We start from the raw sequence: 70,694 nt of genomic DNA, 5'->3' as shown, positions 1-70,694 counted from the left end.
TATGATAATAGTGAAGTATTTTGTTACAAAGTGTCCTGGGCATTTACATGTTAGAAAATTACATAATTTACTAACTTTTAAAGTGACAAGACATAGTAAAGTTCATACATGTTTTGTATATATGCGCAAAGGTGGTCGTGATCACTATCAAGCAACTTCAAACTGGATAGGATCTAAACTAAAGAAACTACTAAGTTAAAATGACATAAAAATTTATCCTATTACCATGCCATCACTGCAAGAAAAAATTATCCTATTACCATGTCAAAACTGCTGCAAAAAGTCCTCAAAATTGTTGGTAGAAGTTTTATCGATAGTTGGAAAACTACCGTTAACAAAGGTGTCGCTAAAAGTTCTAGTGGCAATTTTGGTGACTGCCAGTAAAGCTCAAAAAAAAAAAAAAAAAAAAAAAAACTGCCACTAAATTTAAGACTTTTAGTGGCAGTTTGACTGCCACTAAAGGTCAATAATTTGGCACCAAATAAGCATGTAGTGGAATTTGTACCGGCTTTATTATAGACCAACCTGAATAACATTTTAATTTATTTTTTTCTAGCTACCAAAATAATCTAAAATTTTGTCAAAAATCAAAATAACCTATAATTGTTTTCAATTACTAAATAGCATTGTAATTTGTTTATTATCTTTTCATTCATCCAAATTGAATTTAAATACAAAAATTTATACAAATTGAAATTAAATACAAAAGAAATCAAAACATCAATTATTAAGCCACTTTCCATTCAAAACATTTAAGCCACAATGAATGGAATCCTTCAAGTTTTCACAAAAGGTATGTCTTGACTCTCTACAACAACGCTCAACTTCTTTTTGACTTCCAACCTCCTACCCAGCTTCCTCTTGAACTCAGGGTTCTTAACATCCAGAACTACTAGGAAAATCTTAGAAGTTGTGTGGTTTGCCTAAAAAAATGAATCACAAAAAATCCAACCAAATCATCAAAACATATCCAACAAGGAAAAATAAAATGGGTTGGTGGATCTTTTTAAATTCAGAAAAGGAACACAAACAGAAATAGGTAATTTGATATCATATCCTTAAAAAAATTGCACCATGGACAAAATCCACTTCATAGTTCATATCCCCCTTGGATGCAACCATTTATTTACTAAAGTTTTTTACAATATATTTGGTGGAAATTGTAAAATGATGCATGGAACAAGTAGTGGACATGAGGGCATTATGATCCGTTAATGGGGATGTCTTAACAGTGCATCCTTTTAATGATTAACAGAATGTGATTACTTTTATTAATAAAGAAACAAGAAAGATCTACCTATGTGGCCAAGATCTGCATACCCTTATACCCATAAAGATCTTTTGTTTCCCTATTCACCTCTTCCCTTGCATAATAACAAATCATTCACACTTTCATAGACATCCCGATCTACCTAAACAAGATGTTCATTAACATTCCTACAAACCCGACAAGTTAAAACAAGTTAATTGCATTGAGCATCTTAGAAAACCATCTTTTATGAGATGAAGTAATTATACATGCTGAAAAAAAAAGAATCATCCAATGCAAAGGGGAATCTATACACAATCTTTGAAATTCTCAATGTCTTCGGAAAATAACTAAACCAAATGAAAATTTTCTATAACCTCAAGACTAGATATCAAGCATACCAAAATAGAATTGTTTGTTTAAGGAAGAAGAGGGATTCACTTTTGGGTATCACAAATCAAATGCATGTCTATAATTTGATGGGCACCATCAACATTACAAGTAGAGAAGATCCAACCATGCCTTAAAAGCTAGATGAAGAGCATCAACAAAATATTGCATAGATGCCAATTTCATCCAAAAAACAAAAACAACTCAAAATGAATAAATAAAAGAAATAATAAAAAGTTGATTGCAAAAACAACAAAGAAAAACATATGAATGCCAAACGTGTGTCTTTATAAACATCATTTTTATTATTCTCTAGAAACATCATTAGAAAGTTGATGTGCCTTGGATTTTAATGGAGCCATGATAGATAATATCAAAAGGGATGCGAATGTGTGCAAAATCTGCATAAAGAAGAAAAATAAGGTCTTTTACCTATAAAATTCGACAAAAAAGTAATTGGGGAAAGATCAAAGGTCAAAATGCTATTAGTATCCTTTGTTGGAAAAATAGTAGATACCAAATTATGTAAATTTTACAAACAATTGGTTTATATTATCACTAGAATCCACTTGCAATATTCCTTCAAGAACATATTAGTGTACTTTCAGAAATAGATAAGTAAAAAAGAATTTAAAGTGATGAAAGAATTACCAAACAAAGATTTGGCTCCCTTTATTTATTATACTACATTATTCAGCCAAAAGGAAATACCAAACTTAGTAGTTTCTTTTAAAACATTAAAGATGCTAAAAACCCCTATTTAAACATGCTATATATATTGAATTAATTAGAAAGGTTGAGGATAAAATGCAGAAAAAACTCCACCAATTTAAGACAACTTGAGATGAATTCACCAAGTACGAAATGGAATTATCAAATTTTAAAACTATGATTGATGGGAATGACCCACCGTACAATACGAAGGACCATAGTCAAGTAACATCCTAAAACTGACCATTGCAGTCTAGTCATTAACTATTAAGAGTAGGGTAAAAAGGTTTAAAGATACATAGTTAATGTCAACAAAGCCTTCTAGGACTGTCAAGGTTGATGGTGTCTCAACATAGAAGAAGGTTACCAAGTGTCCTGCCTTCCTTCCTAAGCTTTAGAAGAATAAGACTTGTAAGAAGTCTTTATTATAGTGTTATACCCTTCCCTATAGTATTAATCTCTTGTCTAAATTTATTCATCAATCTCATCCTAGAGGACATTTTTCTATATTTGAAGACTTGTACTGATCCAAAATTGATATAAAAGATTATGAGCCTTCCTAAGTAGAATCAAATATTTTTTAAGACAAATTTTGGAAAAACCAAAAATCCATGAAAAACATCAAAGAAAATCATTCTTTGAGGATTTTTTATTTGTGTAGGACGCATAAGGTTCGGAAAAAACAAATATTTTTTTTATTTATGTTAGGGACTACCTAACATAGGGTCTTTTTGAGGAACCACTCTCATTTGATAACTGAGGTCTCTATTGTTGTGTTAGCATAAGCTTCAAGTTTAAAAGCTAATAAAATAGTGCTCCTATGGTTTTCTAGAAATATCTAAAGCAAGTCAACTGCATGTGACTTCAAAGCAAATGATAGCTCAGTTGAGCGCAAGCAATATGTCTCCTTTTGAGCCAAAAGTTGCATTGACTGACTATTCTAATAACACTCCAAAGAGGATTTACCTAGTGCTCAAGCTTCAAAATAGAGAGATGGTAGAGGGAGGCATATTAGTGGATTCATCATTGAATTCTTCATACTCTTGTCAAATTATGGAGGAAAACATATCAGACTTAAGAGGTGGATGGCTCATTGTCAAGGTGGTTTAGTTGGTCCTGGTTCTCCCCCTAGCATGGTGCACAAGACACATCTCTAAGTGCATCTATCCTTGCTAGCAACCTCCCATATGATGACATCACCAACAAGTGTTCCAACTAAAAAAAGGTCACACATCAAAGTCAAATTAAAATGCATCCGTCCAGAAAAGTAATAAAACAGAAGGAGAAATAGATATTCTATTTAACATAGAATAAATTTTGTGTCTAAAATATACTTCTAGACACAATGAACTTGTAGGAAATGGGTTTTATTAGTAACTTGTAGGAAGAAAATATCAAATGGGTTTTTATTAATATAGAAGAAGAATAGAAAACTAATACAAGAATGGGAAAACTTTGGGGGAAATAAATAGATAAAATGGAAACAAAAGAATCCAATAGATCATAAGGCTATACCACTTTTAACTCTAGTATGAACCAATGTTGAAAATTTGAATACATGTATGTTATTACCTTGTTGTACATTTGATATTGTTTGAATTACAACGTCCCATAGACCATATGGCTACATTTACTAAAGAAACTTACAATGACGAGTTAAACATTGAGAGACTTGTCAGCAAAGGTTTGCAACACATGGAGTTACCATGAGTATCTAAAATTCAAAATCCAATAACACTAACAAGAGAACCTATTACCATCAAAACACCAACAATACTGAAATCTATAGATGTTTGAGAACTTTCCAAGGTAAAAAGGATGAGACCCACTACAAGAAGCAAAGCCAATTTCATGGATTAGATATTTGTCTTAGGTCTTAGATGAAGGCACCCATTACCACAACAGCAACACATGAGCTTTGGAATTGTAAAATCATAATAATAGTAAGTGTAATCACCATGGTAAGGTAGGAGTTTGGTCGGTCTCCGAAGGTCCGAAGATGGCAGCGGAAAAGAGAGAGGGTGTGGGAAGGAGAGGAGAAGAGAGGAAAGAAGGGAGAATGAGAGCCTCTTGAGAAACCCTAGGTCGGATTTACATTGTATTGTCTCCCTAGGAAAGAATTGCACTCGCTTTTATAGAGAGAAAGTTATGAAAGAAGTTATTTCTTGTTAGGAAATGGAATATTTTTTTTCAAGAAAGGAGATATTTCCTTTAGTTTGACTATTAAGGAATCATTATTAAAGAATCCTCTTCCTTCCAGATTCTTTCTGTATGTGACTCTATTATACTGACATGGCATGGGTGACATCATCATTTGGTGGGCATACTTTTATTGAGCCCGCATGCATAATTTAAAGATGCATGTGTAATCAGAATTTATACTCAATCTATTGTGATTCCACGATTCTGTGATGGTGTCGGGTTCATCACAGCTTTATGCATGTTTGGGTTCATCGCAAATCCACACATGTCTTCGCTTTATTGCGGATTCGCATTAGTCGAAGTTCATCGCGACCTATCCCAGGTATGAGTTCATCGCAATTGTGGGTCTGCGATGAACTCATCGCAAATGTGCAATGGGTTCTAGATTCATCGCATGCGTCCATGTAGTGTTGGTTTGACACCTTTTGTACTCCAAGGGTCTTTAGTGACTACTATGTACCTACAGTAAGAAATAGACCAAAATCTCTCAAAATTCAATTGGGAAGTTTTAGTTGGCTTCCAAATATAGATTTCAGTTGCAAAAATCTTATTCAGAGATTTCCTTCAAAATAGTAAAATATAGGGGATTCTAGATCAATTACTACACTGCAAATATCTTTTATGGATGCCAATTATTGTGTCTTGAAATGGCATAATCCTCTATTATCTCATAAAAGCTATGTAGTTTTTATTTTTTCTAGAAGGAAAGGAAAAAAGATGCAGATCATGTGTGTCTCATGCAACTCAAATGGAATATTTCTTTAGTATCATAGTCGAACACATTTTAAATTTAAAACATAAGCCAAGAAATCTACCACTACAAAATTCTTAGGGCCCGTTTGGTTCGCAAGAATAAGGGTCTAGAATCAAAATCAGAATGGACCATTCTGATTCCAACAATTTGGTTAGGAAGAATCGGAATCTCGTTCCTTTTCCTAATGGAGTGGCATTTCTTCACCTCCCTTGGGAATGAAATCCCATTCTAACTGATTCCATTTCTCATTATGATTCTTGTCTAAAACAAATAGATTATGGGAATAGACCATCTTGATTCCAATTTTGATGGATTTCAATTTCGATTCTGATTGTAAACCAAACAAACCCTCAATTCTCCAGGATTGTGTACATAACAAATAACCTAAAAAACATGCAACCTTGAAATTATACATGATTATATGAAACATACATAAATGTAAATGCCTTAGTTCTTTGCCAAATATTAAATAAATCATGAATTAATTAGATATGTAGAAATAAAAAGATAATTATACATGGTTAAATGAAATTGGATATGGTAAGCAATTTCCATGAAAACACATGAGTTTCTTGGACGTTGCAAATTGTAGCTTAAAAGTCACTCAATTACAATGATAAGCAAGTTTGAGACAGTAAGGAAACTTGTGTGAATCTTCTACAAGTTAGATCTAGAAGATTTTATGATCTATCAGAGGAGTAAGAATATATATAGGGATTAAGTTGAAAACTGAAGGAATGGGAGTTGTGTTGAAGTACTAGTACTACTTGAGCAATACAAATCTCAAGACAAATACACAAGGTTTTGGACATTAGAGGTGATGCAATTGTTGTTTCAAGAGATGCCAATGTGATCAATAACTGATTATATTACCTATTTTTATAAGTGAAAATAGAGTTGGTGGAGCATCAAACTCATTGATGAGAAGCTTACCCATTCACTTCATCATTTTGTTGATTTCTTCCAGGCATGAAAATCATTTAAGACCAAATACGTTGTTCTATTCAATAAGCAAAGTTGCCTTGGACTTTGTTTAACATTTTAAATGAGGGAGTCTCTTACAGGAGTAATGTTTAACTTGCCAAATGAGGAAAACCTAAAAACAACAAAAAAGATGAAATAGAAGAAGAGATTTCAAGAAATAGAAGCTTAGAGAGAGATGTATACCAGATATTGTTGCAGTTAGCCATATATCAAATATTGATTTGATCATTGAAGATGAGATAACAAGCGAAACAAACCTAGATTTCTGAATGAAGGCATCAAGTGAATGAAAGAGAGAGTTTAATGAAAAAACGCCAATCGATAGTCAAAGGAGTTGAGTGTGAAAGGAGAAAAAGTTTTAAGCGACAAAATTAGTGGTTTGTCTTTGGTTTTGTATTTTTTATATTTTAAATTAAAATGTCTAGGCATTTGTAGTGGAAGTGTGTATTTTTAGCGGCAATCCCCTTTCTGCTGATTAAAAAATTGACGCTATTACTCTATTTTCTTGTAGTGCATGTAATTAAGCTTGCAATGGCTCTACATTTGCCTTATCATAACCCCAATTTTCATAAATCATACTTTATGGTCTATGAAAATGATGAATTCATTTTTATGTTATCCGATTAAACCATTCTTTACATTCACTTGAAGTGGAACCACAAACCATTTGAGTGGGTGCATCTAAACCACAATAGTTAATTCTACTTGCCAAAATGCTTCACATGTCCACTTGATCTTTCATTGTAACAATCCAATTTGTGTTTCATGTAAATCAACTCTTTCCCATTTAGGGTACATTAATGGGTATGGGTTGATCTACCCCAAATTGCATCATGCATCTATTGGGTAAGTGTCATTCCACGGTATTAAAAACATATTACCCATGTTTGTGCATGACCATAAATCTTTGCCTCTAATGGGACTTCTTCCACATTAAAATCATTATATGGCTTTCATTTAACCTACAATTAGAAAAAGAAAGATTATAAGTAAGTGTATTTAAAGAAATGAAAAAAAAAAACAATTACCAGTATTAATTGCTTACATACTCTATAAGGAGCAAGTTGAGCTCTTAGAGATAAAACAAATGGTGTGATGAGGGTTTATTTTAGATCTAGGCAACCAACACTTTTCAACTAGTACATTTCTTCTAAAACCAATGATGGATGGTTCAGGATGACCAAATAGTAGACGTTCATGTGCCCAACACTTCTACGTGGTATTAATTATAATGGTCCATAAATTGAAAAAAAAATACAAAATGTCATAAAAAAACATACATGTAATAATGTTAGGTATCTATAGATAGTTCTACAGCTAGGATAGGTAGCCTTTGATAATATTTCCCTATGTCTATTATTCTCAAATAATTGAAGAGAAATCGAATTGACCAAAAACTTAGTACTAGCGGAGAAAATGGTACATCTCAACAAATATAACAAATAAGCTTTAATGTGATGTAATATAACCATTTCACTAGGATTTCTTGGCAAATGACTGAAAGTGTTTCTTAACCACTTCATTGACTCTTTTCCATTTTTTATTTGTGGGTTTCTAGCTCCTAAATATTTTAAACATAAATTTTTTGCCTTCATGCTAGAACCTGATACCACAACACCAAAAACTTGGAGATTAGTGATATACCTAACATCTTGTAATGTAATTCTCATTTCACTCCAAGGTATATGAAAAGTATTAGTTTCATTTGTCTATCTCTCAACAAATGCATTGACCAAATGATGGTCAATGTATATATGTCTAATTATGCAAAGTGGTTCTAAGACACTTTATCTAACAAGACCCTTCATATTTTCATTTTTAATACATCATATGGTTAAAGGCTTCATATGCTCAATGCTTTTCAACATTCTCTTTTCCTACAAAGAAAAAATAAGTGATTATGTATTATGTAATTATTGGGTTATATGCTTTAGTTAATTATTGAATCAATTATTTCTATTACATTTCATTGCCATATTTCTTTGGAAACGTGGATACCTTGAGCATACAAAATGGATGGATCTTTAGGTCTTTGATGATTTTGTGCCATACTGCATATGTAAACCAATTTTTAGTGAAATAAAATAAAATAAAAAAAAAGAATATACACTTGGGGGTGAAATTGGAAAAATTGTCAACAAGTGACATTCAAGAACCATTGAGTTTTTTTTTTTTCTTTTTTTATTGGCAACTTCAAAGAGCCATTGAATTTTGGCTAAAATTTATTTTGTTGTTTTCTTCACCACTTGTCAAGTCTAGGAAGGAAGGCACTTTGCAAAGCTTTATCCAAGCATTCTCAATAATTTTAAAAAACTGTGCTCAATTAAATCCATAAAGGGATTATAACTCCAACTTATCAATCTTCACCCCCTCTCTCCTCTTGCTACTCCTCTCTGTCACTCAACTCCCTCTCTTTGTTGCTCTATAACAGATAATGTAATCAACCAACTTCTAAAAAAATTGGCTCCAAATCCACTACAAGCACCCCTAAACTTGATACATGGCTTCTTTTTGGTTCTCCCCTTTACTTTTGCTCTACATTTCCTCATTTCGTGCCTTTGTCTTGCAAAAGATCCCTTTGTCTTTTATAACTAGGAAGCTTCTTACATCATGACTGCTCCTTTGGGTGTGAAACAACATGTTTGAGTCTTGGATATGTTTTTTGCTTCCTTTGTCTAGAACTAATCTTCTATAAGGTATTTGGTTTTCTTCTATAAGGCATTTGGTTTTCTTTGGTAATCTTTCTTTGCTTCGAATATACTAAATATGCTAGTTTATACAAACTTAATGGCTTTGCATCCTCTTTTGTTTTTTGCTATATGGGTTTTGTTGTTATTGTTCTAGTACTATCTAAAACCCAAAGATTTATAGTGGTTTGAAGTGATTTAGGTTTCGTTTGAAGTAGTTTTCTTTTGAGTCACTTTGCATTGCCTTGGGATTGCATGTAATAGCGATTAATGGCAAGTTTCTTGGTAATTACCCTAATAGTTAGTTCCTTCTTTTGAGAAAGAAGAGGTGAGAATAGTAGGAAAAAACTTAGCTTAGAAGAATGAACTAAACATTTGACCTCTCTCTCTCTCCGCCTTGTCTTCCCGCCATCGCCGCTGCTATTTGCAGTGGCGGCTCTCTCTCTCTCCCCTGTCTTCTCTCTCTCTCTCTTTCTCTCTCTCTCGCTCTCGCTCTCTTCACCCTGTATTCCCGCCACCATGACTGCAACTTGTAGAGGTAGCTCTCTCTCTCCCCTGTCTTGGCTATGTGTGCCATTCATGGAGATTTGTTCCATTGAAGTGGAAGTGCTCCCAGCTCCCCTGATTTGTATGGGTAGTGAGCAAGGAGGGACAAACCTCTACCTTTAACTTGTTTAGTCTTCCCAAAGGAAAGCTCTATAAGCTTCCCATGTCTTTTATAAGTTGTCATCATTGTTTTGGATATGCTCACGGCTGGCTACTAGTCAATAGGGTTGACATTGAACAACCTTACCTATTCAATACCCTCACTAGAGTTCAGATCTGTCTTCCAAACTTGATAAACCCTAAAATTAGGAAACCGATCAACAAGGTTGACAATTGCTATTGTTGGGTACAGAAAGCAACTCTCTGCAAATTCCCTTGTTCTGATTCTGATAATGAAGACTTCGTAGTTGCCATGGCTGTGTCCGAGCCATTCAACCCTCGTATGACCATAGTATGGACTTCCATAAATGCTCTTGTGAGGAATAAGAGTTTGGTTTCCATAGGACCTGCAGACAAAGCGGGGACATGCATTGAAAATCCATATGAGACTTCATATGGAAAATTGTATGGAGATATCTTATATTTCAATGGCCAGCTTTACGTCCTCACCAACAATGGAGAACTTCTCCTCTATGACACAATGAAGGTAGTTAAGTTTGCATCTGAACCGGTTCAGAAACAAATCTATGATTATGATCTGTGTATGAAGTGGAATAGGTACTTCTTGGTTGAATCATTAGGAAAGCTCTTAATGGTAAAACAATACCGACCTTATGACCCAGTTAGCATGCTTTTCAAAACAAGAAAGTTTGAAGTGTACAAAATGGATTTTGGGAGTCGGAAGTGGGTGGAAGTAGAAGACCTCTACAACCGAGTTTTGGTAAGAGGTAAGGATTACTGTTTGTCTCTGTGGCCGTCAGAATTGCCTTTTTTTTTGAGTTGTAGAGATAATTGCATCTACTTTGCTAATTCCTTGGTAACTGACGAATCAAGAGAACACCCAGTAAAATGGAATTGTGAAATGGGTATCTACAATATGATGAATGACATGTTAATTAGTAATTATTAATTTATTGTTTTTTATTTGTATTGTTTCAATATTATTTTGATGAGGTTGAAAATTATTTTTTATGAGATAGTGCAAATTGAATTCAACATTTCCAAATAATATGTTTTAGGGGTAAAATAATAAAATTAATAAATTTTATATGGTAAATGGTTGATCCAACACAAACAAACTTATGGATTCCGATCCTCTAAAAAGTAGAAAATCATTTATGCCTCTTTTCAAATTTCAGACACATTTAATATCTTTTTAAACTTTCAGATTTATCAAACTCCACCTAAATATGCTAGTTTATACAAACTTAATGGCTTTGCATCTTCTTTTGTTTTTTGTTATATGGGTTTTGCTGTTATTGTTCTAGTACTGTCTAAAACCCAAAGATTTATAGTGGTTTGAAGTGATTTGGGTTTTGTTTGAAGTAATTTTCTTTTGAGTCACTTTGCATTTCCTTGGGATTGTAGGTAATAGCGATTAATGGCAAGTTACTTGGCATTTACCCTAATAGTTAGTTCCTTCTTTTGAGAAAGAAGAGGTGATGATAGTAGGCAAAAACTTAGTTTAGAAGAAGGAACTAACTATGCTTGGCTCATGATTGCTCTCCTATTCGCTTAGGATGTCTTTGGTTCATTCATCATTGATTAGATGATGGAAAAAAAGAATCTAATAAATTGTTTCAGGTCTCTCATTCCATTTTAGTATTCTTGACGTTTAAGGAAAGATCATTGTTCATCGCCAGATTTGAGCATTTGAATGGTTGATAAAGAAAATTAGATGACACCTAAAAGGCATTTGTGTTTTTTTTTTTTTAGATACCACTTAATGACTGGTTAACAAATACTAGATTGATACAATTTAAAAGTTCAGGTATTGAATTATTATATCGGGACCAAAGTGTTACAACCAATGGGAATTTTCCCAAATAAATAAAACATAGTCAGATCATTTTCCTCCAAGATAAGCAATATTCCCCTTAGAATAAAACATTTTTCACTTGCTTATTTGATTTTCCTTTTTTTTATGTTGATTTTTAGGAAGGCCGATACGTTCTAGTTTTCCTCCAATAATTTTATAATCCATTTACTCAGAGACACAAAATTTGAGCTTGAAACCTAAATCACTTTGCTAGCAAAGCCATACCTAAAAATGAGAATTGTTAGGGCACAAGGAAAAAGACATCAACACCGTTGACGGTAGGAGGCGAACCGCCGAAATCCTGAAGGGGCCTTTGACAGAACAATGTTCGGGATGCCAAGTGTCACCTTTTCTTAAATTCTGGGTGGCAGTATGCCATTTTACCTTTTCTGCTTTCATAGCTTGCCGTTGCCGTATAAAATATAAACTACAAATTGTAAGCCTTCATCTGTTTCTCAGTCTTCACGGTTGCTGTGTCGGTGCTGAAAGTCTCGAAATCTTGCGAGGAACGAACTAACGACAAAATGGTGGCTACAAATTTGAAATCCGAAACGATGTCTCTGATGGATAAAAGGAAAGCCATGGAGACTGAGATGAATGCCATCATAGCTCGTCTCTGCCAACCGGGAGGCCCTGGAATTTCAGGCAATCTTGTTGATTCGGAGGCAAGCAATCCCTTTAATTTCCCACATAGTCTTCTCTTTTGATTTGAACGATTACCTAACAATTTTCATGTTAGTTTTCATACTTGCTCATGGTAAAAGAAAGGAAAAAAAAAAACATTTTTGTGTAAAAATCTGATCAGGCTTCTAAAACCTAGAAATTGGGCATTTTTTTTTTATCATGTTTGTTAGGGATTTCCTCGGTCGGATATCGATATTCCTGCTGTCCGGGCTGATAGGCACCGTCTTGCTGGTAATATGCCCTTCTGCTTATCTGAACTTAGCTTCCCTTGGTGTATACTAACAAAAGAGTCGGTATTTACTGGTCTCGTACTCTGGGTATTGCAGTAACAGAATATTGTTAGTCCTAATCTTAGTGGCAATTCTCAAATGAATAGCATCTTCTCAAACAAGAACATGATTTGGTTGTTTATCAGACTTTAAACATATTATGAGATAGAAAATACGAAATAATGAATAAACAAGATGGGAACGTGCTTACTCAAATAATTGCTTTATCCTTATTTTCTTCACATAAATTACTGTGAAGTATCGTTTGATCATTGAGATGGAGTATTGCTGAATTTTTGACGTAATACGTAAATAACTGACAGAGATGCATTGTTTTTTCTGAAACTACTTGTTTACGGTATCACTTGTTTTTGTAAAGTATCTAAGATATTAAATGAAGTGTAAAGGAAGATCAGTTACAAAAGGGGTTTCTTGGATTGCCGACAGAAAAATGGTCATTGAGTATTTAACTTGAACTCTTGTTGATTGAATTATTATATCCTGTCTACCCTCTTTGTATGGTAATTGATGAAAGTTAGTTTAAACCAATGACTATCTTAGTGCAGATATTGATGAGGGCGTGATTCAGGGAAATTTGTCTAACAATTAAACCCACAATTCAAATCCTTCAGATTGCATATGAAAAAATGGATCCATAGTGTTCAATCATCCAACACTTATAGTATATTTTAAGCACTTCATAGCCAATGCTAAGACTGGTTTTTTTATCTCTGGAAAATTGGAAATAGCATATTGATAAAAAAGGAAATAGCAAAGAGGTATAAGTTTCCAAACAAAGAGGGTAATCTCATAATCAAAACTAAAAATCCTTTCAATATGCAAATTTCCTCCTACCATTTTATTGTCAAGTTCTCTTATAGGGATTATCATGGCTTTAGAAATACATACAATCACCTATATACTTGGTCCGTTGCTTTAAAGAGTGAATAAATGACCTACTGAGCTGTGGTGCCAATGTATTCAACGAGTGGATTTTCAGGCTCAGCTTACCTATTTGGAAATTGCAAGTAGATGAATAAGAATCATTAGGGAAGTGTATCATTTCTCTATCATTATAGTCACTCGCATCATCTATATTATCTATTTCTCTTTAGAAGTTGTATTTACTAAGATTTATTACTGCAAAAGCTGCTAATAGTGTGGGGCAAAATTTGTATGAGATGGAGTCTGTAGTTTTCCACATGAATTTCTATAACCTGAGTCTTTGTTTATGTATTTGTCTTATAATCTTCTTTCACTAGTAGAATTTATTTTCCAAAATTGTGGTGTGTGATATTTCTTCTGAGCCACTAAATTTTGAATGACAATTCTACCTTCTCAACTTTTCTTTTACTGTAGACCTTCGTAATGATCACAAGGACATAACAGACAAGATAAATGAAAACTTGCAAGTTCTGCATTCGGTGAGGCTTGCTCATAATGTTTCTTCTCCTGCGAAGGATTCAGGTAATTAGAGTTCATAAATGGAAAATTTTTACATGTATTGACTGTAAAGTTGATTATCACTTCTGCCTTCCCAAGCTAATGCTATTCATTGGTTGTCAGTTGCGGTATTTGGCAACTTATTACTGCCACAAGCATATAAATCTTCAGTCAAGTTAGTACTTATTAGCTCCATAAGTTAGCTTAATAATAATGTGCAATAACACCCGCCCTCCAATATACCTCTTTCACCATTCGCTGATATGTTTTTCTCACAAAGAGAAGGATAATGTTATTCACTGGTTGTCAGTTGGGATATTTGGCAACTTATTACTGCCACAAGTATATAAATCTTCAGTCAAGTTAGTACTTATTAGCTCCATAGATTAGCTTCCATGATGTATAAGATTCTTTTTTTTTTAATTTATTAGAGGAAATAGATGACACATGTACAGTACTTATTGTTTCATGTATATCTTTTCATTTTGTCCAATCAAATGTCCTCTTGGTTGGTAATACATTGCTGCTTCTGTCTTTAGTTTTATGAAAAATCTGTACTAGTTTTTGTTAAAAAACGGGCAGCCCATTGCATGAGGCTCCTGCCAATGTGGGGTCTAGGGAGGCACAGATGTATGCAGCTTTACCCCTGCACATACAAAGAGACTGTTTTCAAGATTTGAACCTTGGTCACCCAAGTCACAATGGAGCAACTCAACTGTTGCGCCAAGGCCCAGCCGCTGTATTAGTTTTTGTTACTAACGTCTTCAACTTGATAAGTTGTAGAGCATGGTTTCTTGTCTTGATGACGAATTTCATTCAGCAATGTGAGATATGATTTTTTTTTTGGAAAAGGTAAAGTAATATTTATTGAGAATGAAATACACACAAGAGGCTGAGATCAGTCCCAAAACAGGCTGACTGATCTATTCAGCAATTACACAAGCCATCAAGACAAAAAAATAATACATCTGACACATTACAGTTTCTAAAATCTGCTGCCACAGACAACCAAGAAATCAGCTTGCCCACCAACTTCTGGGTTAAGTCCTCCAGACTTAGAAACTTGTTACTGAACACCTTTCTATTCCTCTCAGTCCAGATACACCAAATTACAGCACTTGGAATCATCTTCCATAAATTCTTCTTTTTCTTGCTCAAGCCCAAGATATGCCAGCAGCATAACAGCTCTTTTACCGACCTTGGCATCACCCAACAAACCTTCAAGGAGTTGAGGAAGTGGTTCCACAACTGAGCAGAAAACAGGCAGTGTATACACAAATGATCAGTAGATTCAGCACTGCACCCACATAAGTTGCAAGACAGGTCCGAAATCTGAAATCCCCTGCTCACAAGGTTCTCCTTGGAAAGGCATTTATTAAGAGCCATAGTCCAAACAAGGAAACTGGCTTTAGTTGGACTGATGGAATTCCATTCTTGCTGAACTGGGAAATCAGGAACACCCCTCCTACCAAGCATGGCAGCTAAAGATTTAACTGAAAACATCCCATCAGAATTGCACTTCCAATGCCACTTATCCTCCAAACTATAATCCAACTCTTGATATTGGAGACAGGTCAAGAGATTCACTGCCTCATCCACCTCCCAATCAAAGAGATTTCTTCGGAAAGAGGGAGTCCAAAGAATTGAACCACCAGAAATACTATAGCACTCAGCAACTGAGGCCTCTTGGTCTGAAGCACACTGGAAGAGGAGTGGGAAGGACTCAGAAAGAGGAACATCTGAGCACCAAGGGTCCTTCTAGAATTTATTCCTATTACCATTACCAGCCCCGACTGAGATCCCCTTGGCCAAATCTGGAAAGTGCTTCATTATCCCTTTCCACAGAGAGTTACCCCAGTTAGGAGGGGGTCCCTAGATCTCCAATTGCCCCAACTTACACCATATTTGCTGGCAATGAGAGATCTCCACCAAGCATCAGATTCTACAGCAAATCTCCAAATCCATATACATAGGAGGGCAGAGTTAAAATGTTTCAGCTTCCTTATACCTAACTCACCAAGTGCACTTTTTTCTCCTCCTCCCAGCCTCTCCAAAGAAAATTCCTTTGAAGCTTTTCAATCTGATTTGCAACCTTCTTAGGAATAGAGAATAGAGATAGGAAGTAGGTAGGCAAATTGGAGAGGGTACTCTTAATAAGAGTCACCCTCCCCCCAAAAGATAGGTATTTTGCCTTTCAAGAAGCCAACTTCCTTTCCAATCTCTCAATAATTGGGTCCCAAATAGCAGAGGAACCACCACTCACCCCAAGCGGGAGTCCCAAATATTTGATTGGAAGGGATTCAATCTGACAAGCCAGAATACCAACACACTTGGCTAAATTGGAAACATGTCGAATTGGGATAATTTGGCTCTTATTCCAATTAACATTCAGACCTGTAATCACTTCAAACCAAGAGAGAATCCCAAGAATTAACTCCACCTGAGAGGGGGAAGCATCTACAAAGCATAATGTGTCATATGCAAATTGAAGAATATTCACCTTCTCTCCCCCCGACACCATTGCAAAACCTTCCCAATCCCCTGACACAACAACCTTCTTACAGAAAAGAGTGAGGATCTCCATAACACATATCAAAGAAACCTACAGACTGTCCATTTACCAAGATTGAAAACTTTGGGGAAGTTATACAGACTTTAATCCAATTCTTCCATTTTTGTCCAAAATTCATCTGAAGAAGCACAAGGTCCACACATCTCCAGTTAACATGATCATCGGCCTTCTCAATATTAAGTTTACAAATCAAACCCGGAGAACCTTCTTTTTTCTTGGAATGAATGAGCTCATTGGCAATAAGAATTGAATCTAGAATCTGCCTACCTGGAATAAAAGTACTTTGGTTACTTGAGATAACACTACCAAGAACTTCGTTCAATCTTTTAGCAAGAACTTTAGCTAGGATTTTATAGAAGCTATGCAGCAGACTAATCGACCTAAAATCCTTAATATTCACAGCACCTTCAATCTTTGGAATGAGGGTAATAAAGGTAGTGTTCAGACTTCTCTACAATGATCCCCTCTCAAAAAAGTCCCAGAAAACATGTCAAGATATCTTGTCTCACCACATCCCGGCATTTAATGTAGAAGAGATTTGTAAGATCATCAGGCCCTGGAGACTTTTCATCAACCAACAACTTGGTGGCTTCTTTAATTTCCTCCTCAGAAAAGGGTCTCTCAATGAATGAAGACTGTTCATCACTCAGTTGGTTAAAAGAAAGGGATCTAGGAAAAGGTCTAAAGGACCAAGATTCCTTATACAACTTCTTGTAAAAGCTAGTTGCCACAAGCATCATATCAGTCTCAGTGATACCTACCCTGCCCTCTCCCTCCAGCCTGGTAATTACAAAAGCTCTAGCTTTAGCATTTGCCATTTTGTGGAAATAATGTGTATTCCTATCCCCCTCTTTCAGCCAAGCCACTTTGACTCTTTGCCTCCATTTAATTTCTTTTGCCACTGTCAATTTGTCAAACTTCAACTTAGCCTGAAATCTTTTTAATCTGAGCTCCTTAGCAATAGGACCTAATTCTTCAGCTGTGTCAATCTCCTTTATGGTACTCAGGAGAGCCTTCTTCTCAGTATCTAGACTCAAACTTTTCTCCAATTTCCAAATCTTTAGCCTTGCTTTAATGGCCCCCAATTTCTTTGCTAAGATGAATGAACTGGTACCCCCCACTTGCAGATCCTCCCAAATAGACTTCAACAAAGGAACAAGTGAATCATCCTCAAACCAAGCATTCTCTAATTTGAAAGGAACTTTTTCTCTCACTCTAACACCACAAACCAGCTGAATAGGAATACGGTTTGACACTAGTCTTGGAAGGGCAATCTGCTTAAACTCTGGGAAAATATCTCCCCAATTAGAAGTAACCAAAAACCTATCCAGCCTCACTAGGGTAGGAAGGTCTTGATTGTTGGTCCAAGTATACCTGCTGCCATGAAAGGGTAAATCTTGAAGTTCAAATCTGTTGATAAAATCAGCAAATTGCACCATATCCCTTGATCTTCTCCCACCCGAGCTTCTCTCGTCCCCAGAAAGAGTGACATTAAAGTCCCCACCAATGACCCAAGGAAAAGCAAGACTTCCCTTAGCCACAACCAACTCTTCCCAAAACTCCTTCCTCTGGCTTCTGTCATTAGGGCCATACACATTAGTAACTTGACACACATTACCATTTGCAAGTTTCAAGACAAGTGAAATTGAAAAATTTCCAATCTGATGAGAAATCAAGCTGCAAACTGTCAGGTCCCACATACTCAGTAACCCCCTTGCACTACCAACTGCCGGCTTTGACCTCCACCTAACCTCCCCCTCCCCCCAGATACTTCTAACCACTCCAGCCTCCATAGTTTCCAATTTAGTTTCTTGAATCAATACCACTTTTGAACCTGAATTTTTCAAAGAGTCACATACTACAAGCCTCCTTCTCCCCGACCCCCAACCTCCTAACATTCCAAGATAATATCTTGAGCTCCATAACAAACTAAAAACAACAGAACACTTGGCACTTAGGCCTCTCCCCCCCCCTTCCTACTGCTTGCTATATCATTGAGGTTCCAAGTCAAACGTAGCAATTCTCTACTTCTTTTAGATTTGTTACCCCCTTCTTTACTGCAACTTCCCCCCTAGCCATACGCATTCTTTTCTCTACCCCCTCCAAGTACTTGATTGTTTCCTCTTCCAAACCTTCTAGCAAGATCCTTAGAAACTGCCCAACTGAGGCAGCACCCCTATCTGTAACACAATTTGCTACCTTTCACCTGTGGCCCAACACCCACAAGAACACCTCCACCACCTACAACTTGAGAATCTGTGGCCACCATCACTATCGGATCCACCTCCATCAGCTCCTCTTCCTTTCTCAGCACCGCTAGCTGGTTGGACTTTAGCTGAATCTCGCCTTCCAGAGCAGACGATTGGGAAGGCAAAGACTTCACAACCCTAGAGCTGGGGTCCGAAGTTCCTTTTCCACCCTTCTTCTTCCTACGTGAAGCAATCCCCCTTCGTTCCCGAGAATCCCGAGCCTCCCTAGAACCCACACCCTGATGACAACATCCAACCGGAGGATTGAAATCCGGAGACAAGTTCACCCATTGACCAGAGGAGGGACTGGACTCATTATAACCATTGAGCCCAGGCCCAGCTTCCAGGTTAAAAGGTTGTAGAGCCGACTAGGCTGGATAAAGCGCCCCAAGCCCAATAAGTTCATCCGAAGTACCATGGGCCCATTGAGACTCGAGTGGGGGAGGCTGGTAGACCTTCTGATGACTCATTGGTGCACATTCTTCCTTAGGTGCTAGCTGGAGCTTAGCAAGGCATTCTCTAATTAAGTCTTTAATGGCTTCCCAAAGCTTGCCCGTTGCCCCTCAGATTTGAAATTTGAATCTCCTTCACAGCTGGATCCTAGGTGAGCCCATTTGGACCATTCAAAGTCGCCAAGATCGGATGGCTCAAAGGAACCCCCAAACCTATGTCTTCTTCTCTATCACCGGTCGCCAGAGAAGTTACTCGTGTCTCAGTCTTTTGGTATCACATTGCTTCAGAAAAACAAGGGAGCTAACTTTCGCCAAAATCTTCTAGGACTAAAGTTTTGGAGCAGTTTGAACACTCTTTTTCTTCTTTCTAGACATCACGAGACAGCCCTTCTCTGCCTCTCCATCTTCAAATAGACGGCAAAACTTCTTGCCAGATCTGAACAGTGAAGACCACTTCCTCCGCCACCACTTCAACCTTGCTTGGGATTTGGTTCCCCCTGTGGATTTTCATTCTTACCAACTCACAGGTTGACAATCTCTAGCGGGGAATCGTCCGCCTCTATGAAACTCCCGCAAGCATCCCCAATAGCCCTTATGACACTTGGGCACCAGAGCAGGAGTGGAAGGGCGAATACCCTAATCCAGCACGAGGGGTAGTGGCATCCTGCACTCACCCCCCACTAGTCCAACAAAAGGGGGTTTCTTCCCAACTGCCAAGGACCTTGCCTTGAAACCCAATCCACACCAGCTCTCGACAGACAGATAAAGAGGAAAAGTCCATCCGCCATTTTATTCACTCTCACACCCCCTACCTCCCTCCAAAATCTGTTTGCCCACCTCTCCACCTCCGTAATCTCCTCCCCCCAACAGAACTTGCCCACCAAGCAGTTCCTCAAAAACTCTCTTCTTGCAGTCACCCCCTGAGGATCCGTAGCTACCACCCTTTTACCATTAACCCATTTCACCTCCGATGTCCCAAAAGCAAGCTAAACCCCCGCAACCACCGCTTCACAATAAGAAAGGTTGCGCCTTGCCCTCCCTTCGTTCTCCAATCTACGGTACCAGTTGAAGGCTTCCCATCTTCGCTTCCCTCCACCCGCTCAACTGTAAGAGACTTTGCACTGCATCAAAACTTCAGATAAGAAACCCTTCACCAGCGAGACAACCATTCACAGGAAGAAGTTCCTTTTTGGTCTACCCCTAGCCCTTCTAGCCCCTTCAACTTGGTTTATTGTAGGAGAGAGCAAGAGGCACAATCAGAGAGAGGACATTCTGGATTAGTAATCTTTTCACTTCAGTCAATGACAACCATATACTCCTCCATCGTGGGCCTTTTCCCAAGTGGTGTCAGCCATTTGAAGCCTTGACTTCTTTAATTTAAAAAATGTCCAAAAAAAAAGGGTTAGTTTCACCTGTGGGAGAGACGAACTGAAAATTGATTCTTGAATACAAGGAGATTGGAACACATTGGGTCACTTCTCAACCCAATCTTTTAAAAACCGACTTGGAGGCTGACCCATTTTTTCCTTTGGGTCATGGGTCAACCCTCAACCATCTAGTGTGAACGAGTCCAATTATTGTGTGCATTTTAAAACTTTCATAAGGTGTACTTATCATTGAAGACTTTAACAATGTTAAATATGTCAATGTAACATGTTGCTTTACCATTGGTTGTTGGTTGTTGGTTCATGTTTGAGTTATGTTGTAGCAATTTCCATTGAATGCACTATAGGTTTTGCCTATTTATATTATATATATATATATATTTTATTTAGGTCTAATTTAGTGAACAAGCTTTTTGGTCCGCGGGCTTAACCTCAGGCCAAAAAGCCCGACCCACATAAAATTCGAGCCGGGCTCGGGCTTTGCCAAAATAGCTCGGCCCGACCCGACCCGACCCGACCCGACCTATAGTTAAACCTAAGTAAACCCGGCCCAGCCTATGGTTAAACCTAAGTAAAAACCCTATGTGATGTCCATTTGAATAAATTTTTTGATTTGAGAAGGTTGTTGATTCACTTGTAGGCCCATTGTTCATTTAAATAGAGGAAAAAAACATCTGAATTAAAATAGATAATGTCTATTTGAATAGGGAAAAATTCGAATTTCTTTTATTAGGTCAGGCTTCGGGCTTTTTATCAGGGCTGGGCTCAGGCCCAAGTTGTAGGCCCGTTGGTCAGGCCGGGCCTAACATTTTTTTGTTAATAAAGAGTCAAAGCCCGACTCGAGCCCGGCTCGGCCCGGCCCGGCCCATGAACAAGTCTAGTTCCAATAAATTAAGGCCCACTAACTGAAAAATTGGAAACACGACATACTAATAACAACACCCATAATAACAGGACTAAGACCCATTCGGCCCATCAAGCTGAGCATAGATATCAATCATGTCCAACCTGTTTACATAGTGCTGTAACCTTCTTTGTGGACAACCTTGGTTAAAAAACATTTGCTAATTATTTCTTTGAGGCAATGAAAGGAAGGCAAACTTCTCCTGATGCCATTCTTGTGGATCTGTCATCTATAATGCCGTCCCAATCAACAGATTCAACACCTATATAAGCCTCCAACTTCATATGTCCATGCTTAGCAAAGAGGGCACCCATTCCTAGAGTCCCCTTTTAAGTAGCATAACACCCTTTTTGCAGTTTCCATATGTGTGTCTCTAGGAGCATTCATAAATTGGCTGATTACACTCACAACATATGAGATGTCTGGCCAAGTTTTCTTGTCTTTGACACCTTACTTGGATTGAGCAACTTTAATCCCCAAGAAATACCTTAGTTCTCCTAAATCCTTAATCTCAAACTTTGAGCTAAGGAACCTCCTAAGGCCTGAACTTCTTGTGTGTCACTACCATTTACAACAATATAATTAACAAACACAATGAGGAAGGTGTCTCTAGACTCTCTCCTATTCACAAAGAGGGTATGATCTGATTGTGTTTGAGTATAACCGAACTGTACAAGGGCAACCTGAAATCTATCAAACCATGCTTGAAATCTATCATCTCCTCACCATGCATGTTTGGAGGAAGTGATATGTACACCTCTTCAGTCAAATCACCATTCAAGAAGGCATTCTCCACATCAAATTGATATGAGGCCTAATCATAATTCACCACCAACAATGAGAGAACCCACATAGAACTTATCATTACCACTAGTGAGTAAGTCTCCATATAATCTATCCCATATACTTGTGTATAACCCTTGGCAACTTAGGCGGTCCTTATGCCTTTCAATTTACACCCTATGGTCTCCTTCCCAAGAAGTAAGTTTACAATATCTCTGGTATTGTTCTTATGAAGTGCCTCTATCTCAATCCTCATATTATCCTTCCATTCTGGTTTAGATAAGGCTTTTGTTATAGACTTGGGTATGGGTTGAGATGAAACATAGGCTAGGAAGGAATGATAGGAAGGGGACAATAGGCTATAGGAAAGGTGTTTAGAAATGCAATGAGTTGTACATTTCGTCTTGTCCTTTGCCACAACATAGGTAGGTCAAGGTTTGGGAAGGGAGGGATTGGAGCAAGTGGTGAAGGACTTGTCCTCTCTTTAGGAGTTGGAAGTTACTGAGACTCAACTAAGGATGTGGGAACAACATGTTCATGCCTTAGCCTTAGCCTTTGGTGCCACCTCTAGACAATAGGATGAGTAGTAAAAATTAGGGGATGAACAGGTTGAGGAGGAGGATCAGGAGGAGTAGATGAGCTAAGAGGACAAGATCCAACTAGATCAGATGGTACCATAGACGACACACCACAAGACTCAATAGGAGCTGACAAAGGAAGTGAAGAATCTAACAATTCAATGGAACTCTCCCCCTCAAAAGAATGATTGTAAAAGGGGATTGACTCAGTAAAAGTGACATCCGTAGAAACAAATCAAGTGCTGTTAATGGGACCAAAACAACAATAACCTTTCGTGTGGAATCATAAACAAGGAAAATGCACTTCCAAGCTTTGGGTTTAAATTTTTGCCTATGAGAGATAGGAATGTGAACACAACAAGTACAACCAAAGACATGTAGTGGAATGAAAAAAAATCTATATTAGGAAAGAAAACACGAACCCCAAAACCTAAGGAGGCATGTAGTTAACGAGAGAGGTAGGTGTCATAACGACATCACGCCAAAATTTAATAGGAACATGGGAGGCAAAGAGAATACTCTTGGTTACTTCCACAACATAGCGATTTTTCCTCTCCGCTACTTCCTATGAGTCTAGCATCTTTAGTACGTACATCCCTACACACTAGTTTCCATTAGATCAATCTCTTGCCAAAGGGATTTTAGCATATACGGCTAAGGGTTTCTTCCCTCTCTTAGATTATTTACATCATTCTTTAGTTTGTAAGCCCTAGCAACATTCAATTTTTGGGAATAGGTCTCTGTAACACTATTTCACACTAGTGTTTTAAAAGGCAAGGGAGGCATATGGTTTGAGGCGTGCCTCTAGGCGAGGCATTCCCAAAATGCCCTAAGGCATATGCCGGAGGCACTGACACCTTTGAGGCATGCGCTTCAAGTGCAAGAAGTGTACGCCTCATGCACTTTTTTAATGAGGCGTGCTAGAGGTGTACGCCTCATGCACACCTCTTATAAAAAGATAGAAAACAAAGAAAAAAAGGAAAGGATAAAAAGAGAAAAGGAGAGGGAAGGGAAGAAAAGATAAGGGGAAAGAAAGTGGTCTGCCCTCGGCCCCTTCGGCTGGGGGGCTTTGTCCCCGCGCCCCCCCTTTCCATGCAGCCCAATTTGATTTTTGTATTGGGGTGGGGAGGTCTTGCTATGCTCCGACTCGCTTGCCTCCGCTTTGACAAGACACCCTCTTGACCCCTTCCTCTTAAGGAGGCTTACGTCTCCTTGTGTTCGGGAGGCTTACACCTCTTACGTTCTAAACTACGCCTTATGCCTCTAGGTAGTGGAACGCTTCGCATCACGCCTCCATGTTTTAAAACATTGTTCTACACCTCTTTTAGTATCCACCCATAGATAGTGCCTACTGATATGTGGTTGCATGGAATTCGCTAACCAGCCTACAACTGTATAGTTTTCCTGCATCCACCTCTCATAGGCAGGGTTATCTTCCTTAGGTTGCTTCTTACTCCCAATGATGTATTCCCATTTCCCTCTACTGTAGACATGGATCTTAATTGATTGAGATCATGCTAGATAATTAACTCCATCTAACTTTACTGTGGTTACTTCACCTAAAAAAGTCTTCATAGACCCTCCCTAGCCAAACCTAGAGTCCATAGGTTGTTTCGTCTCACCTCCAGTTTGCTCCATTAGCTAAACAGAAACAAACAAAAATAAAAATAGGGTGCTAGTAATCGAGAATCACAAGCCCAGGGTGAAAACTACTCTTTAAACACCCAAAATTACGGTTTCATCGGACCCAACGACTTGGGAGAAAGAGAGTCTATCCTCCTTAATCCAAATTCTCAAGTTAGCTAGGGTTTTAAGGAATCTTTCCAAGAACATATTTTGGGCCTCAAACAAAGACTGTTTTCCTTTCCAAAAACCTCCCCCAACTGGGCTGTATAAGTTGTTAATTAGTCAACCAATCAATTCTCTATACACACTGTGTGGGCCTAAAAGAGAAAACTGAAGAAGATACAGACTTGCTTTGATACCAAGTTGTAAATCACACCTACACTAATGGAATAAGAAAGAATTCAGAAGTTGGAATTTTTTCACCAACTTTGTTTTACTGACTTTTGGAGAAACCAGTTAGTAGCAGCAAGGATATCTCTAAGTTGTGCCCCCCTCCTCCTCAAGGCTCAATGAATCTGAATTTTGATGGAAGTAGCCAGGGCAACCTAGGGCCCTTTGGGTTGGGAGGTGTTCTGAGAAACAAGGCTGGAGAGGTTGTTCTACTCTACTCTGGCCCATTAGATGTTGGGAACTCTGTTTGTAGAATTTTTAGCTGCATTACAAGGAGTATTCTCGCAAAAGAATTGGGTGTGGAGCAGCTGCTGATTGAAGGGGACTCTAAGATAGTAGTGGATTGGTTAAATAACCTGGAGGGTGTTGCGTGGGGTTACAAAAATGAGCTAAAGAAATTCAAGTGGATGACAAGTAACATGTCAGTAACAATACAGTGGGTGGGGAGATCAGCTAATGCTTTTGCTAATGTCTTGGAAAAACAAGGGACAAATAGGGAAAATTGTTCTGGGCTCAACTATTATTTTATATTAGCATTCTTGTACTTTTTTGCTTTAGCTTATTGTTTTCCGCTTGGAGAGGCGGCAACTCGTGCCTTTCTACGGTACATGTAACCTGTCTTTGAGTTAACAAAAATCTTCTATTTTATCTATCAAAAAAAAAAAAAATAAATAAAGAAAGAAAGAGTTCAGAAGAAGAGGAGGGAAGAAAGGAAAGAAAGAAGAGAGTTGATTGAACCTCTCTTCAGTTCCCTAATTACTTTTATTAATCTGACTGCGAAATTCAGTACAATGACAAGAGTGCGTCCATAGGCCAGCTACTAAATAAACAATAAAAAGAAAGAAAGCTGGCCCAATAAACTAAGGCCCACTAACTGAAAACATAACATACTACACAGGTCAAGTGGGTCAATGGTTTTTGCACGTTATCCTTGCTTTTAGGTTAACCCAAACTTGGAATCACAGGTTGAACACTGACAGGCTGGGTCAAAGGCAGGTTTAAAGCACCATCTCAACCCTCCATTTATGGGGCAAATTTCACCCTATAGTCCCTGCCACATATCCAAACTTGACCTTCGTCGGCATTTTGTAAGGTTCAAAAGAAGAAAAAGGTGAAGCTTTCAGTAGTTAATATCACTTAATAAAGGTCCAAGAAGTGGCAGGTAAATGGCTGTTGTGGACTGGGAAGCAAAAAACATGGCAAATACTGACTACTGAGAGTTCCTTGCATGGGTACTCTGAACTGACCACATTATTTCTCCCAGTGATTTAAAAGGCATGCCTAGGTGCACAGGTGACCAATCCACCTTGCCCAGGTCCTAGGCGCAGCCCTTTCAAAAGGCACACACCTGCTGTGCTTTGCGCCTCAGCCCAGGCATGCGTCTTTTCAAAATTTTGCACTTTTTTTGAACCTAGCGGCTGGGCTAGGGGCTCCGCTCCTGGAGAAACCCCCTATTTGTTAATGTTGTTCATTCATTCATCATAATAAAATATCTTCTTAAAAGGCAATTAAACTTATAAAATCATTATTTTTTATGTAATAATTAAGAATTAAGACCCCAACATGGACTTGTTCAGGCTTGCCTTGAGGGGCGTGGTACAAAGGTGACTCGTAGAATCAAGAATGTAATATATTTTACATCACATTAGCTACTTGAAGTAATGCAATTGAGGAAAAAAAGAGATTGTGGGTTTTACATGCTTGAAAATGCTTTGTATGTTTGATTTTATTTTTAAATTTTCATTTGAATACGTTTTACATGTTATGTTTATTGATTTTATTTTTAGATTATAGGGTTTTTAAAACAATTATTTTAAAATTTAAGATTATATTTTTATTAATATTATGCTTAATATATATTTTTTTATTTTTTGCACTTTTTTTATTTTTTAGCAAATTTTTGAAATTTCTGACATTTTTTTTTATTTTAGCATTTTTTTTTGTATTTTTTCGCCTTGCTTCAAAAAGGCGTGCGCCTTGCCTTGCACCTTGCGCTAAAAAGCTGATTTCTTCTTGTGCATGAAATAGGTTGTCTAAATAAGAAACCTAATGGAAAAACCTTTTCTTAAGTTTGTACATGTTCATCTTTTATTAATTCACTGTAATCATTCTAAAACCCTTTTCTCCCATTTATACGATTGTTATTTTATCCCTTTTCCTTCTTGGTATACTCCTTGTATTTATTTTCTCATTGAAACCTTACCCTTTGTGTGCAAGAAATGCAGTTACATAAATGTCTTTACTAGTGCTTTGGTACAAGCCTTATATTCAATGAAGTGTTTAAATTTTGCATTGACTCTTCCCCATGAGATCCCTGGTCATTGAAAAATCAAATTGAATAGTTAATCTGATAGACTGATTATGTTTTTCCGTTGATATTCCAGATAACCAAACTTCAAATATTGGCCATGCTGTTGCATCTGCATCTTTGCCTAATATTGTTCCCAGTGATACTCACAGTGCCATGGATGTGGATTCAACCATTAGTGTGCCCTTTGCCCTGGTTGATGAAATAGCTGATGCTTCTCCAGCAGCAGAAGATGGATTACAACTTGGGGACCGGATTGTGAAGTTTGGTAATGTAGAATCTGGTGATAATTTGCTGCCAAGGCTTGCTTCTGAAGCTCAGTTAAATGAAGGTCGTGCGATTCCTTTGATAATTATGAGGCAGGGAACACTAATCAACTTAATTGTGACACCAAGACAATGGAATGGCCGTGGCCTGTTGGGGTATGCTTGACATTCCTCTTTGCTGCATTAATTCTCACATTCAAAATAATTCATCTCGCAATTCTTTTTGGTTGCCCTATGTTCTTAGCTTGAGTTTGGATTCTATTACTTACCAAATAGAAGAGGGGACAGCTGCAATCTGGTACTTTTGCTTTTAAGAAGTAATTTGATCTTTGTATGCTTTTATGTTTCTATGCTAAATGGACTCACGTATAGCATTTAGCACTACTCCAGTAAGCCTTTCTTCAAGCCATGCAGGCAAGTTATCTGATTCTTGAAAGTACTATTAAAAAATGTGCAACTGCAATTGCATCCGTTGATCATCCATGTGTTACTTGTGAGGGAGTAGTCATAGTGTTGTCTTGGATAATGATATCGTATATTGTTCAAGATCTTGTTGGTGAAAGGTTTCTAAGAGTGATTTTTAAATTCCATTAGTTGGAGTTTGGAAACAGAAAGACCCTCTTAGGGATCTTGTGGCAGTGCAGGTATAATTGTCTAGGGTCTGATTTCCTTCAGTATTAGTCCAGATTTCAGATTTCTTTACTTTTGCAGTGATTCACTAGAAAAAGAAGAATCTACATAGCCATATGCAATGTGGAGTCCACTGAATGTTTACCTAATCAAACTAGATTTTGATTGTGGCAGCACAGGTATTATTGTCTAGGATCTGATTTCCTGCAGTAACATTCCAGACTCCAGACTTCTTCGCTTTTGCAGTGATCCATATGGAAATAAAAAAAAAGAGGAATTTACATATACATAGTATATGCAGTAGAGTCTGGGACCTTCAGGCATAGGAGTAGTTAAAATAAATGAAAAAAGAAGATGATAGTGGGAATATGTTAGCAGTACTCTCAGGGCCACCAATAGGACATGGAACCTCATAAGAGCTGAATTACTACAGGGTCTAGGATGGACACATCATTAATAGTGACTTGGTGGTGGAAGGGAACTCCAAAGTGGTAGTGCGTTTGTTGAAGAATGACCATCAAGGGATTTGGCAGTTCAGATGCATCATGAAGGAGGTAACATTTAGCAAGAGATATGAAATCCACTTGCTCTTGGATTCAAAGATAAGTATATGGTGTGGTTGATGCTATGACAGAACGAAGGGTTGACAAGCTATGGTTATTTTGGGGACTGTTGTAATGTACTGTGTAAAAAATGAGTCAGGTTGCTTATAGCTAGTGTAATCATTATTAGTCAATATACAATTTCCTAATCTCGTTACAAGTTATCCTGATCCAAATCTCTTATTTGGATTTGGACTCTTTAAGTGATAAGGATAATCTCTTATCTTTTCTGTAGATAAAGATCAGTCTTCCTAATCAAATTAGGAATTCCTTTAACCCAAATCTTTATTTGGATTTGAACTCTTTAAGTGGATAAGGATAATCCCTTATCTTATCTGCTGATCCAAATCCCAGATCCGCCCCTATTTAATTAATCTAATTAACCCAGTTTGAAATGGGCTTTCAGGCCCATTAAATTTTTAGGCTCACTTCCACTATAATGCTGGCTAGCTTGGCTCTCTTTGTATGGCATGGGACCCTATCATTGATCTACACATCAGCCACAAGGGTTTAGCCTAGCCTCTGTTACAAGGCTTGGCCGAATTCACTGCTGAATACAGTGAACCCCTGAGTCCATCACTATGGGCTCATAATGGGCCTAACATTTACACTAAATGGTCATTGGGTCCAACCATCTTATGAAGGCCCAATAATTGTGGGTAGACGCAAGATTAGCCCATTAGGTATAACCCTCAATGGTCTTACACTTAATCTCTTAGCCCATAATGATCAAACACTGGCTGACAAGAGAGGACCTCTCCTCGGCTGCAAGGTGTAGTGTTGCACTCTTTATTCACATGGATCCCGGGAATTAAAACCTTTTGCAAATATTTTGAAACCATAATGTATATATGTATATCTCTATATAAATATATTTTGCAAAACAAATTTCAATGGTTAAAATCAACTGCGGCAGTTTAGGTTTCCATCAGAGAGAGTGCGTGCTCGACCATTCACTTTGTTCGACAAAGGGGCTGATCCTATCATTATGATCACCCACTCAGATGAATTCTCGAACTATCCCAACATACCCAGGTTTTGAACCCTCTAAGGATCACACTGATTGCCATATCAAAGATAGCCTAATTCGACACCCAGTGGAGTATCATAATCGAGTCTAGGGGTCAAGTGTAGCATTCTAGTTTTTCCCATCTATCTCCAAGGTTCAGGGCAATACTGGAATTTTGGTCCGGTTTGGGGTTTCAAGAATACCCACATTGCATGTACCTCAGGTCTCACCTTGGAAACTGAGGCAAGCCACTCCAACCAACTTGGTGGTATATCAGTGTCAGTCTTGGTAGGATAAGTCTCCACAGATCTATCCAATGGCTGTGAAGATTTTAAACTAACATGAGTCTCATATCTGTCCAGTTTAAGGGTACTACACAGAAACATACCACAATATCATGAATCAAATATGTATTTTATTCATTTACAATAAATGTCATAACATGCATCATGCTAATTGAAGCTATGGGCATACTTTGTGTTACAGGTGGGCCGAAGGCTTTGAGGGTTCGGAGGAGGTAAGTTGAGGCCAAGGCGGATTGCTCCTTCAGATACTGTTGAAGCCGAGGACTAGTACTGAGAAGGGTGCCTAAACAGGGACGAGATACGACTCCCGCGGTAGTGAATCTGCAAGGGAAAAGGTGTCAGAAGCCTCAGGTAGGAACCCGAGGCGAAGACTCCGACGGTCAAGTTAGTAAGTGTACAAGGTAGGCTGTGAGTCTGGAGCCGAGAGGTCCATATGAGGTATCAGATAGTGCTAAGTCCTTAGAGGAGATAGCAATAGAGATCACAGAGGTTTCGAATCCCTTACCTTGTGGGGGGTTAGCAGGGGGTAGTTAGGCTTGGATGGTCTAGATGAGAGTCGTACGAGGGCCTAGGGAGATGTTCTACCAAAGCAACACGACCTCCTGCGATTGGGTCTGCTTGGTCTGCATCAGGTAACCCCGAGCGTCCTCATGGTGAGGCTATGTTGTCGTCCTCTAGTCGGCACACATCAGTCCTATATAGGCCAACCGAATGCTGCACCTACATCACTTGGTAGGTGCCATCGGGCTTGTTCAACAGAGTGTACCCTATAGTGGCATCGCATTTGTCTCGCTTATGCTTCAACATGATTTCTGTTCATGGAAGAGGGGTGAAACGGTGGATGCCTCAGCTCCGGCTAGGGAGCCCGAGGTGGAGGGGGCCCAGTGGAGCCGAGTCTGTGCCTTGTATTCACGCAGCGACGGTTTGGGGCCATGCGCGATACGGGATTCGCGGGCTGGCACACTGAGGTCATGCACGACATGGGTCTGGTGCAATGAGGGCCTTCCATAGGGAGGACAAGTGCTCTATGTGAACCGGTCTACTTGTCCACCAGGCCTGTGCACCCAAACTAAAGAGTTGTGGCAAATGGGCCCATCAGTTTGCTCAGTGTTGTTTCATCTCCCCAAGGCTGAGCGCTGGTTCACTAGGCATCATTTTGTTTCCCCGAAGTTGAGTGCCGAGTGCCACACCGCTGATGGTCAACTTAGGTGGAGGGCTCACGACTGTCGGATCTAGTGGGATTTGAGTCGTCCGTTCTTCTATAAATAAGGGCCTTAGTGGTGATTTTTCTTTGTCATTTGTCTCTAGGCGCCCTTGCTGTCAAGCAAACACTGCTCCCAGACCTTCAACTCTTTAACACACCTCGTCTTCCTCTTTTTCTTCTTCGCCTTTAGGCAACTCTTTGAACCATGTCTTACTTTGATTCTGGCCCTGAGTGCTATGAACTTTTAGATGGTTTGGAAGGGATCTTTCATCAGACTCCTTCCCTCCTCTCCCCCTTAGGTCCGCTGGTTGTTGTCCCTCTTCAGCGAGAGGTGATGGTGCTGAGGAAGAGGGTAGCCTCCGGGGGTGCCGAGGGCAGCCGCAGAGGCGATGACCCTCCCCGTGAGAGCGCCACATCTGTGACGCCGAGCGAGCCAAAGGGGTCCCCCCAAACCGAGGGGGAGCGGACCCTGTAGCCCATCCCTAGGATAATGGCTGAAACTGTTGTCCGAGGGGTGGCCATGGATGACCTTCCACATTTGGAGTTTGATAGCACTCTAGACGTGGACCAAGTGAAAGCCCTTGCTAGGTGGTTTCATATACCTCGGTCCTACCAGCTTAGGATTCCTAATGTCGGTGACTGGCAGTGGACCCCTGAGGAGGGGGAACTTTGTATCTATCAACATTTTTTAGAGTTCGGCCTTAGGTTCCCTCTCCATCCCTTAATCTCGGAGCTGCTGGAGTGGTATGACATTATGATCAATCATCTCAGCCCCAATGCCATTAGGACCATAGTAGCCATGTTGGTGTGGGCTCGGCTTCGGGACGTGGAGTTGATCCCGAAGTTATTTCGTGCCATGTTTGTGCCAAGGAAGCATCCTTCTGAGTCTAGCATGTATTACCTTTAGTCATAGAGGGGGAGACCTATCGATAATCCCACGTCAATCCACAATTGGAAGGGCAAATTCTTTTACATCTCTCGTCCTAAAGGTTGGTTGTTTAGGTCGAGGTGGGGAGAGGCCTGCATGACAGTTGCCCTCCACTTTGGGATGAGGAGGCCACTGTCGTAGCTCACTTACTCGTGTTGGGGATAGTCAATGCCAAGCATTTGGTGGAGGAGGAATTTCCCCTGGTGTCCGTGGGGCTTAGCCCTGCCCCCTTGGTAGGAGAGGTGCAGATGGACGCCAAGAAGTTGTTGCTAGAGAGTGCCCGCGCCAAGCAGAAGGCCCAAGTAGGCAAGAAGCAGGAGGGCAGACGCTGAGAAGGCCTGCCGAGGATGTGCCTGCGAGGGATGAGTGGGCGCTTGCCCCCACCAGGTTGATTGATACACAACAAGTCCCCGTCAGCTAAGGGAACCATGGAAAGAAGCCAGTGATGGGAACAAGAAGAGGCCCATTGAGGCTGGCAGGAAGAGGCCCACCGAGGAGGTCCTGACAGAGCAGCCGCCAAAGCTACTAGGGGGGTCCTATCGAGGACACTGTGCCGAGGAGGCCCTCTACCAAGGGGTATCTTGTGGGTCCCTCATCTTCCCCCGCATATGCACAAGAGCTTGTTGGAGAGACCGGGCAGCCCTCTAGAATCTTTCACCCCCAGTGGTCGATCCACGAGGGGGATTCAATTACTAAAGAAGGGGTCGGGCAGGCCCTAGTGTGTTGGGCGATCCTTCTGAGGGATCGTTTCAAGATGATGTAGAGTGAACCACAGTTCATCCACGATGAGGGGCTTTACCATCTGGCCAAGGTGAGCTTTTGTCCTAGTACTTCATCTTTTGTCCTAGTACTTCCCAGGCTACCAATAAAGGAAGAATATACAAACTCAGTCAAACAGGAAGATAATGAAATCAAGGTGTCTAATCATTATTAGTCAAATATGAAGAGTCACTTGTCACGTGCAGAATCTCACCTTTTACATTGATTATCAGGAAGTCATGCTAAGAGCCCAAGACCTAAGGGTGAAATGGAATTTGTCTTCTTGATAAATTTTGAGATTTTCTGCCAAAAACTTGGAAGAAACAGTTATTGCAAACGTAATTTCACAGAATCAACAACTCACGGTCCCTGATGATGTCAGCAACAGTTGCATTCATATTCCATTATCCCCTGTGTGTACCCAACCTTGCTGATTCCCCACTTATCCTTCAAAAAACCATCCTTTTCTTCCCTCTCTTTCTCCTCAAAACAAGAGTTCAGAATGAGAAAGGTGAAAGAAAATCAAAGATCAATTACTTACTAAGCATTAAACTGTATATGGGTGAATTTCTCTCTCAAGTCACAGACACATACTTCTGATAGGCTTAAAACTTTGCCCAAGCTCGATATAGAACTGGCCAGGCTGGACCAGCCCATCAGGCTACCCAGCTCATGAACAGGACTAGAGAGTACACAAGGTCTCACACCCCAACAAAATGGATATTGCCTGTTTTGATGATTCCTTGTGAATTATAGACTGCTTCCAATGAAAGGGTGGTCCAGCGTTAATGCAGTTAGGATTGATGATAATTTTTTTTTTTTTTTTTTTTTTTAGAAAAGTTAACTGGTTTCATTAAGAAAAGATAGGAGTACACAAGAGGGTGTACAAAGGAAACAATACAAATAGGGAGCAGACCCCTGAATTTTACACAGGAGGTATCTTATCACCCTACAGAACTTCTAAAAGAGCACCTATTTTTGCTCATTCATCTGCAGGAGCATTAAGTTCCCTTGGAATCCAGCACAGATTTGCATTTGAAACTTCCAGTAGATCCCTTGCCTCAGCCAGAAAGTGACTGAGTCTCCACCGTCCAGCTTCCTGTCTTCCTAACCATTATATAATGTTAGCTGAGTCTCCCTCTATGGATAGGTTCTGAATGCCAAGACTTTGATTTATCAGATTCCTGTAAGTTCAGCCATCACTTCTGCCTTTGTAGAGTCAGCTATTCCTATTGGCCCACTGTGCACCCAGCAAGTGTTCCCATTTTCATCCCTTAATACTCCTCCGATACCAGCTGCTCTGGGATTACCTGAAGCACTTCCATCAAAACTTAGATCCCAAGTTCCTTCTCTCCTGAGTAAAGGGCCCCTGTGGATTGGGGAGGGGGGGGGGGAAGAGAAAGGAAAAAATCAATATCCCTGTTTAGATCATTTATAGAGACTACTTTGAAGCAGAGATGATAATTGCAGAAGCAGAGATGGTTTCCTGGACTGCTATTTCTGTTTCTTTTGAGATGTTCTAAATGAACTTTACGATGTCCTTCATGATACCTCTTTTGTTTATTTATGAATTATGAGCTAGATCAAGCTTTAGAAACATGACTTATTTTCATCTTTACCTAAAAGGGAAAAAGAAAGAAACATGACTTTGTCATATTTGTTAATAATATAGATTATGAATTTGTAGTCAAATGACTAACTATATATGAGTTCCTTGCAGATGCCATTTCCGTATCTTATAATCAGTTATTGTTGTCTCATCACCGGGAGAGCAGCTGGTAGCTATCTTTCCATTGTTTCAGACAGAAACATGTGCTGATACAGGAAATTCTCATAGGCCTGTAATGCATTCCATTAGTGGTAGTTTGTTGATTTCCGGTTATACCATGTGGTGTGGTTTCTTTATGGAATCCACGTAACATTTTGATGGTACACTGATTTTATCTTATGTTTTCAATGAAGATGTCCCTCTAATAGGTACTCTCATTGCAGGTGCTTTTTATTAAAGGGGGTATCGTTGCAAAGTCAAGTAAAAGTTCAGGGCGTATTTGCCAGTTGACATTGACCCATAGTAGGGGGGTCTTTATAATTAATCCTAAGACTTAAGAAATCCAACTGAAGCAAGAAATGGGGGGGGGGGGGGGCACGGGATGCGGACATTTGCAGTAAACTACCCCAACGGCTCCAATAAAATGCAAAAAATAGCCATTTACAAATTAATCTTTATGACAACCAACAAAAACTAAACCATCCAAAATGAGAGCAACTTATATCTAGAGAAAGGTTAATTTTGAAAAAGGGAGAAAAAGGAGAAAAAATGGACCTGAATTCTATACTAATTCTACTGATGGTTATAATAGACACGAGAACATCTTGGTATTAAGAGTGATGCAATGTTGATATTTAGCATGCAGTGCTGAACAGTTGATGCTCTATGCCAAGAAATGGTATTGAATTCAAATTGACGATTATTTATTGATTTTAATCGTTGTGATATAATTTTCATTATTATTATTGTTGTTGTTTATTAAACAGAGTAAGTGAAGCCTCAAGGCTCATTGTTAAGAAATACATTAGGAGGGTTGAGTAGAGCATGTGCGCAAGACATGGAAGCATATGTTTCTCTACAGAAAATAATATTCCAGCTTCTTTTACGGTCCTGTTTTCTGTTTCCTTCCATAAATTTTGAGTCGCTTGTCACTTGGATGGATCTAAGCTTCTCTATAGAAATTTGCAAGAGAGACAAGGATATTAGTTGACTGGTTATGAGAAAAAAAATGGGTTCATTAAACAATATAAGCCTAGTTTGACATAATCTAATGACAAATAGAGAAATAGAAAAAAAAAGGTAAAGCAGACCAACATAAACACACATAGGGATTTTTGTGGTTCGGCTTAGAACCCAAATCAATCAAAGGAGAAGTAATCCGCTACCAGCCACAATGTTCACCGCCTTCTCATCAAAACTCCTATGATAATAAAGAGCAAGATTTGAATCTCACCGTAACAATAATGGTGAGCGAGTGAAAGAGTAGCTTTTACATTGTTTACATCACAATAGTAATTTAAAATTTGAAATTTATAAGGAGATATGATAAGAGAGGACTGAGAGTCCAAGATAGGATGGACTTAAGAGAAGATGAACCCAATAGTACCTGGTGTATGAGATGTCTAACACCCCCCACAAACTGAACTTGGGAGCCGAAACGTTCAATTTTCTATGAAGAGAGGTGAATCAGAAGGGGCCTAAGCTCTGTGAGAATGTCAGCAAGAGCTTGCAAACATTTGTCTACTGGAGAAGACGAACGAGGATAACCCTTTTAGTCTTTTTATATTTCGATAGGCACACTCTCTTCTCTCCTCGTTCGTCTTCTCCAGTAGACAATAAATCTTTTAGGGTTTTCTTTGCAAACACTTCTGTTTGTAAGCTCAAAAAACAACAAATCAAAACCAGTCTGAAACCTGTATCGTCATTGATGTTCATGAAAATGACCAAATCCATGGTGCCATGGTAAATGAGAATGAAGATAATGGTATTGGTAGCAGAGGAGAACAAAGGACATTGCAAAGAGAAGGGGCTCCTAGCTATAATGGGGTCCCAAACAGAGGAGAAGCCACAACAAAGGAGTTCTGAGTTCTCTCTAGTTTAATCAATTAATCTGTCCTTTGCTTTTAGCTATTGCCCTCCGGTGCTTCAAACTTCTATATTTCTGAGATTCCAAGAGAACAAATGCATTGATCATTTCTTTTCTCCCATGATTTGTAATGATCAAATGGGTCAACGAGACAACATCAATGGCTCTCTTAAAGCAGTAATGCCTTATTTTTTTCTCGTTCATTTGTTCATCATTCACTTCTCATTCGATGATCAATAAACCGAAAAAATCAGAGGGCAGAGATGAACTCAAGGGTTTGAGTTGGGTGTTGTCATTGTTTGCATTGGAAATGATGATCACACGAGCCACCACTCCGACGTCATTCACTGTTGCGATGAAATATTCAATTACTAGAGCCGCCCCTTCACCTCCTCTATAAATCTGGTTTCTGTAGATTCATTTCCTTTGTTTTGTGTAGTTTTTTGTTATTTTTTCAATGATTTCTGCTTTCTTCATTTTTATATTTTTCTATAATTTTTGTTATATTATTTTACACTTTTGTTATTGTTGTGTGATTTGTGGTTTCTTTTTTTTTTTGGAATTTCTGTTCATTTCTATGTTTTAATTTTATATATGATTTTTGCGATGTGTTTTTTTTTTTTTTTGCAAATTCTATTATTTTTTCCAAACTGGATTCAGTCAAAGCAAAGTCCATTCGAACAGCCATCAATGCCTTGCATTGGGAATATCTCCCCATGAAATAAAGCACATAAGTATGGAGATATTTCCAATGAAAGGTAGGTTGTAAAGGCTGTTCAAACACTGTTCGAATGGGCCTTGCTCTGACTGAAACCGATCTCTAATTTTTCTATAATTTTTAATACTTTTATATAATTTCTGTTATTTTTCATTTTTCTTTTCTATAATTTCTGTACTTTTCTTTAATTTATGTTACACTTTTTTTTTATAATTTATATGTATTATTTAATGAATTATATATTAACGGGTCAGGTGGATTGTATTAAGTCAAACGGGTTTGGGTTGAACCTGATCCATTTAATTTAATCTTAATGGGTCACTAATGGGTTGACAGATTAGATGGTTTGAATTGAAACTCAACCCAACCCGCCCAATTGCCACCTCTAATAAGTCCCATATCCATAATTGAATAGTATTTGCATTCAGCAATACCAATTTGGTATTGTGAATGTAAGCAAGAGAAGGGATGAAAGATGCCATTATCATTACGATAGGATGTAAATTTGCGAAACTCCCCAGTCCCCACCACCATCAGATTGGAAAAACTTTATCTGTGTGGAGAAGGGACAAGAGGGACCCCAAATGCCTCAATGTGTTTATGAAACTTGATAAATACACCCAAAGCATAAAATTTATTTATCAATAGAAATATCCAAATGAAGCGTGAATACACAGATCAATAAAATGAATAAAACAACTAAATCAAGAGGGATCCCCAAATGTCCGAAACAACTAAATCAAGAGGACCGTTAGTAGAGTAGGAGCTACTTGAGAATGGTAGGCGGTGTCGTTTTCCAATCTGACAGTCTCGGTAGAAGGACATTGTTTTACTAGATCTCTAAAACCAACAACTGAAAATCATGAACAACGCAAGAAACTATGGAAGATGTGGGGTGACCTAACCTTTGATGCCATGTGTCAATGGTAGTTTTCTCTCTTACAAACACCTTATGAGAAGAAATGGAGATGGGAAGCCGATGGAGACCTTGGTCATTCGTTCCCTGAAATAACAGTCTCTGGACTTCCGATCTTTAATTAGAAAATAAGTTGATGACTGAGATGGAGCAGCATGATGCTTGTTCCTATTTGGCTTTAACTTCATGGCAATGTTGGCACTTATGACGTCATGACCTAATGTGGCTTGCATTCGTTGAAGCCAAATTTCTTGATTCATGAGCAATCCTTGCAATTCATCAAAGGAGAGAAGATCTGCTCTTGTAGTCATTGTAGTGGTGAATGACTCATAGATAGGTCAAGATCCATCGATGACTTGGAAAAATAACTCTACGTCTAAGAGAGTATGTCCAGTTGTTGCCAGTTGATCAACTATAGTCTTAAATCTGATTAAGTAGGCACTCATAGATTGGTTACATTTTCTGAGACTTCTCAATTCATTTCTTAATTGTATAATTTGGACATTTGATTTAGAGGCATATAGAGTTTCAAGTTTTGACCAAACAACTTGTGGGGTGTGAGGCTTAGTTAATGATGAGAGAATCCAACTTTGCAAAAACTGATCTTGAATTTCCCATTTTGAGTATTCAGGATTTTCAACTCTAGTAGGTGGTAGTGTTACCTGATTCAGAGGTTGTGGAAACAAAGATATATTGAGGAGGCATCAGATGAGTACCATTGATGATGAATCCTATCAGTTTATAGCTTCTCAGAGCAGGAATGAATTGTGATTTCCATACCAAGTAGTTGAGACCATCCAGTTTGACTGAGATGATGGCATGTGTGATATTGAGTTCGAATGTTGCTTGAGTTATAGTAGCTATCTCTTTCTTAGTAGAGTTGGAGGTTGAGTTTTGGGAGAGAGGAGACAATATGGTGGAATTGGCTATCAGACTACTGGGTCAGGGCTCTGATTCCTATGATAATAGAGAGCACAGGATTTGAATCTCACCATAACAATAATGGTGAGTGAAAGAGTAGCTTTTATACTATTTACATTGAGATTATGGATAGAACAATAAGAGAGGAGTGAGAGTCCAAGATATAGTGGATGGACTTCAAGGAGGATAAGTCCAATAGTGCTTGGTGTATGAGATGTGTAACAAGTCCAACTCTCAATACACCCCAAGTTCCCTCTCTGCTTTGTATTTCACACACTCCTTTCTTTCTTGGCTCACAAGACACTAGATAGCTTTCTGGCAAGGTACACTGCTATTTATAAGAGAACACCTCAAATTGGATAGGCCCCACAGAAGCCTTCAATTTCAGGCTATTGCAAGTCCTAACTCCCAAGTATAATTGACTCTCTTAGAGAACAAATATCCATTCAGGGAATTAAACTTCAACTTCACACTTGTAATCTCATACACTGAATTGTGTGAGAAATCAAACCTTCAAGTAGGTTTATAACCTCGGCAACATCCACTTCATAGGACGATTGAAGAACAAAGGTGCGTAAGGTTGACATAAAACACTAAACGAGATAGAGAGCACTTACCAGATATCGTTATATAGAAAACCCTAACTTGGAACTTGGAAGAGATCTATGAAGAGAGGGGCGGGGGCAAAGATTAGGAGAGAGCTAAGGAAAGGAATGGGCAGCCTAGGGCATGATTTTTTTTTTTTGTGTTGTAGTTCACTTCGTTTTTTGTGCCATGGACCCATTCTTCATTTTAGAAAGAATGAATCCCATGGCAAGAGCTTCATAACTGTTATTTATTAGGGTAAAAGACCTAAACCATCCTTAAGGTTTCTCCTAAATATTGAAACCTTGCCTCTCTTTTTAAAATGGAGTAAGACCACCCTTGTGAAATGCAATAACAATTATGTCGAATGGAGGAGTTAAAAAGTCTACTGTATCCTCACACCATTGTTGCAACCAGCTATCACTGATGGAGCTTCGGACATTTATCTAATATTGGTCATCTCTTATCATAGCAAACATTCTAGATTTCTTCTTCTTCTTCTTCTTTAGAGCATTCTGACCCGATGTGATGGGTTGGAAGATGAATAGCTTATGGATTACAATCAATCAAAGACCAGTTTCAGAGCTTGGTTACGGGAGTAAAGATAAAGGATGGAGCCTCATGGGAGGTGTTCGTGTACTAGACAAACAACCTTGTTCATGATATTAATTCTTTTGTGGCTAAATGGTGTTTGACTTCTTAGTTAGTTTACATGGAGGATCCTTGAGTTTTTTGTTAAAAGTGATAGAGAGTAAAAGACTAAAGCATACCTTGAGTTTTTGTAAATTGATTTTCGCATACGCTGAGCTTTTCAAATAGACTTAATTATACCTTAATTATGTGTTGACTCCATTAGACTAAAAAAGATACTTGTTTTGAGAAGGCGTTACCTAATATTTCATTGACCGCTTTCTTATTATTCTAAAAATTCCATTTTACCCTTTAAAAGTATAGTCCTCTTTTTAAAGAATACACCTCCTTTCTTTCTTGCCCTGTATCTGTAATGGCAATTGCTGAATTCTTGACAGCAGGAGAGATGGTGACATGGATTAAGGATTATGTTCCCAATCTCCACCTTAGCATTAGAAACTCACATTTCTTCATTTGAAATCTACCTATCTGACATTCCCATTTGAACAGATTTTACTGAGAAAGGGTTATCCTGGTTTCTTTGAAAAGCTTAGTCAAGTTAGCCTAAGATATGTAAACAGTTTCCCATTGAATTCGATGGAAATCATAGTCAAACCAACCCAAGATAAAATATATCCAACACAACAACATGATAAAGGATTATACCAAACGAATGTTGCCATTTCTGATGACATCACCCAATAGGGGATGTGATGTCTTAGATCTTAGTCCATTTTGAAAAAGAGGGGGGGTTCAGTATTTAGGAGATACCGTCCACTCTTTCCCAGAATGAGTGAGAATTAAAAGAACGAGGCCTGTGGAAATGAAACAAACATGGCTTTGATCGTCAAGGATGATATAAACTCTTTCTTATTTGCATGAGGCCTTAATAAGATAGTTATTGTTGAAAGTGATGCTCTTAAAATAGTTAAACTTATGTTGGCAAACTCTTCAGAACACTCTATAGATCTATCGTTGAGGCTCCACACAGTGGTAGCTGATTGTAGAAGTATTCTTCTCAACAACTGTGATACCGCATTAATCATGTTCCAAGAAGAGTTAATGTTGTAGTTCACTCAGTGATGCATAGTAAATCAGACCAAATATAGTCTTAAATATTTGTTTAAGTGAGTGTATGTATTCGAGCTCAATTAAGCAATCAAATTAGAGAGGATGAATTGTGGGTTTGTTGACACCAAGGTGAGGGTTTAATATTAATATGACCTTAGCTCCTTAAAGAAATTACAGATTACAACCATGTACTTTGGGGGTAGTGACACTTAGCCCCTTGAACTTTCATTTGCGATAAAGATCTCTCTAAACAGTTTGCCCCTCCTTTTGTTAATTAAAGTGCCCTTTTGAGATTCATATGGACGAAAGGATGATCTTTTATAATGTCAAAAATGGGCAGGGCAAAACATGTTTTCTCTTTTGCCTACTTTGGGTGAGAAAAAATGTGAATAAAGGGTTTATGCAAATATGTAATAGAGAAAGGACAAAATGATCTCTTAAATTAAGAAAAAAAAAGGTAATTTGGGGATTTAGAAATGTTTAACAAGAACATAACAATCAAATGAGATTCTTTTCCTGAAGCTAATTGATGAAAAAAGGTTAATTTACTAAAATATGTCCTTTTGAGATTCATACGGGTGAAAGGATGATATTTTATAATGGCAAAAATGGGCAAGGAAAAACACGTTATCTCTTTTGCCCACTTTGGAAGAGAAAAACCATGAATTAAGGGTTTATGAAAATATGTATTGGAGAGGGGATAAAGTGGTCGCATAAATTAAGGAAAGGATAATTTGGGGATTTAGAAATGTTTAACAAGAACCTAACAGTCAGATGAGATTCTTCTTTGAAGAGAAAGGACAAAATTGTCCCATAAATTATGCATGGATTACTAAGGAATAGGGGTGAGCAAATGGGTACAAGAGAAAAAACATGAATAAAGGACAAAATTGTCCCATTTAGAAATGTTTAACAAACACGTTCAAGGGGTCTTTGTACACAAATGAAAGATCAAGGGGGGCTAATTAATTGCCACTACCATTCTAGTAAATGCATTATTTCGAGTTTATTATATGCGCAGTACCTCTATTCTCAACCTCCTAATTGAATTGACTCATCAAATCAACCTCATATTTAGGCAAATGGTAAAATACTTGTACCTCCCCTAACGTTTTTGACAAGTACTTAAACCTCCCCTCACCCTTAAACGTTACGTTGCAAAGACCTCCCTTGACTTTTGGTGTAAAATTTTCTGACCCATTCCGTTAACACATTGGAAACTTAACAGAAATATAAATCTATTGCTCTAAAATTTTTAAAATACCTAAATTACCCATGAATCATGCATAGGTCCATAAAATGCTTATACCTCCGCTGACATTTTTGTTAAGTATTTAAACCATAGTTTTTAAAACTGATCCGGAGACTGAGTCGGTCAAGGGTCCGATTATCGGGTCGAACGGTCAGCTGTTCTGATAATAAAAATTAAAAAATTTTAAAAAAATTAAAAAATAAAAAATGGTCAAAACTGTTCAAACAGTTAACTGTTTAAGTCAACGGTTTGCTGACCAAAGTCAACAGTTTTTAAAAAAATTCCGGTTTTGAGAAAAACCGAAACCAGTCACCTGATCGGTTCCTGATTTTTCTAGTCCAACCATTCGGCCCAGTCCGGTTTTGAAAACCATGATTTAAACCGCCTTCACCTTTAAAGGTTGGAAGAAAAACATTGCTATCATTTGAAACATTTTCATATCTATTCATTGTCTTAACCATCCTATTTCTCCTTATGCACTCAAAAAAGGGACACTCTGGGCTTGTACTCGACTTCCATTATCCTCTTGTTTGAAGGATTCAAATATATTGTTAGTTAGGTTACAACTCTTAGCACTAGAGGTGAAATCATGCTGACTCCAACATTTTTGAAGTATGGCCTTCACCCACTCCCAAGCAGGCAGACTTAAACTGTTCAACTGCAACATATTGATTCATTAAAATCTTGAATTGTATAATCCCTTGCTGCATCCCAAAAGGTGAGGGGAAGGTTTAGTACTTATCAGAAACGACGTTAGGGGAGGTATAAATACTTAATTTACTCAGGCATGATTCATGGGAAATTTGGGTAATTTTAAAAAAGATTAGAACATAGATTTATATTTTTGTTAAGTTTCTAACGCAAGGGGTTAATAAACAGATTTTACACCAAAGGTCATGGGAGGTCTTTGCAAAGTTTAAAGAAAGGTGAGGGGAGGTTTAACTATTTGTCAGAAACGTCACGGGAGGTATAGGTATTTTACCCTGAGGCAAATTCTGCTTTAAAGTAGATCACATGGAATTAATACTATTCAGTTGGCTGTTGTCGCTGATCAATTCGTGCTATTTATTTCATTTGTCTACTTAATTATCAAAGCTAAATGAAATTATTTTATATAGTTGTCAATTGGGTAAACTGAACCAAGGAACCAGGTCCTAGTCATCCCATAGGAGATAGTAGCCATGGCGATTATGTTCCTCCCTTTAGTTGATTCTGGATTAGGGTTCCATGTTTTATTAGCCTTTCTTTGTCTCTTCTTCTTGACATGGTACCTCAAACAGAAGAACCCTGTCATATTGAATTTGCCGCTCTTGGGCTCACTTCTGATCCTCGCAAGAAACATTCACAGGTTGAATTGCCGCTCAAGGGTTGACTATCTGGTGCCTTGCCATCCTCAGAACGTAGTGAAAACAAATGCTTCCAACTTTGTCAGAGGCGACAGTTTCAGGGAGATATTCGACATCCTAGGTGACGACATATTATGTGCAGATTCTGACTCATGGATTGAGCAGAGGAAGACCGCACATATGTGCTTCAAATCAATGGAGTTCCGCAAATGGGTCAATGAAACCAGCCTCAAGGAAGTTGGAGACTATCTTCTTCCTTTGTTGACGCAGGCTGCCAGGAGAGGATGCACTGTTGATTTGCAGGATGTGTTTCTGAGGTTTACCTTCAACACTACCATGAATACTGTGTTTGGTTGAGATCTCAAGTATCTTACTTCTGAGTCACCTAACACAGTAGCCCAAGGAATTGACGAGGCACAAGAGGCTCTAACGTACAGGGTCCTGATGCCCACGTTGATTTGGAAGTTGCATGGTTGAACGTTAGGGCAGAGAAGAAGCTAGCAAAAGCAAGGGAGATTGCAGACCGCTTCATAGCAAAGTGCATTTCAGTTGTAAGAGAGGACTTCCTTAGAGGAGTGGAAAAATATAGTCTGTTAACTACTTACATGAAATTATCCAAGACTGGTGACTAGTTCCTCAGAGATACAACCTCGAACGTTTTGGTTGCTGGACGAGAAACTACAGCTTCAGTCATAACCTGGTTCATCTGGCTGACTTCAAGAAATCCTCGTGTGGAAGAGAAGATCATAGAAGAATTAAGGCAAAGTTTAATCTTTTCTGTAACAAATGAATCAGCCTCAGGGATGGCATATCTCTCAAATTTCCAAACTTTTCTGTGGCAAATCACTTAACAAACTACAGGGACATCTTTCCCCCTCCCCTCTCTCTCTCTCTGGTCCTGCCATATGGCTTAGTGAGTTTTTGTAGAACACTAATCAAATTAGCTAGAATTTTATTCCATTGCATATTGCACAATCTTGCTTTTGCTGGAAATATAAGATAAAAACCAGTTGGCACTCTCATTGCAGGTGCCTTTTATTAAAGGAAAAATAAAAATCTCTTATGATCTTTATTTTTTTGGGGGAATGTGTATTTCTTTGAGAGAGAGAGAGATGCACGTATTACAGTAGATCTTCTTCAGATTTTTATTTGCTTGGATGTCATCTGTGGAGTGTGGGTGAAATTGTATGATGACCATGTGCAGATGTCCTAATTATAATTAATTTACAGTTCTAGGGTTACCCAGGTAGCAGAATGTGTTTGAAAAGATATTGATCGATCTAGGCCTTGTTGTGCTCTAGAGCCCTAAAATGAAGGCTTAATTAAAGACACCTGTTGGCTCCGCATTATTCCTTGCTTTAATTGGACTCGCTTAAACTGAAGCAGCTCAACAGAAATGTTCATCTTACTTGTTACTCTTTTTGAATCAAACATCATTTGACTGGACTAATTAAGATGGGGGCATGCATGATAGACTGGGAACAGTCAACGAAAATAATGAAGCAACTCGAATTTCATCCTGCCTGTATTATAAATAGAGGGATCAAAAGGGATAAAAAATTGGCTGAGTTTTTGCCTTGTGATCAACTGGATGAACAGAAAAGGTCATTTCCCTAGGTCTAAATAAAATATTTACAGAATCAAATTCATTAAAAATGTTCTTAAGACTGCGTTTAGAAATGATATGTTCTTAAGACTGCGTTTAGAAATGATGTAAATAAATAAATGTGAATGCAAATATGTACAGTGTAAAACAGTTCATATAAATTGTAAAATTGTTTTAGTTTTTGTAATAATAAATTTATCTTTTTATCAAACAGACTTTTTAGCTATAATGGATGCAAATATGAATTCCAATAAAGCATATGCCTTTTATTTTTTTATCAAAAGCCCACTTGAATGCAAATTTACTTTTTTTTTATTGATATACTTTTACATCTTATTATAATTGTAAATATGCATTGAAAAATGTATTTTCTGTCATTTGTCAATACATAAATATAATATTGTTAGACACAAACAGAAATGAATTAGAATGCAAATTTTCCATGAACCAGGATTTACACTCCATTTGCATTGTTTCCAAACACAGCCTAATTTATTCAAGGTAGTTTTACAGACGCCAGTCAAAAAATTGCATACGAAAATGGTAAGGTTGGTCCATCCATACTCTTTTGCAAATAATAGACTTTGCAGAATCGCTACACATTCAGCTTCCATTGGGCTGCAAACATTACCAACTTTGTTGCCCAAGTCCAATAGAAAATGGAAATTATTATCCATATGATTGATATTGAGAATGCCTCTATCACAAATTATGTGAATAGAATTTCCTCCATGTTCATTGGAATTCTCATGCAATTGGTTACAAGACAGGGGCGCCTCGGCAAATTTCCATCTTGTTAGCAATTCTTTGTCTTGTTTAAAATTTAGGGTAAACTAGGAAGACCCTTTACCATGGGGCCATGGGGTCAGTGACAAATACTCCCTAGAGTTTCATGTGCAGCAAAGAGTCCCTGAACTTTTACTTTTGTGATAAATAACCCCCAATTATTGAGTCAAACGAAGGAATGTGTTAAATTATCAAAATGTCCACATAATCTTTCTTAGTTTCTTTTTTCTCACCATTTTCTCTTAAACCTTAAGGTTTAGTTTGGAAGAAGTACAAATACAAGTGTGTACAGTACAAATACATACAAAAAAAAAAATAATTTTGCACTCTACATATTTGTATTTGTACTCCTTTCAAACTGAGCCTAATTGACAAAAATTAGCTCTCTTTTTTAAATGAAACCATCTAAAATAATAATAATAATAATCATTTCACTAGCATATAAAAAAAGTTGCTTTTTTAATTCCAAATTCATTTCACTGACATGAATGTCTCTCCTCATCTTAAAGTATAAAAATTACTCACTTTCAAACAAAACCCTAAATATATATATAGGAAGAAACCTCTACTATTTCATTTGAATATTGGATCCATCTAAAAATTTGCAAGATCTATTGGAGCAACTGAGAGGACTTCAATATTATATTTAGAAAACTAATCAGATCATAAATCATTCAAATAAGTAGAGAAAGGGTAGTTTTGAGATTTAATAAAATTTAAAGAGTTGAATGTGAATCTTAGTTATAGTTAATTGACAAAATTCTAACAGAGGGGGTATTGTTGCCAAGTGACGCAATGTTGATATTTAGCATGCAATGCTGAAAAGTTGATTCTCTATGCCAAGAAATGGTATTGAATTCAAGTTGGCAATTATTTATTGATTTTAACCATTGTTAAATCATTTTCATTGCTGCTGCGTTATTGTTTATTAAACGGAGTAAGCGAAACCTCATGACTCATTTTTTTTTTTATGTTTCAGGTTATTTCATTTTTCGTGCCATGGACTCATTCTTCATTTTAGAAAGAATGAATCCCATGATAAGAGTTTTGTAAATAAAGCTCAGTTTGGAAAGAGTACAAATATAAAACCTTGTATTTTGTATTATTTTACATATATTTATAAAATACAAATTTGTATTTATAATTCCAAACTGAGCCTAAGCACTCTCATGTTATTTATTAGGTTAAAGACTTAAACCGTGTTTGAAGTTTTTCCTAAATACTGAAACCTTTTCTTTTTTTTTTTTTTTTTTCAAACCGAACAAAAACCTCTCTTCTGAAATGCAATTACAGTTATGTCTAATGGATTGAAAAAGCCTCATGTTAGTGTTGCAACTAGTTATCACTGGTGGAGCTCCGGACATTTATCTAATACCGGTCGTATCTTACTGTTGCAAACATTTTGATTTTCTTCTTTTTCTTTTCTCTTTCTCTTTATTTACAATTTTATAGCCCGACTATTGTTTTTTCAGTTTACCATTGCAAGTTGTTCTCTTACCATTGCAAAGTCTAAAGGGATCATAGAGTTCTGTCATGATCGTTAGTCACATTATGTGGTTCCCTTGAACTATTATATTGTTTTTTTAGAGATTCCAATGATATTTTTCTATTTGGTGGCTAGAGCAACCCGGTTTGATGTGATGGGTTGGAGGATGAATAGTTTGCAGATTACAATCAATCAAAGATTGGTCGTAGAGCTTGGTTAGGGGAATAAAGATAATGGACGAAGTCTCATGGGAGGTGTTTGTGTATTAGACCATGACCTTGTTCATGATATAAGTCTTTTGTGGCTAAATGGTGTTTGCCTTCTCCTTTGGTGAATATGGATAAGAATGGCAATTTTCTCTATTTATCAAATCCCTGTGGGGATCTATCTCTAATGGAACGGGAATGAAAATGATTTTTCCTTGTAAGGATGGGGATGGGGAAATTTTCATCCTTGTTGTTAGGGATTGGGCATGGATGGGGAGATTCCCACCCCGTAAGTACTTTAATCCCTACCTCATTGGATCCCCGCTAACATATATATATTTATATGTATGTATACGTCTATGCATGTATGTATGTATGTATATTAATATTTTTATGATCGAATGTATTTGAATATATTTTAATGCGATTGTAAAAATTTTAATTTTTTAAATAAAATTAAAAACAAAAACAAAATAGTTGACATTATAAAAAATCACACAGAGAGTGGAGATCACCATAGGAACGGGGATGAGAATAACTTTGTCCTCGCTGGAGGGGACATGGAAGACCATGTCTTAGACAATCCTCTTCTTGGTTGGATTACGAGGTGTGATTATGATTTTATTTGGTGGTGCCTATAAGAACAGAGTTGGTTGTGCAACATCCATTGTGCATGGTATCCATCAGACCTTTCTCAAAGCTCAGGTTCGACCTTTAGCGGTGATGAATATTGAAACCTCATAAACTGTTGCATTAAATTTGGCAATTATGTGTGCTCGATTTTTGTCAAACAAGCTTCTCATTTTGGGTGACAATATCTCTGTTATAAACCTTTTGAAGCACAGACATATTGTAAGCTCATGGTGTGAATCAGTTCAATCATAGAGGATGCCTGTCTCATGACTCTCTTGTTTACAAATTTATCATTTTATTTTGTTAAAAGTGATAGGGCAAAAGACTTGAGCATACCTTGAGTTTTGATAAATTGATTTCCACGTACCTTGAATTTTTCAAATGGACTTAAAAGATACCTTGTTTTGAGAAGACGTTTCCTACTATTTCATTGACCTCTTTTAATATTCTAAAACTCCCATTTTACCCTTTGAAAGAATATGACTTCTTAAAGAATACACCTTCTTTCTTGCCCTGTTTCTGCAATGGCAACATTCAAGGATCTCGCTCTCTCTTCTACAACTGCATACTAGTTATCTATGATCTTGCTGAATTTCTGACAGCAGAAGAGATGGTGACATGGATTACGTTCCCAATCTCCACCTTAGCATTGACAGCTCCCATTTCTTTGTTCGAAGCCTATCTATACATTCACATTTGTACAGATTTTAGTGAGAAAGGGTTATCCTGTTTCACTTTGAAAAGCTTAGTCAAGCTAGCGTAAGATATTTAAGCAGTTTCCCACTGAACCATATGGAAAACTTAGCCAAGCCAACCCAAGATGAATACATATATCCAACACAACATGATAAAGGATTATACCAATCCCAATATCAAAGTTGATTTAATTAAAAAATTGGAAAAGTACGAACAAACCTAATGCAGATTTCTGATTCCCACTGCAAAGCTGTAAACATTCAGAACGTCCAAAAACTACACTCTATGCACCCATACCCACCCGTGAATTGGCATCAATTCTGACCCTGGGGTTATCGTCATTCTCCCTTAAAAATTCATATGCCCAGCTTAGTTTGGACTCATATACTGCTTTTTAGCTCAAGATTGTGATAAGCTTGAGATGATGAGTCATTGAGTTTAGGATTGACTTGTCTAGTATTTGCCAAGCTTCTATTACTTTGGCTCCTTTAACTGAACTTTTCTTGCTAGGCCCACTGAGTTGAAAAAATCTTCATTTGATTACTTTACAGATTTTCAAATGAAAGAATCTTAAGGAATGGGGTAAGTGTGCTGATGAATTGTTGACAACAATTTCCTTGTCAAGGATTATATCCTATCCCATTTGTTGGATATAGTTACCTCTCTTTGAAAATTTCACTAACAATGAAGGATAAGAAGGTCTTTCAGTTGATTGTTGTCAAATCTACCAATCACAAGGTATATTGAAGTTTATTTTAAAAACTCAAGGCATATTTAAATCAATTTATGAAAACTCAATGTATATTTAAGTCTTTTACCCAAAGGGGTAAAAATATTTTAGCTCATATATAGGCTACAACTTATTGTTCGTTATATGTATAAGAAAAGGCCATGGGCAGAAAGCAAAAAAACTTGGAAGGTACAGTATTTTATTCCTAGGCAGAAACTCAGAAAGCAAAGGCCATGGACAGCCTATCTCAATAAAACATTGGAATGATTCAAGCAAACAACCAACACCTAAAATAGAGATTCTCTATTTGAGTAGTTCAAGAATATAGAACATTGAGTGCACAAAGTGGCCGATCAGGATATTCTCTATTTGGGTATGGACGTTTTGGGCAGTGAAGAAGTACCGCAATATCAATTCTTGTTCCTTTGGCATTACCCCAAGTCGAAGCTCTCTGCATTCATTCAAGTCTTTTCTAAGGAAGCATGTTTCATCTAATGAAGTCAAACACAATTAATGAACTAAAGAAGCATAAAAGGGGCAACATTAGATTTTTAAAAATTTCACCCTCACATAATATTATGTCCAAACGGATGTTGCCGAATTTCTACTAGAGGGGAGGTCTTAGATCTTAGTTCATTTTGGAAAAGATGGGAGGTTTCAGTATTTAGGAGAAAACTCGAGGGGAGGTTTTAGTCTTTTACCCTATTTATTATCATCCATTCTTTCCCAGAATGAGTGAGAATTAAAAGAATGGGGCCTGTGGGAATGAACCAAACATGGCTCTTTGGTCGTCAAGGATTATATCAACTCTTACTTATTTGCATGAGGCCTTAATAATATCCCACATGTGAAGTGGAGTTGACAGAATCTTAGCTTTCTTTAATTTGAAGGCCTCTCCTTTGTGAGGCATATGCAATTTTCTCTAGTTATTGTTGAAAGTGATGATGCTCTTAAAATAGTTAAGCTTATGTCGGCAAACTCTTCAGAAGGCTCTACAAATCTACTGTCGAGACTCCACACAGCGGTAGCTGATTGTAGAAGTATTCTTCACTAATGTTACAGAACTAGTTCACTCAGTGATGCATACTAAACCAGAGCAAATATAGCCTTCAATGTTTGTTTAAGTGTGTGTATCCCTGTTCAATTAAGCAATCAAATTAGAGACGATGAATTGTGGATATGTTGGCATCAAGGTGGGGAATTAATATTAATATAACCTTAGCTCCTTGAAGAAATTACAGATTACAACTACTTTGGGCGTAATGATACTTAGGCCCTTGAACTTTCATTTACGATAAACACATGGGCTTCGCCAAATCCAAATGTGGATAAATTAGTCTATGTATAGGATCTTAAGATTGAGGGTGGTAGAAGTTGGAATGAGAGGGTTATAAGGTATCATTTCATCCCGATGGTTGCTTAGAAAATTCTTAGCATCAACCTACCTCTCCATGACTGGTCAGATCGGCTGGTTTTGGACCCCAAATCAAAATGGTAAATTTAATGTTAAATGGGCCTACCATGTAGCAAAAACTGTTGCTTCTCCCATCATTCAGAACAAAACAATATAAATACAATTGGTAAGCCTCTGTAGTCTGCAATTTGGTCCCTCCAGGTAAACCCAAAGATAAAGTGTTTCTTATGGAAATGTTGTCACAATGGGGTAGCAGTAGCTTAAAATCTTTATAGAAGACAGGTCTTTACAGATCCTGTGTGCAAAATCTGTGGCCAAGGCAATGAATCTCTAATGCATGCTTTATTTTTTTGTGATCGTGCAAGATACGTGTGGTTTGGCAGTGGTATTGGATTAAGAGTTGATTCTTTAAATCATTCACTGGGGTTCAAAGAATGGTTCAGAGATAGGATATCCAAGTGTTCTGAATTGAATGTTAAATCATCTTCTTTGTTGCCTTTGTCTGTAGACTTCTCTGGAATATCTGGATTGCTCGTAATCATGCTGTTTTCAGAGATATTTCACCTAATCCATCCTCTGTTATAAACAGGCCTTTGCAGGAATTGGAGTTCCTGTTGGAGATGACGAAGCTGAAACAAAATCAGCTCCTTTCTAGCACCCCAACTATCAAAAGCACCTTGTGGAGAGCACCAGATCAGCATTGGTTAAAGATTAATGTGGATGGGTCTTTTTCAAAAAATTCTAGTTCTGCAGGTTTTGGTTTTGTTGTCGGACACAAATGGTGGATATTTGGCTCTTTCTTTTGAAAGCTGTAATGTGTCCTCAGCTGTACAAGCTGAAGCCCAGGCTGTTCTAGAAGCCTTGTCTTTTGTGTGCAATTTAAGAATTTTAGAAATGCCAAAATTATCCTTAAAAAATACATTGTTCGTCATCTTCTTTTTCAAGAAAATAAAACAAAATCCAAAAGGCTCGCCGCTAGATGCAGCATATCTTCATCCAGTCTTCTCCTGCTTCTTTCTTACAACGTTCTTATAGCAGATGACAACGATTAAATCTCCAACTTCTGTAGTGATGTGAGACGTTGCAACTCGACTGGAATGGACATAATAAAGTAGCAAAAGCAGATCCACAAGGTTTGAAGTGCCGTTAAATTTTCCAGACCACTGAGGAGTGACTCAAAAGGTGAAGACCTTTATTTTGTTATTTGATGGTAATGATATTGGAAAACCACCTACCTCACCTTCTAACTCCAACTCCTCAAGCTGTTGTAGAAGACATGGCGATGGCGAAAATGGCGTCCAAGTCAACTGAGGACAGTTCTTGATGTACAGTGTTCTTAGTGCTTCAGCATAGAAAAACAGAGGGGGCAGCTCTTTTAACTTGGGGGCATTTGTCAAGCCGCAACTAAGTCGTGGCATCAAAGCAATGGAAGTCGTGGCATCAGGTCCCATCTCCATCTCTCTCTCTGTATTTCTTTCTCTTGGGGCTCTTTTCATCACTGCTACTGATGTTGGGTGAAGAGACGAGCTTTGCGATGAATGTTGGCTCGTTGTCTCCGAGAATGAGGACGACAACCCTGTAATCGGTGTCGGGCGGTGGGCTGGTGGGCTTGTCGTTTTCTCCTCAGTTTCATCTCCATTCCGTCGGCCAACACCGCCGCTGCTGCATCGGCTGCCTTCCTCCACTGCTCTGTCAACTTCTTCTGGTGTTTCTAAATCACAACGGAGATGTACCTACTGATCCACATGTTCCACTTCCCGCTTCAGCTCTGATAGTGTTCCCAGTCCTCTGCCGTGTTAAAGTTGTTCAACTATGCTAGACAGGTGGTGGTCAAAGCAGATGAAGGTAGCCGAAAGTGGTCAGGTCATCTGGTGTTTCTTCAGAGCGGATTCCTCCTCCATAACTAGAAAAGAAGCAGACTTCACCGCTGCCTCCTTCACCTTCTTTTTCAAGAGCTCGTTCTCTTCCCGAACCATGTCCAATTGCTTCTCCTTCTCTGTCAACTTCTCTTTAAGCAAGTTGATCTCGTCAATCATCACAGTTGAGTTATTCAATGCTGGTTTCCTCATTGGATTCGTGGGTTTCCCCTGGAGGAGGAGAAGAGGTATGGTAGTGGAGAATTCCATCCCCCGAATTCGGTGGAAGCAGATGCAGGCGGAGTTGCACTTGCAGGTCTCATCTCCATCTCTCTCTGTATTTCTCTTCTCTTGGGTACAGGCAGATGAGTTTCACGGTCTCAGTCTTATAGAGGAGGAGTTTAACGGTGGCATAGCGGCCACATTAGGGCGGTGTAGGAGACGATGAACAATGGCAGTGAACTTTGTGTAACGGTGAGTCAAAATAAAAATTCGAATATTAAATTATCGCATTTTAAAGTTCGAATATTAAATTGGCACTTGAGGCCTAAAGTACAGGTATCTATCTGGAAATTTCCAATTATTATTATTATTATTATTATTATTATTATTATTATCCTACATTTCTTATTTTTCTTATTTATCATTTTAAATCGCTTGCTTGTGTTGTTGTTCATTGATCTTAATAGCATACACCCACATCATGATTTTCTTTTCCTGGAATACAAGGGAAGCCAATGCCTCTAGAACCATTTTTCACTTGCAAAATATATGTAAGACCAAACCTACTATTTCTGTGTGAAACCCAGCTTACTCGAAACCAAAAGTCAGAATTTCAAAAACTCTTCACTTTCCGAACCTGCTATTTCTTGTACCTGGCATCTACTCCTATTTTATGGATTCCCATAAAAAACAAATAATAATAAAAAATCGAAGGAAGATTTCTTGGACTTCACTTACCAATCTCTTAGCTCAAATCCGTAAACCTTGGTTACTTCTAGGGGACATGAATGACATTTACCCCACTCAAGACCGAAAAATTTTCAGAAATTCCATTCCAAAAGTCTCCAAACATATGAATAATTTCATCACCCGATTTCAACTAGCAAACTTCAACTATGTTGGGCCACCTTTTACATAGGCCAATGGCCAATCAGAACCCATAAAGATTTTAGAATAACTAGATGGAGGTTTGGCCACCTCAAGCTGGCGGATACAACTTTTCCCTGACTCCACGCTATACCACCTACCTATTATATCATTACATCATGGTCCCATCAAACTAAACACTCAACCATCCACCCCACAATCTAAATCTCAATTTCATTTTCTCCCTTTCTGGACTGACCATCCATCTCGCAGACAAGTCATTGAGAGTGCATGGGCCATACAAATCCAAGAATATCCTTGGTACAAAGTCACTACAAATGGCATATGGTCATATCCAAGATCATCAACTCAGGGCTCTAACATGAAATATCCTCCCTCCAAATGGCATATGATTCATTAACAGTTATGGAGGTTAAAGGATGGTGACAGAAACACCAAATTCTTTCACCAATTAGCAAGACAAAGAAATACCAAAACCTTAAATATCTAGGTTAAGGACTCTAAGGGTCAATGAACCTCAAGAAAAAGTGAAGTATCGAAAGCTATCTCTAATATCATTTGGCAGACAGAGGTGAGAGAGAAATTATTAATCCAAATGGGTTATCTTCCATCTCTTTCCCCCAGTTACAACCTACATAAGTAGAGTTCTTGATAGCACTAATGACTAAAGGGGAGCTTCTCCAAGTAGTGGAACAGATGAATCCACACAAAGCTCCAAGACTAGATGGCTTCATTGCCTACTTCTACCGACATTATTGGAACATTATAAATGCAGGAATCCTTGAATTGGTCAAGAGCTTCTTTCACTTCGAGTAGTTCCCCAAGGAAATAAATAATAAAAAGTTGGTATTTGTGCCTAAACGTAGCATACCAATGAATGCACACAACTATAGGCCTATCAGACTATATAATGTGTTGTACAAAATTGGCAACCCATACTACAAGAGGTCATCTCCTCCTACCAGTCTGGTTTCCTAAAAACCTGGCAGATAACGAATAATATTCTTCTAGTGAAGGAAATTACCATCACATGAGGTTGCAATCAAAAGGGAGATGTCATGTTGCCATCAAACTCGACATGTACAAGGCCTTCGATAGAATGGGTTGGAGATTCCTAAGAGAAGCAATGGCAAAAATGAACTTTCCATCAAAATGGATTTATCCTCACATTCGTTATCAAATTTGGAGGTGAAGCTCACCACTTTCATCTCTCTCAGTAGGGAACTGAGGTAGAGAGACCCTTTGTCACCATATCTTTTTATATTAGGCATGGAAGTACTCACCCAATTACTCCAAGCAGAAGTAGCTGTAAACACACTTAAAAGAATTAAAATCTTAGGCATGGACCCAATAAGATTACCTGCTTACTCTTTGTTGATGTTTTGGATTCTTTTCTGTCAAGACTGACATGTCACAACCAAAGTCTTCAACCAAGTTTTAGGAAAATTTGAAAACTTATCCGGTAAGAGGATAAACTTTGGCAAGTCATCAATCATGTTCACTAGAAATGTACGTAGACATCACTAGAAATTCATCTCAAGCGTGAATTTATAAACCACTTTCAGGCTCTAAATACCTAGGAATCAGAGCCGTTGACATTTCCCATCAAGAAATTCTAGATAATTTAAGTGGTCGGGTTACTACATGGAAATCAAAATTCCTCTCCTAAACTGGCAGATTAATTCTAGCCAAATCAACATTGCAATATACTCCCGTATACTCCACGCATACAAAAATATTGTCAATCAAAACTCATAATGCAATCGACAATATTGTAAGAGAACTTTGGTGGTATAATGGGAAAATGGCTCGAAACACACCATAGCTTGTGCAAAGCTATGTATGCCGAAGAGCTTGGGCGGCCTTGGACTTCATCGAAGCTCACAAATAAACAAGGCACTCAGTGGTAGACCTACTAAATAGTGACAGGTCTTGGAACCTTTAATTGTTGAACCAGCATTTTGACCCAGCCCAACTCCACCATACACAAAACATGCGACCCAACCCAGAATTCGACTTTGGACAAATTAATCTAGAAGAAAAACACCCAAGGGTCAACTAACAATTTCCTCGATTTATCAGGAGCTAGTAACAAAAAATCCAACCCCATCAAGTACCCATTTCAATTGGAAGCATTTGTGGAAAGCAAAAATTTTACCAAGATTCCAATTATTTGTTTGGAAGCTCCTGTGGAATGGAATACTCACAAAAGATAAATGCTCCTTGTGGCTGGAATTTGACCATCTGTTCTTGTGCACATATTCCCAGGCAGTCTGGTGTCGTGGGCAAGTGGACAAATGGGCCTTAATCCAAATAAGATGAAGCATCAATAAGCAATACAAGAATATGATCCTTATAGGATGATTAAATTCTCTTAGAATCATCAACGATAAAGAAATTTGTATCTACCTATTTGGTAAAGGTTGTAATCTACTTTATCTAATCTAGAGAGCAAGTAACAAGCTAATATTTGAAAGCACACTATCACACTATCAAAAGTCAACGTACAAATAGAGTGCTTGCTACAATCAAGGTTTAAAGTTTCAACATGTATGGGCCCGTATTAGTTGATATGTATCATTCCGGGGTTTTTTTGATACGTTTATATGGTGGGTATATCAAGGTTCTGACTGGTTTAGGAGTTAGAGGAGTTTTAAACCGACCCCCCTAAACCGATTTTGAAAAAATATAAAAAAATAAAATAAAAAAAATAGTATCAATATCGCCCAATATACCCCTACCGACGTATCAGACATATAAATATTTTGAACCTTAACTACAGCAATGCTTCATTTGGCTTACAAGCACTACTTCAGACTTAACCCAGGTACCATCCTCCAATAGTATGCACATTGACGGTTCATTTAACTTTGTATCAGGTCACGTAGGAAGGGCATTTATTATCGAACTCTCCACAAAGGAAACCATTGCCGAAGGACAATGTTGCTAGGCAGCATCAAACTATGATGCCGAAATAAGAGCTCTCTTGGCAGGACTAGAAGCAACCAAAGATTATCCTTGCAAAGTATTACTATATACAGTGATTCTGATGATAGATTTCTTATCTGACAGTCACAAGACTAACGTGTGGGTGGAGCAACTTCACTAGCATCATCTAAAGAACATTTTGCGATCTTTTGAATCTACTTTTGTGCATGTAAATAGGAAAAAGGCCAAATGGCCATAAGATATAACTATGCTACTGCCTATACTGTACAGTTTTCTATTAAATAATGAAGGTTGCTTCTTCCTTCTTTTGCAAAATGAATAAATAAATAAATAAAAGCATGACAGCTCTTGGAATTAATTTCCCAATCAAGCACCGTGTTGCGCGATACAACTAAAGCCAAGACTTCCATTGATTTAGTATTTTGAAATTCTTGGCCGCAAGTCAAAGATAAATCTTAGTGACAACCCTAGAATGACACTAGACGATGTGAGCAAAGAAATTGAATTGAGGTCCATTTCGGTTGCAGTCAGAATCACAATGATCTATAGTCTGTTTGGTTTATACGGGAATCAAAATCAGAATTGAAATTAATTGGAATAGAATCTAATTTCCAAGGGAGAGGGAGGGAATGATCATTCACTCAAATGGGGGACATTCTACCAGGAATGAAAATGGTATTTTGATTCCGTCTAAACAAATGATTGGACCATTCCAATTCCAATTCCAATTCCAGACCCCTATTCCCACGAACCAAACATGTCCTTAGGCATGTTAGTTTTAATTATTCTACAATCAAGGCTTGATGTTCAAATCTTTTGTGACCTTTTCCTAACAATTTATTCCAATAATGTATTCTTTGTGTTTGATTTTATCAACATACTTCAATTCTAACTCTAGTTTTGTAAGCCATGTTGAAGTTAAGTGATCACTCAAAATCTAACATTGCAATACATCTCAGACTATCATTCTTGTTGGGAAAGTGAGAGTGGGAAGTCGACAATGATCTCTTTGTTGCAGATATTTCTATAATCCAGGCCACATTACACTAGATGGAAATGAAACTCAAAAGCTATAACTGAAGTGATTGAGATAGCAGATGGCTTGGGTTGACACAAGTCGAGCCAAAACTGCATATTGAAAAGAAAGAAATGCAGCATAGATCAAGATTTTAGCAACAATGGAGATGGCAAACTCACAAGTTCATTACAGCACCACTATTAGAGTGGTGTTATCAACTATTGTGGAGAGTGGCTAAACATTGGTCATTGGTGGAAATAGACAGGAATTGGGTTGTAAATAAAGAGTTATTTTTTATAGAACAATGAAGTGGGAGCAAGCTCAGTCCAGAAGGAACTTTTGTTGGACAAGAGGTTGAAGAAAAGGGTGTTTTTGGGATTTTAAAATGTTTAAAGGTGCATAGGAAATCACATGCTCAAAATAATTAATGAAATGCTAACAACTGGAATTTGAGTGTATATTTTCCTACTTTTAGGTTTTAAAATGTTAGACAGAAATGAACCTACCCGCCCCCCCAATTTCCCCTTACACATCATGTAGAGGAACAAATGAATGTGGAACCTTAATACAGATGATAATTTAAAGAAAGATTGTTGAGGTTGTTGGCGGTTATCACCACATGCATTATGTTTTAATGATAACAAGCTCATTTTGATGAACTAACTTTCTATTGGTCCAATAGGGTTTGATTGATTAATAACATGAAAATACACCTACACATATATCTTGAAAATAGTTTTTTAAATCTCACACTAAAACTAATTTTTAACTTGTTTCTCTTTTTTAAAGCCTTATCTCTCATTTTAAGTAGGAGTTTGTCTACACTCCTTAGATAAGAAGAGAGTATGGAGGCTTGCTACCATGTAATGCATGTGCACGCATGTGTGCAGCGCAATGAGACGCACTTTGCTTGCATTTCGTGCCACCAGTGTGGTTCATGTAAGGCGGCATTGTTTTTTTGTGCCAAGGTTAAATCACACCAAAGGGTACAATTAAGATTGAATCATGACCATTGATGTTTTGAGAAAAATCCAGTGATTATGATTTGATCGGGTTCAATCAAGAGGCATTATTCAAAATTTAACAAACATTAACCATTAACTAAATTTGAACAATTATAAAGTTTGAAATTGTAACTGTACAAAGAGCCTTTTTGAACCAGCACCTTTTTCTTTAAGATTAATCTCCAGGAATTATATAAGGAGCATAAATCAAGCAAATGAACACACAAATTTTCAAAAAAATCACTCTTGTCTCTCTCAATCTGAACTGCTTCTATCTCACATAATGTTTTTCCGAAGATTCTTCAACTTTACTGGTTACAGATTGTCACCTAAGGCTTTATTGTATTCTAAGAGTAGATTTATCTGTAATCCAACAACAAATTCAATAAAATTGAGTGGGGGCAAATAACGTTCTAAAGACAAAATGCCTTTAAATATGCCTCAAGACTTCTCCTCCAAGCTTTTGTGACCTCAATTCTCAACACTTGCAATTTAGCCTTGTTGCTTGAATTAATCTAGTTATTCTCATGTTGATGGTGTGCAAGAAAATGAAAAGTCAATCATCTCAAAGCTTCGAGTAAGGCTGTACTTTTAGAGGAAATCTTTCCAAATGCAAGTAACGAGCTTAGAGACATAGCCGACTTGATGCGGTGGATGAATTACCAAAAGAAATTTTAAAAATTTGTGTAGTTAAAGAGATATAAGAATTATGAGCCTAAGTGGCTCAAAACCCCATTTGAACCTGGCCTAATTGGAAGATACTTGATGTATCTAAAGTTCTATGGTAGGAGATATCTCGTCAGGCACCAAACAAGATATAGCGTTAGAGACATCCCCTGAAACTCAGGAGACATACCTTGGGAAGTGTTAGAAGGCACTTTTATGGCACTGGGGATATCCCTTGGAAGGTGCCTAAAATGCTAGTAACTCTAGGGACATCCCTTGCAACTCAGGAGACATCTCCTACGTGATTATGCAATCAGCTAACCATTTTAAATGGTATTAAATGCACATTTAATTCTCCTCACATGTTTTGAACAAAAAGTGAGAGAATTTAATGCCATGACTATGTTCAAACTAAGCTATAAACTCTCAACCAAAACATAAAACAGAGCTTGAACTGTTAGATCCAAAAATAGAAAAATAAGAGAAAAAAAAAACAAAGGAGAATGAAAATAAATTGAAAAAGAAAAAAAACAAAGAAAGAAATTAAATCACAATTTGAAAAGAATATAAATATAAATATATATAAAATAATACAAAATACAAGATTTTGCAATTTGAATAGTTTGTGCTATAACTAAAATATTTGATCCTAAAAGAGGATTATCTATTGTGCTTCATTGATTAATCTTTGTGAGAACTCTTATGAAAGGTTTTGGATAGCATCCATCAAGTTTATCCAGTGACGCCGAAGGTTTGTCTATAGGACCTGTGAAAGCTATCTCCGCTGCTATAACTGATTTTAATTAACATTGGAAAATCCAATCTGTTAATAGATTGAAAGTTGGGATAGGACCTTAGAGAGAGGGCATAGGGTTGGGAAGAGCCAAACCTGTATAAACATTTGTGTCTTTCACATTATCTCTCATTCTCTCTACCTCACCTCCTTGATTCAATCATTTGAATAGTTGTGAAATTTGTTACTTCATCATTAAGGATGCTAATGGACTAGTTTTGGATGGGATCCCGTCCAGTCTAAAATCAATTTGGATGGATTGGATGGACTAAGAAGACATATTGAATTGGATCAATCCGGGTCAAAATATTTATTAGATTGGATTGGATCTGATCCAACTGTAATGGATATATATTGGATTGGGTTAGTTTGAACCAATATCTGACCCATTGATAGAAAAGACAGGAGTATGAGTGTTAATGGACCAGGCTTAAGTCAGATAAATCAAAATTATAACCAATTTGAACAGATTGAATGGTCAAAACATTGAATTGGACCAATCCAGAATGATCCAAAATATTCACCAGATTGAATTGAACCTAATCCATCTGTAAAAAACTCATATTAGACCAGATCAGATTAGACCAATATCCATTTTATTGACAGCCCTATCGACATTTCTATGGCACCCAAAGTGGTGCATATCATAAAAGGTCTGCAGCGCATGCTTGATCATCTTGGCTTTCCATTACAGCATTATAATGCGGACAATGAAGCCTTCTCGGTGTCTTTGAGAGGAAGAGTGTTTTCAATGACAAAACAAGGCAAGTATCCGCCTTAGATAGATAACAAAATGAGCAAGGTTTAGCTAAACACTTTAACTGTTCAATGGATGGTGGAACCAATGATAAGGTTACATGCCAGTATTTAAATGCATGGGACCAGCATCTTTCACAGTGAAGCCCATGAATTTATTACTGGCGTTGAACCTCATCATTGATTCCACAGCCCACTGAACAGTTAAAGCATTCAACCAATCCGAATTCTAACAAAATGGTTAACCCTGTGTGGTTCTTAACAGAAAAAATTACCCATTTCTCTATTCATTTGATGTTCAGACAGATCTAGGCCTAGATTAAACCTAATAACCTAATTTTAGTAGCCCAAATTGGATGTCCCCTCAGCAGAAATCAGGCCTAGGCCCACCATGAAGTCTTTTTTGGATACAGGACTGGAGTGAGAGGACTGCAACTTCGGAAGTTCGGAGGTTCCTATCTGAGCTCTTGCATTGGTTGGGCTTGAGTCGAAGCCTCCGCTTGCTTAAACTAGCCTGATCCAATTTAGGCTTAGACTTCGGGTTGGTCCAGGCCAGAAGTAGGGTTCGGCCTAAATTGACACTAAGCCTTATCTTTGCAACCAAAGCCCTACGCCCCTACTTAAATGGAATATGGGTTATATAAGATGGACTCCAGATTTTCTACTCACTCTTTACCCGTCCTGAATTGTAACCACACATCTCTCAATTCATAATAGAGATGTGTGATTCCAATTCACGGCGGGTAGAGAATGGGTAAGAAAAGTGAGTAAGAAATTCTAATTGCATAAGATGAGGTAATTGAGTCTCAATCCCTCACACAGTTGGGATTCCACTCCACACCCAGATTGGTAGAGTCATTTATGGATGTAGGCCCCATAACATATAGAGCATCCCCTGATTCTAGGGTTTGGGTTGGGACAGGGTGGTAAACTGATTATTAATCGAGCTAAAATCATAGATTCTCCTACTTATATTGGGTCTGAAAACTGTAGACTTGGTTATACTGAAAATTATATTTATTTATTTAAATAATAATTTATAATTCAAATTTTGATAATATAATCTTAATAAAGTAGTAAATTATTTATATGCTAATAAATTTAATATTTTTAATTGATATTTTTTATATATTATCCATCAAATTTATTATTTCAAATATAAAATATGATAACAATTATAAAAAAAATGTAGTAGTTGTGCCCTACAATAGCTGCCTGCACCCGCCGCCTCAGCTCTGGTAGTAACGGTTGGGGCAGAGAGACAGAGGTGGTTATGCCTGACTTGATAGAGGCGGTTACGCCTGATTTGACTGGACACCGCTATATAAGGACTCTGACTCCCAAAGACAAGGAAAAAAAATAGAAAAATGGAGGTAATCCCTGCTCTCTAGCTCTCTCATTTCTCTCCAAGCTCCCTACAATCAGAATGCTAACTTAGGCATCGGAGAGTCCCCACCAGGAAAATACCCCGAGTCCTTTGATTCAGTTCTCGCAAGTCCCTTAGCTCCCGCCGCTTACAAAGGAGAGGAGATCACCTCATGCAAAGGGTAGTCGGGTTGCGCTACACCAGGGAGCTCCACCATCCCCTAAGTTACAGGCCGCCTAGGAGCAAGTCAAATGACGAGTCCACCAAGGTAGCTCACCACCAGGGAGCTCGTCACCAGGCAGCTCACTACCACGAAACTCGTCACCAAGTAGCTCACCACCAGGGAGCTCGCCACCAGGTAGCTCACCACGAGGGAGCTCGTCGCCAAGTAGGTCACCACCAGGGAGTTCGTCACCTGGCAGCTCACCACCAGGGAGCTCGTCACCTGGTAGCTCACCACTAGGGAGCTCGTCACCAGGGAGCTCGTCACCAGGTAGCTCACCACCAGGGAGCTCATCACCAAGTAACTCACCACCAGGGAGCTTCACCATCCTCTCTTGGGAGTAGGCCAAATGACGAGACACTTAGCCAAAAAAAATTGGTACGTAACCAGAACCGATTAATACAGAATAAAAACAAGTTTAATAAATTAATAAATGAGAAAAAATGAGAGAATCACCCACGAGTAATCACCATTAGGTGATAAAAAATGAGAGGCTACCAAATGCAACATTATCTCAAAATATCAATTATGAACACAAATAATAAATCAATAGCTTCAAGGGAGAAAGGAACAAAGTAGGGAAATAAACTGGCCCATCATCGTAGGAACAAATAGTTTGCTATTTTGTCCATCGTATCTCGCAATGGAACAGAAAAAACTGATCCATTATTGTAGGCCACATTCTGGAAAGAACAAAAAAAAGTGGCAGAATATGAGGAATGTGTATGAAGATGATATGCAATTATACCAACTGAATCTTGGTGATGAAGAAGAGAGGAATAAAATCAGGACAAGTCAGAAAAAATAAATAAATAAATAAACCACATGTGAAATAAGATGCTATGCAATTCCAGGGAAGAGACTACAAAATTAACAAAATAAAACGACATGTAATTAAATAGCAAGAAAATATTTTTGATCATTCCAACGGACTAATGACCCATTTGAAACAAATCTACAAAAACATACATAATTACGGAAAGAGCAGAAGAAAGAAGACTTAAAAATTAACAAGAAAACAATATGGTATCAACACATCACCCTATTGTCAAGATTGGTGATTCTTGCAAATTTATAAGTATCTGAAGTTGATCCTCAGGTTTTAAGAGTAGAAAATATTGCTCAAGCTTTTTAAGTCTTTTGGTATTGATAGAAGGGAATATTTTGAAGTGTTGGGGAGACTAGATGGGGTTGAAGATGGTATGTTTCTCTCAAAAAAATATAAAAAAAAAAAATGTTTGTATCCAAGAACAGGGGCATTCATGAGGAAAATTAGATTGTAGAGATGAAAAGGAAAAACAGGGTGGGAGTTCAGAGTTATTGTAGATGTTATAGAAGGGAAGGAGGAGGAGGAAGAGGTGCACTTAAAGGAGATAGAGTTGTGTAAGGTAATAATATATGATATTAAATATAGCATAAAGCCCAACCCCTACACAAGCTAATATTTCAGACCTAAAGTGCAAGCCCAGACCATGATAAACCCCACCAAAGGAGTCTGGCGTTGGGTCTGGATTTAGTATATCTTAATCTATTGAGTAAAGGTGTGTTGAGATGAATAATATAGTCTTAATCTATGAGATTTGGGAAGGGATGGGATGTTGGTAAAATGGAGAAAGGTGGGGAGGGGAGGAAGGCACAGTCAATATTTGAAGACTGAAGCAGAGTTGATTGGATGAAGATTATAGGGGTGGGTTTTTTTTTTTTTTTGTAATGTATGTAAAGGAATTTTCCCTTTCTTTGGTGATTTCTCGTGACCACCTATTTGACTCTTTACCTCTCTTTTTAATGATTTTTTTTTTTTTACTTTACTATAAAAGAAATACTGCATTATATGTTTTTTTTTTTTCCAAAATCAATACCCTGCATTTTGTTACTCTTCTATAGCCAGATTAGAAACACTACAGAAGAACAATAGTTTTTCCAAAATTAAATCACTTCAGAAAATTCCTTTTTGTTAGTTTTATTTAAATTTTATAGATGTTCATAAGAAATACAAGTTAGAAGTATATTTCCAGAGTTAAACCATTGAATTCTGATGTTCATAGCCATTGAATTCTGATGAACATCGGTTTATCTGATCATAGAGGTCTGCTATGTGAATTCTGTTTCATCACCCGATGTTCATAGCCAGACGGTTTAATTGATGAACCGTTTGATTTAGTGAATTTCATACACTTGTTAATAACTCTGAACAGGTCTTTCTACAGAATGACGAAACAGAATTCACATTGCAGACCTCGATGTTCAATGAGCTTCCTATAGGTTGAATTAAGGCTGCAAGTCAAATTGCAGGATTTGAAAATTTTTAATTACATCGGACTCTGCAGGTTAGAATTTGAAGCAAATGAAAATTAACAAATTTCAAACCCAAATTCCACCCAGTTAACGAATAAAACCATAGTTTTTAAAACCGGACCGGATTGGACATTTGGACTGGAAAAACTGGGAATCAGTCAGATGATCGATTTTATTTTTTCTTAAAACCGGGATTTTTCAAAAAACTATTAATTTAAGTTAACAAACCGTTGATCCAAACAGTTAATTATTAGAATCGTTCAAACAGTTTTGACCATTTTTTATTTTTTTTATTATAACAAACTAAGCATTCAACCTGGTAACCGAATTTCTGATCGATTTGATCTACAAATCAGTTTTAAAAACCATAACCCAGTAAGCTTTCTGTTTTTCTATCCGATCTGAAATCTGAAATATAATGGAGTTGAGTTCATCGGAGATGATCAGATAATAAAGGAGAGTGCACAATAATCATATTTTCATAAATCAACTTGCAAATGAGATGAACTCGGATTGGCCAACATCCATTGACCATGGGAAATAGAGTGGACCAATTAACTTAATTCCTGCTGTAGATTTCAGAAAACATCAAAGAATATGAAAGCGTGTACGGCCTACTCCTGTACAACTAAGGCAGTCTTAAATTAAGAACAAAAAGATAAATTTCGTACGGTTTTACGTTTTATAATAGTATAAAACTACGTACCCATACATTAAGATCAGGTGAGATGTTTAGGGCTTAATGGACAAACACTATTTTATTACCCATACTGTAGTAGAACAATTGATCCCGCACAGGTCTTGTTTGGCAGTTTGGGTTTGTCTTGTGAAGCAGCGAGCAATATGTCAAAAGTGCTTTTAGAAATAAATTCTAACAAGAAATCACATATAAGATTTTCCCAAGATTTCGATCTTTAGATATTGAAGATATTGGACAAGGCAGGCTGAAAAGAAAGAAAGATGCATTTTTTGGGTCAAATTTGTCTTAATCAGAAACTAGAGGTTCGCAATCAATCAGGCACTAGGGATATATACAACTCAGATTGGTCCAAATTAACTTTTTACATTGCTTTGATCTCAAGCTTTTGGGTCAGGTCCATTCAAATTTTTAAAAAATCATAATCGAAACCTGCCTAAATCCTACCCATACCAAGTACTAAAACTTTTGTCAAACTTTCATGGTTATGAATCTTGATTGGTCTTTATTGTGAAAGAATGGCGAAACAGGATTTATGTAACCGACCCTATTTTGGTGGGAACAAAACTTGGATGATAGTGATGATGATGTTTTTCCTGGTCACCTTTGCATACATCTTTCCAAAGTAAAAGCACTTCCAAGAGGCATCTCCAAACACACCCTCACATAATTTGAAAATAATGATGGATGATTAAACCCTAATAAATAGTTATTGATTCGATGGTGGTGGGCACTGAAATATTGTAGAGCAGGTAGGCTTTTATTAGAAATATTGGGTCTGAAGGAGGGCATGAGATCGAGTGGGTTAAAGCTAAGATTCTTCTAGAAACAACCATATAAGAATTCTGATTTTCTTAGGAAACAGCCAAACATAATCATTCTATTCACTATTAGAAGACATTTTCTTAAGACAGACGCTTCCCTTTTTCCACTTATATTCTTCAAAATTGTACAGTTATTTTTGTTTCTATGTGTTCTGGTGCAAATACCTACTGCTACTGAATAGTCAACAAATAGAAACAACTTCACGAGATATTCCTTCTTCAATATTTCACGATTCGAGTTGTCAATGAGATGGAATGGCTTATCTTCCCTTAATCATATTTGACGCTAGCTAGCGAGGTTTTCTGTCTGTAAGATGGGGGGTGTTTGGTATAATGTTTAATTAAACTACAATTTTTTAAGGCTGTACTTTGCTTGATAGAAAATAATACGAGAAGAAGAAAGTTGAGGGGGACTACAGTTCTTAAGGAATTTACGGAAAACCCCTTATAAAATTTTCCATCTAAAAGCTAATGGATGAGAAAGAAAGGAGGGAGTGAAAACTTTTGTTTATATAAGTCTATTTATTTTATGTTTTTATTCAATTCCCTTTTTGTATAGGGTTATTAGGAAATTATGCCTCAAGTGTCTGTTTGGTTCACAGGATAGGGTCTAGAAACGGAATTGCCACTCATTTGATTGGATGGAGATAGAATTGGAATTTCCATTCTTGGTGAAATGGCATTACCCCATTTGAGGGAATGACCATTCATATCCCCTCCCTCGAGATTCGAGAATGAGAATCCATTCTAATTGATTCCAATTTTGATACCTATTTGAACCACAGGTCAGAGGATTAGACCATTCAAATTCCGATTCTGACTATAAACTAAATGAACTCTAAGAATTCTCCCCTGAGATCGGCTTCTATCAGGACAAACCTGTGTCCGCACCAAATTTTAGCATGTAAGGCACTGTTTGTTTCTAATATAAATTTAAACTGGATAAAATTCTAGACCCAGTTCAAATTTACATCTGTAACTGCGTTGTACATATGTGTATTTGTACTCTTCCCAAATGGAGCCTTATAATTAATACTGCTATTAGATGCAAAATTTGCAGTCATTGTCTCATTGACATTTATTGATAGTGCAAATTTTGCATCCAAAACCTGGTGCAAAATTTGCACCACCACCTTCCTCGTTCCACCTACCATAATTTTCTGTCAAATAAATAACATTCCTCTGCCTCCATTTTCTTAGTGCATAATTCACTTCCTATTTTCCTTTCACGAGCAAATAAGACAAACATAACAGTGCAAATGAATAAATAAAGGAAGCATAAAAATTAGTCGAATTATGATATCAAAAGGGTTTAGACATTAATTTCCTTCGATAAAACCTGGCCCTTATTAATATAAATCATCATAATTAATCTGAAAAAAAAAAAAAAACTAAAGCTCAATTTGAGAAGAAGACAAATACAAATATATACAGTACAAAACCTTGTATATTATATTTATAAATCTTATATTTGCACTGTATATATTTAATTGTATTTGTACAATTGTACTCTTCCCAGACCTGAGCCTAAAAAAAGAAACAAGGCTACTATTAATGCAATATATCCTAAGCAATGTAAAGTTATTTAAATAGGGACCAGAGTCCAAACAAGAAAAACATCAAACCTAAACAATAATTCTATGTAGAGGAGCTCAAGTCAAATTGTGATAAATAATCCCTTTTCTTATTGGTTGCCCATCCAAACAAGCAAGAAAAGGAAATACGGAAGCATAAATGGCTGTCTACTCAACGGCCTTATCATCAATGCATCCATCGAAGTCAATAGCCTTGAAACCAACTCAGACCAAACATTGAACAATGATGGAATTAAATTATAACACTCTAGTGGATCAGTGGGGACGTTCTAGTGCTACCCCCATCAAGTGTGGCCTCTTTTTCTGATTTTATCAAAATATGAGTGCTTGCTATTTTGACCTTTTTCTAAATGTTAATGAGATGGCCTTAGTGGTAGTACAGTAGCACTCTACCAAATTCTTGAAAAAATTCTAAGTTAGCTGTCGGTCAGTCATTTGAAGGTTATCGGCTTTGGCCTTTTTGAATAACTTATCTACAACACTTGAAAACAATTGAATCAGTTAATTGAATCTTCATCTCAACTCATCCAAATGTAAGGGGCCTTAATAAAAATAGGAATGAAAAGTACCCAAAAATATCAAAGTTGGAGATTAAGGACATTCTTGGTTCGCTGTTGCAAGTCTCATTCTTTCAAATCTTACTCATTCTATGCAAGATTGAGTGAAAATGAATCACGTGAAAGCATTTAGCAACAAATTTCTTGCTATGGGCCTCATTCATTTTAGAATGAAAAATGAGCTCATGTCATAAAAGTTGAACTTGTAGCATGAAAATTAATGGTGCCTCATATTCATTCTTTAAGAAAACTATATATGTGCCAAACGGTCATAAACTACTGATTTATGTTTGTTGTGAAAACGTATGCTGAGGTACGGTTTTATGATGTTTTACTATATTTTATTTTATGACTAATAATATATTATCTTTATTGAAGATACTATTTTCAGTTTGATGAAATTGTTGATATTTTGTACGTCTTCATGTTATTAATTTTATTTTTTATTTTAAAAACTTTTATATTTCATTTTTATTTTGAAACTCCGAGCTATTTTGTTCGTTTGCATAACTGCCTATTCAATTCAACAAACTAGTTTCTTTTTTATTAGTTTTAAATATGTGCTTATTTCTTTCATACAAAATTAATGAAAATGAAATTTGTAACCAAATGGATTTAAAAATCTGTTCTCATTCTTGCCATATAAAGAAGTTTTTTTTCTTGAAAATACATTTGATTTGTAGCAATATTTTCTCATTCTGTTCATTGTTACTCATTTTTGTCCAATTGAATTTTACTATTGGAAAGAATGAACAGCTTTATGACATACAGGAAGAGATTGAAATAAACTCTATACATTATAAATAAGTCCATCATCAAAATATCAAAATAAGATTATGTTTAGAGGTCAACAATATATAGAAGCAATTCTTAATCAATCAGAGGAAGAAAACTCAGATAAATTAATAATAAATAAAATCCAAATTGGAATTGAAATTCGAACTTAGATAATGGACAGCCTGATCAGCCGGATCAGCCACCGCCAAGTTTATTTTTTAATTCATACCATTATATTCTTGTATTAAATGTTTGTTATTTAGAAACTAATAGTAATATATATTTCATTTTTCGGTAAATCTATGATACCATAAAGGTATGATACAAGAAAAGCTCTCACCAATCAACACCCCCTCACTCCCGTCCATTTTGATAAATACAAACTGATTTTGGTTAACACTTATGATTGGTGATAAGATTTTTAGATATCATGCCATTTCAATATCATGGTAAAAAAAACTTATGTATGGTATGTGATCAAGGGTGATTTGGTCCTTCATGATATCATGTCACGTATTATTTTAGAACCAATGCATGATATCTCAATACCACTTAGGCAATGACTTCGAAAATACTGCAAACACACCTCACCTATCTTAACTATCTTGGCAAGGCCAATCTACGGACATCTTGATTGGGTCAAGTCAGTGCCAGGGTCGATTTGTCGCCGATGATCTGATTGAGGCTAGGTTGGAAATTTGCATAATGTGTTGGCCGATCTCTATTACGT

The 70,694-nt window shown here is 37.5% G+C and overlaps 2 protein-coding genes across 2 annotated transcripts; both read left to right on the top strand.

Moving 5' to 3' along the window:
• Positions 1-11,664: 11,664 nt before the first annotated feature.
• Positions 11,665-34,833, top strand: LOC148843320 (26S proteasome regulatory subunit). The gene is made up of 6 exons (XM_088958817.1): positions 11,665-11,871; positions 11,961-12,166; positions 12,356-12,416; positions 13,814-13,921; positions 27,221-27,566; positions 34,568-34,833. Exons 2-6 carry the CDS (start codon positions 12,026-12,028, stop codon positions 34,587-34,589), a joined length of 678 nt encoding a protein of 225 aa, XP_088814943.1. The 5' UTR covers positions 11,665-11,871; positions 11,961-12,025; the 3' UTR covers positions 34,590-34,833.
• Positions 34,834-43,756: 8,923 nt separating this feature from the next.
• Positions 43,757-52,284, top strand: LOC148843319 (alkane hydroxylase MAH1-like). Its single transcript, XM_088959397.1, has 2 exons — positions 43,757-44,238; positions 51,987-52,284. Exons 1-2 carry the CDS (start codon positions 43,757-43,759, stop codon positions 52,282-52,284), a joined length of 780 nt encoding a protein of 259 aa, XP_088815523.1.
• The last annotated feature ends 18,410 nt before the right edge of the window (positions 52,285-70,694 follow it).

The sequence above is a fragment of the Nelumbo lutea genome, chromosome 8 (assembly GCF_056320005.1).
Source record: "Nelumbo lutea isolate HS-2025 chromosome 8, American lotus-T2T, whole genome shotgun sequence".
Taxonomy (NCBI): Eukaryota; Viridiplantae; Streptophyta; class Magnoliopsida; order Proteales; family Nelumbonaceae; genus Nelumbo; species Nelumbo lutea.
Note: the sequence above shows the minus strand (reverse complement) of the source record. Positions and strands in the feature narration are given on the sequence as shown.

Bases quoted from the DNA above. Each gene is read 5' to 3' on its own strand.
- LOC148843320 (XM_088958817.1), top strand. From the start codon at position 12,026: ATGGTGGCTACAAATTTGAAATCCGAAACGATGTCTCTGATGGATAAA. The intron at 12,167-12,355 runs GCAAGCAATCCC...CATGTTTGTTAG, and splicing joins GCAATCTTGTTGATTCGGAG to GGATTTCCTCGGTCGGATAT. The intron at 12,417-13,813 runs GTAATATGCCCT...CTTTTACTGTAG, and splicing joins TGATAGGCACCGTCTTGCTG to ACCTTCGTAATGATCACAAG.
- LOC148843319 (XM_088959397.1), top strand. From the start codon at position 43,757: ATGGCGATTATGTTCCTCCCTTTAGTTGATTCTGGATTAGGGTTCCAT. The intron at 44,239-51,986 runs GTTTACCTTCAA...CTTTGTCTGTAG, and splicing joins TTGCAGGATGTGTTTCTGAG to ACTTCTCTGGAATATCTGGA.